This window comes from Typopeltis vanoorti, chromosome 24 (genome assembly GCF_054136105.1).
Source record: "Typopeltis vanoorti isolate ZY-2024b chromosome 24, IOZ_Tvanoo_1.0, whole genome shotgun sequence".
NCBI classification, from domain to species: domain Eukaryota; kingdom Metazoa; phylum Arthropoda; class Arachnida; order Uropygi; family Thelyphonidae; genus Typopeltis; species Typopeltis vanoorti.
Window position 1 is genome coordinate 29145825 of NC_143572.1, and position 70466 is coordinate 29216290.

Below are 70466 nucleotides of genomic sequence, written 5' to 3' on the forward strand. Positions count from 1 at the left end.
CTTAAAGGAAGACGAACTTCTTTCTGATTTTCTGTTGGTATCGCAAGATGGGATTATCATAGAAACAGATTCTTCAAGTTTTTTCGATAACAAAGGTTCACTGATTGGTTCCTGATACGGAGCTTTGTGCATGGGTAGGTCTCGTTCACAACGGATGCAAAATTTCTTCTTAGTAGAAATATTTTTTCCCTTTGAAGTCGTAGAAGATCTTCAAGGCTGTTTATCTGTTTCTGATTGATTTCTCTCGAGTTCTGTACATATGAAAAATCAGAGAGAAACATCAATCTTTCACAAGAATATCAAGTACAGTAGAATTGATTTATATAGAAAACTATTGTAATACAAATAAGAAACTTTAGAAACTAGGATTACTTCATATTGACTTATAAAAATTTACTAGTAAAAAATTCTTTCCTACACCATATTGAACATAGCATACATTGCTTATAATAGAAAGTAAAATAATTTTGAAACCGACTATCTGAAAATGCGACAACGCAAAAATGCTTGTAAATTGTAAGTTAAATTAGAAAGACGTCGATACATCCCAACGAGTTGGTTCAGCAATCTGCAACATACGAGGCAACGGACATATTCAAACATATAGAAGACCTGTTAACCTCCTATAGCGATGCATAATCTCCATGCCCAATCAGGGCGAGTAAACTGCTCATACATTTTACCCTCACCGTAACAGCAACAGATAGCGGGGAATATGAAAATCATCTTGCTTCACCCCTAAAGACATAAATGTCAATTGACAATTGAAATCATTTTAAAAATATAGTACTCGAGATTCTCACGGTTTTATGATGCGATTTTGATTTTATGCAAATAGCTTTTTTTTTTTTTTTTTTGTCCGCACACAAATCGATCCATGTCACATTTTTTCCCGTTCAACATCATCAGCAGATTGCGTTCCCATTCTTACACTTTAAGTATATGTGTAATCTATTTTTTATTTAACCCATCATTCTTATTATATTAGATCAACTTTTATTTTTATTACGATTCACTTACAACATTATCACAAGAATATATAAAAATAGCTTGTAAATACCCTATTATAACAAGTTAACTGTCACAGAAAGTTGCAGTATTTGATAAATAAGATTTAATTCAAAAACGAGAGCTATATATTGGGCATGTTTAAAATAACAATATTAAGTACAAGAGTTATTAACATTTCGCTTGTTGGAATTCTATAAAGGAAAAAGTTACAGAATTTCAATCCTTTTTTCACCAGTAACTTTCTCAACGAAGAGTATGTAGACTGTTCATACTCCATTGGTAGACGGTACTATTCTAGTTTTTGTGAATGTATGAATAACTTGTGATAAAAGCTTTCCTAGGCATTAATATAATACTTTTTATATATATTCTGTATGATATTTTACCAGCTATATAAGAGAGGTCTGACTCTTTTCGCTTGCAGACGAAAAAGTAAAATTTATAGCACACTAGTGGCTACGTGAGTTGAAATTTAGAAGCAAGGAAGGAATTTATTGATTTGTCTAGAATAAGTGTGTTGTAATCCCTGGAGAATACGATAGGATAAAGACTGTTTTATCAAGTAGAAGTAAAGGAAATGAAAGCAAACGAAGAAAAGCTACTTCGATGAAGTTGCTCCACGGGTTCTAATAACTTTTCACGCTTTGGTAGGTTTAGTTAGATTTATGACCGAGTCAATAAGGCAATATGGCGTCATTTCTACACCACCCATGTATTCCTATGCCAGTCTATCTATTTTAGGAAGATCTTCAGCAATTAAAGGTATTGTGCATTCCAATGTTTGCTTTTTTAATTATTTAATTTATTTAACGTCATTATTTAATTATTTTCCTGTATACTGTACTTATAAAGGTTTTCATATAAGATTGAGTTATTTTTAAATTGAACCATCTATGATAGTTCTTCATTTGACCACTAGATTGAGCTTGGGTTTTACTTACTAGTTGTACATGTTTAGGTTATAGTAAGATACGTATGAGGTGTCAAAGAAGACTAAAGAGGAGGAGAAAGTCAAGAAAAACTAGTTAATATTAAATCAGGAAGTGAAAAAAATATCTAATCTCATTTGATAATGTGTTTACCATCATAAAAAAAGATTGTTGAAAGGAAATGTTTTTTTGAGAGAGACAAGACTGGTTCTCTTTTTAATTATAGTGGATTATGTGAACACTGATCTTGTTTCCTATTTGGCAAAATGTGAAGAATGAATTGATGTGTGGTCACCAGCAAAACTGTGAAGTTTTGATCAGCAGGCAAATATTACGATGTAAAAAGAAAGAATGCCGAAATAATACGCGCCAAGAAATTTCTGCATAAATTTCAGGATAAAAAGTGAACCATATTTTCTTTCCGATCACTCTCTGAAGAACAATTATGATGAATATTTTATCCTCTTGTTTTTTCAGGATGCTCCACAAACATACACACAAGTACTGATATGCAACGTAAATATGTTAGTGTTCCTACGTTACTTTAATGCAAGTTGTAACAAGATTGCTCCTTATATTGCAAAGAAGCAGTGTCTAGATGGAATTAAGAACACTAGACGTGTAAATTAAAATATATTTTAAAAACATTTTATCTTTATTCAGTGACGTCACAAAAACAAAAGGACTTAAGTCTTACAGAACAAGTCGCTGTTATCAATGGACTTGTCTATGAAGTTGTCGCAAAATGAAATAGCAAAGTATTGTACAGCAATCCCTCGATTAGTGCGCCTAATGCGTTCTTTAAAACAGGCGCATTAATCGAAAACGCACTAATCGAATACAATAACCCATAGTATAATTCGTTCCTCAAATTTCTTTCTTGAACCTTAATTTTTTTATAAAAGAATTACGGTATGTCTCAGGGCCTAGTTAAAGGAAAACCATGAAGCTGAAAGACAATAAAACACATTCAGAATATAAATTTATTATTCTACTTCTTAACAAAGAATTGAGCTAACGTAGTTTGGCATGCATTTTGTTTCTTTTTTTTTTCATACAACTGACGGTATGGCCCTATTGCCTCTTTTACTCTTCTACAAATTTTGTTGCTTCTCTCTTCATCAGCGTCAGTCTCCAAGCATTGTTGCTTAAAAACTTCGATTGTGCGAAAAATATTTTCAAATTGTTTCTGTGAAATCTCTTTGGGCTGACTATCAGTGGTTCAATTTTCTTCATATTCTTCGGAATCTTCCCGCTGTGTATCTAAATTTAGCAGGTCGGAATCACTCAATTTTTCAGAATGATATTTAATACTCTTGGACGTTATCATTGAAGGGGAGAAATAAATGAAGGACATACGAATTAATCGCTAACTCGCGAAATCACGTGCTTTATAGATAAAATTTCCTAACTGTTATACAAGCAAAATAGTTACCACTTTAAAAACTACAATGATCATAAAAGAGAAGTCAATTTTACGACGAGTATTAATAAACAACTCATCCTAGAAGACGGATTGATTACCCTATTATCGAAATGGATTCTCCTTTTTGTGACATGCGCAGAAGTGTCGAAAGGTAATTCAAATCTGTGGGCGTACTATAGCAGATGACATAAATGTTGGCGGTAAAAATCTGTAACATTTATTTTTAAGATATATATAAGCGCACTAATCGAATTTTAGAGGCGCACTAATCGAATTTGGGTATCGAAAAAAAATGACGCACTAATCGAGGGATTACTATATATCATAATAGCAAGTGCTCACGAATGGGTTTATTATACTGAATTTTCATGGTTTTGTTTCCTTTCAAGAAACAAAAATATATGAAAAAATTGTTTACTTATGCACTAAATTTATTAATATATCTTTATATAACCAAATCACCATGTACGTGAATATGGAAGATATTCATATTCAGATTTTAGTCTCTCGTTTGCGAGAGACTAAAATGTGAATTGTTTCTTCGATCTGAATTGTGTTTTGCGCCGTATGTTACCCCCAGTACTTTGTATTCGAGATTCTCATGAAACTTTCTTTCATTTTCAATTCCTTAATAAAATTATAAAGCAGATTTCAAATTTATATTTCGAGAACCAGAATAAGGGTTGTTACTTAGTGAAATGCTAAAACAATTACAATTGAATCGACTATATCGTATCTGATAGTTGGAGCCAGAATGTTCCTCTTTCGTTCATGACTATGAAAGTTTACGGTAAGAAAAAAACTCGCCCACAACCATAAGAAACCAACGGAAATTTTACTAATAAGAGTTAGTCGACACACTTTAATTACCTTAAAACCTCAAAGACTTGAAATTAATGTAATAATGAATGTTAAAATAACTTTCTTCATTAACTATGTTTTAGAATTAACAATAAATAACACCGACTTGGTCCATTCAGCGTTACTCAGATAAAGTTACTATAAAAACTTCAAGGCAGTTTTTAATAGTGGAAAAATTAATAGAAAATTAATCTAACTTAATTTATTTATTTATAAATTTATAATATATATTTAATTATAATATTTTATAAATAATTATTTATAATTTTATAGAAAATATTTTATTTTATTTATAATATTTATTTATATATAAATTTATAATGTTATTCAGTGTAAAATTGATTATTGTATTATTAATTTGATTTTCATTATGTTGATTTGAAAAAAAAAAACAGTAGTGAGAAAAATATTTATGCATTATAACTAACCATCGAAGTTAGCTGAGCAAGGGAAAAAACAGCAGAAGGAGATCTCAAATTGTCGGCGAAACGCTTACGATATTTACTCGAAAATAACTTGCCCTCGCGTATAACTGGCACCCCTGATTTTACTTTACGAAAAAATACATTAACAAGTGTTGCATATGCCTCGCACACGAAAAATGTTTAAGCATGTTCATGGCGAGGTTATAGTAACTCGCTCTCTGTGGTTAACAAACACGCCCTCCCCAGATGCAAGAAAAACACGTACTTTTGTTGAATCCCTGATTGGAGGCTTTTGCAGTCTGCGTAATATATTCCTCAACAAATAGTGCAATTAGAGACAGCGGCAATAAAATCGACGCTTACTAATGAATCACATATCCCTTCTCACAGAAACTACATTGTATAGACTCAAGAAAAACCACATGTTGCACCTGAAACACAGTATATAACTAAAACCTCTTGTCCAATTTTTCAGTTAAATGAAATAAGTATTTGTTTTATGGCACTTGAAATTCTGGATGTCATTATGACAGATCACAAAGGCTAACTTCAAATACAATTCTAGCCAGCAATAAAATTCAACCAAAGGTCGAAACTTCGTGTGAGTTGAGCCCACTGATAAAGAGAAGTTCGTCAGAACGATAAACGACACCCCGTCGTGAATGTGTTAAAACTAAGAAATATAAAGTGAATGTTGTTATGACAGTTTCACATGTTATGGAATTCGGTTGAAGAGAATTAGCATTTCTACTCAACAGTTGTAGGTTGCCTTTGACATTGGGTCGCGCGACTTTTTGATAATACCGCACCAATCATATGCACATCTTCATAGCTGCTCTTTGGTATAAAACAAAATTTAACTTGTACGTATTGTAACAAAAGGATATAACCTGTATATCGTTGACGTGCCACCTCTGGCACGCGTGCCATAGGTTCGCCATCTATCTCCTAGTTCAACACTGAGCTACGTATCTGGGCGCGTGTTACCTTCTGCCTTTCATAAAACTTTTCTTTTCATGAGTAACGTTAATGCCCCAGGGATCACTGTTGTGGGTGGTCAAGCAAAAAAAGCTAATGGACTTTCGTGGATGCTTATGGATACGGACCTGTTACTATGGAAACCGGAGGTGTTGCAAACTTTAGTGTGCTTATCTAAAATAAACAAAAGGGGGACATTTGTTCAGAGTTTCTGTTTTTAAGTCATGCTGAAAATTGGAACAAATGTCTTTGTCGAGAAGTATTGTTCGTTGGTAAACTAAAGTTGTTCCAGAAATTGAATTCTGAAGCCTTTTTATCATGCAAGAGTAGGTTGAAATGTAATATGTTTTTTTTAAATAAAATCTTAAATGCAGTATATAATTATGTCCACAATTTTTACTTAAATGTTTACCCTTCTGTTCTATAAAATAAATATTGTGTTGGTTTCTTACTGCAAGTTTAACATCGAATAGTCTAGTCGATACTACAACAGATCGCCATTGTGTAACTAGTTAAATCAAGAGGGGGAAAAACTGTGAAAATGTATTAAAATGATTGTGTGATGCTGAAATAGTTCTTATCGCCAATGTCCAATGAGGTAAGTAAATATAAACGGAATGATTAAAATAGCTTATAATTTGGAATATTCCAAAAACTTTTATATATTGTACATATCAAGTTCTTATCAAACGGAAAAAATATTTTACTGTAGGTAAGTAAATCATCTCCTATCGATAGCAAGCAATACCATTCATGTATAGAGGAAATTACTATCAATTTTTAAATTATTTATGAGCTAAGAAATTACGCTAAATCTAGACTTCACAAACAACCACAACCACGAAACTAAAATGATTTATTAATATAAGTAACATTAAAGATACAAAATAATAACTTGCAAAACTTTAAGTATTATGAAAAAAATGCTGAAGAATTATTCAACAAAATGAATTAAGCTTTCAGAGAAACTAATTTTCCAGATAAGTATTATTGATTAATGTCTTTGAAGGTCAAAATGCAGTAAGATAAGCTCGTTTTGCTTAATGCATTCGTTCCATGTGTTAAAATAAAAAAAAAAAAAAAAAAAACCCGAAAGGTTCAGTCGAATTTAAACATTCCTCCAAACTCTACAAGAAAAAAAAAGATGGTTTTATCTTTTCAATTAGTCTAATCTGATTATATGCTTTTAAAGTTTACATATCCATAAAAAATAATAAATTTTCAAAATATAGACAAAATTCCATTTACTTTTTTTCTGAAATATTAGAAATCGGTTGTGTATACTTCATCATTTATTTCAATGCACAAAATTCATTTATTTTTTTCTACACATTCAAATCATCTAATTTTGTAGTCGAAAGGTACTTACAAAGGACTAAATATATATTTTTATAACTTTCATTAACTGTCGTTTTATAAAAATGGCGCTAGTGTGCAATTATTTACAACAGATTAAGAGATTCGTGAAGAGCAGTGTTAGCAATTAATTGAAAGCACAATATCATTGTTGTTAAAATAGAAGCTCAACGGAAGCGATTTTTTGACATTTAACATCATTTTGTAAAACAAGAAATTGCAAGAGAAATAAAAATAAACGAAAGTAAGGAAATTACGAAATACGAAATCGGTAAATGGCAGTAAATTAACTCGTTACTTTAATAGCTCTCCGTAATGTAAGTGCTCTTTGATATTTAAGGTTTAAACGACTCATTAATTTATCATAGGCAGATTATTCGTGACAATACAATTGTGTTGACATTTTAAAGTTTTAGAGGATGATGTTGCAGTAATTTTAGACACACAGTTCAGGCAATAATGCAGAGTTAAGAGTGGCGTTTTTTTTCCTCACTCTATGGTCATTTCGTAAAATTTTCAAATTAAAATTATATATTTAGAAAGTGAAATATATTTCTATATTTCCATCTAATAATAATGTTTAATGTGGGAAAAAAGTGTTTAATTTATACGTATGTTTATAAATTAAAAATAAAAATTTTCCTGAACACAGAATTATTTCTTTCAAATTTTTATTTAAAATAGAAACGATGATATACAAAAATATTAAAATTCGTGGCGTTCCAGAGGTGCTAAGTTTATGCTATAGTTTAAATACAGTGGAAATCGCTGATTTCATTTTAATTTAATCAAAACAACAACAAAAAATGCTAATAAAAATTTTTTTATTACAACATATACACGTCGGTGTTACTTCACTACTTTTCTATTATATGCTTAAACACCAGACAGTAAAGGATTCTCGTTTTCGGAAGAGAGATTTATTGTTCTTTCGGTTTCAATCACTGGAGTTTCCCATTGCCCATCACTTCTTCTGCGTCTTCCTAGATAGGTTGGCTCTTGTTGAGGAACTTGCTATAAAAAACAGGCGTCAATATTATTAAATTTATGAGCTTTTAGTATTTCTGACATGGAATCACTCTAAAATAAATTTTATAAAAATGTAAGAACTAGATTACATTTAAGAATAACGTAATTATTAGTTTAAGAAAAATACAAATAAATAAATAAATAATAACAATAATAATAATCCCTGATAAATAACCTATAATAAAATATAAAAAAGCAGTGGAAAGTGAAAAGCAGTATATACTAAAATTGAGAATATTATGGATCCAGCCAGATTTTAGAGCCAAACTAAAAAAGGTTCGAAAATTTACTAGAGAGCTTATGAGAAGATAATCTTCGGCAAGAGTTGCCTTGGTGAGCACTACTTAAAATACATAATTTATGCCCAAAACGCCCGTATGTTCGCCATGTTTTTTTGCTTAAATTATGTTTCACTGGCTTGACAGCCGTTTTGAACTGTTTCTCATTGAAACCTAACTGATGCACTAATAAAAGCGAACATACGGGCTCTTGGGCAGAAAATAAAATCAATACCATGCCCATGCCGATTGTTATATTCTCATAAGCACACTGGAAAATTTTCGAAAAAAAATTGCAGTTACTTTTTATTTATATTTGACCATTAATATTTAATATTTAAATTTAATATCGATGGATCCATAATAACCTCCACTTTAATATTTAAACTTCAGGAACTTCTGACTAATACTTTTAGCAATAAACTCCTTAAATACAGTAATATCAAACTAACAGAAATAAACTCCTTAAATACAGTAATATCAAACTAACAGAAATTTACCGAATAATAATGTTTTTAAGAGCATGTCTGATTCATATAAGAAATCAAATAACAAATAAAGTAAAAGGTGTATCTTGAAAATCTGAAAAACAATTCAAAATATCCTTTATAATTGAAATTTATATTTTAAAATTTAATTATTGTTTTTATTTATTAATTAAAATTTATATTTCAATCAAAATGATTAATGTAGTTATAAAATACATTATTGATACACATATTTATTATAGATTATTTTTTCATCCAATCACATCATTGGGTCAAAATAAAAACATAATATTACATCAACTTACCAGCCATAGTTTATTGAAAAAAGCGATATTAATTTAAAAAAATACATATTTCTATAACTTGAGAAGTCGATTAATACATTTTATTCATTAATATTGCATTTTGAATTAACAGCGATATCCCAAAAATTATTCACCGCCCGGAAACAACAAGTAAAGAAATGATTGCAGACAGTCATAAAAAAGTTACTTTATTCATATTTGGCTATAAAATATGGCTGGATCTATAATGTTCTGCATGATACTTAGACCACATTGACCCGTTTCAACTCCATAATTTAGTAACGCTGCAGTTTGCATTCTTTATAGTGACCGATAATTCCATTTAGACCAGATTTTGACAAAAGAATATGTCTGTAATAGATATAATTTTATTATTGTATAGTAAATTATTACATATTAACTTTTATTTTATACTCTTTACGTAATAAAAGTGATACAGGAGAAATGATTCAAGAAATTTTAACAGTGTTCCCAAATACCACATTTCATAATATATCAGATTTGATTATTAATATTTCGAATCAGTTTTAAGCTTACAGTGAAGAGGGAGGGCGCTGGTGCGTAATGGCGGTTGCCAAGTGTTTATATATGTGATCAGTGATTTAAATAGTTGTTATGATTTTCTAAAGAAAAGTTTATTTTGTAAAATATTTGCTACTGATGCTGGTAGATCGATTTGATCTACGGGATATTTATATATAGAGGTAAGTGTTCTTCATTCTGTGAAACATTTGCTACCTTTGCTGGTAGATCGACTTGATCTACGGGATATTTACATTGGGCTCTAGGACCCACTTCTCAAACTTTATTTTAATAGAGTTGTTGCCTTCTGTTAATCATGACAAAACCTCTCAATGAAGGCATATTTGAAGAAGTTTACAAAGAATTCCTAAGATTAGGAAAACTTTTGAGCGACAACTGGCCAGGGAAAGTAAAGCTCTTAGATACATTCCCCCCTACAGCAGTCACAGAAGATAGGATGGATGATTCTAATGAAGGAAGTATGTTGACTGAACCAGAATCAAGTCACTCCACGAATACAGAGAATGCTGCATCTCAGGATAATACTCCGCAGTTTGTGGAAACCAACACAGAATTTCAAACAGTCAAAAAGAAAAGGAAAATCTCCTCTACTGCAGATACACCCAAAACAGTGGAGATAGAACCAGATAATGTAATTAAAGAAAGGGTACCCCCAGTCGTCCAAAGGGCCAAGGAGCACTGGACGTCCGTTGCATCCACACTGAAATCTTCAGATATCACCTTCATTAAAGCCACAAACACAGAAGAAGGGATTCGCATACAACCTAAAACATCATCAGATTACAGAAAAATGACCAAACTTCTAGACAACAACAACTTGCCATATCACACTTTTGCACTCAAGAGTGAAAAAAATTTAAAAGTAGTGTTAAGGGGAGTAACTGAAACATTACAAATTGAAGACCTCACTGCAGACCTCCAACTTAAGGGATTTAGCCCAATTAAAGTCAGCCGAATGCGGAGGGCTGATAAAACACCCTATCCCCTAATTCTAGTGGAAATAAGCAAAGACCAAAATCATATATACAATCTCCAAACCATCTGTGATCTAGTCATAAAAGTTGAGGCATTGAAACACAAATCAACTACAACCCAGTGCCATAGATGCCAGAAGATTGGGCATGCCCAACGATGCTGCAAGGCTGAATTTCGTTGCGTTAAATGTGGTGGCAAACATGCATCAAATGAATGCCATAAACCTCGTACACTTCCAGCAAAGTGTGCAAACTGCGGAGGACCACACCCTGCAAACTATAGGGGCTGTATAGCATTTCCTGAAAACCAAAAATTACAACTCAAAACCAGTAAACCTCTTCAAGAACAAGCGTCTTCCCATCAAACCATAGTCTCCACAACGGATGGAAGATCGTATGCTGAAGTTACAAGATCAACCTTCCAAAAAGACCCAAAACCAAAGCAGTTACAGCAAACCAACAAACCTATCCTACTGAACATAACAAGCCACTTAGGTGAAATGCTTGCTGAACTCCAACAAACCAACCCAACTCAAGAAGCCAAAGATATCATCTTAAGGCATACACAATCACTCTTTATGGAAATTCTTAATGGATAAATCTAAAAGAAAACCGAAATCATTACAAATTGTTTCATGGAATGCAAATGGTTTATCTATCAAATTACAGGAGCTGCAGGAGTTTGCAGCAGAAACTCAAGCAGACATCATCCTCATACATGAAACACATCTTCGTCCAAGTGACAAAATCAGAATCAATAGTTATAGCACTTACCGAACAGACAGATGCTTTGCTAGAGGTGGAGGCACTGCCATCTTTGTGAAAAGTAACATAAAACATAATTCAATAGCAGAACCCCAAACAGAACACATGGAAACTACAGGAATAGAAATACATATGGAAAATACAAGCAGCATTACGATATATGCAGCCTACAACCCCCCAAATAAAAAACTCCTTGAATCTGACTTAGAGGTGATACTAAATACAGGCAGAGCAGTGATTATAGCCGGAGATCTTAATGCCAAACACTCAGTCTGGAATAGCAGAAACTCAAATATTAATGGAAGAATACTCAACTCTTACACCACTTCAAGAAATATAACAGTAATAGGACCCACTGAACCCACACATTATGGAGCTACCGGTCGTCCTGATGTACTAGATATAGCTATATTAAAAAACATAGCGCACAGCTATCAGATACAAGCAATCAACGACTTAAGTTCTGATCATAACCCCATCATATCACACTAGGCACCATACAAGATATAACAGAAAACACCACCGCATTTATAAATTGGAAACAACTTCCCTCAGCCTTCCAGGAAAACCTTGGTCCAATACCGCATATGACATCTGCTGAAGATGTAGAAAAAGCAGTGAAGACTCTTGAAAAACAACTACTGACAGCTATAACGCAGGTAACAAATATAACCAAATGTACACCATCAAATAAACTTCCACAGGATATAAAACGTCTTATCCAAGAGAAAAACAGATTAAGAAGACAATATCAGAGAACAATGGACCCAGCGGATAAACAAGCAGTCAATAGAGCAACAAACCAGGTTCGATATGCCCTAAAGGACCGTAACCAACTCTGGAATAACAAAATTCTCCAATTAAACACAGAGGATCAATCAATATGGAAAATGATGAAATCACTCCGTTCAAAGCGTTTTACATTTCCTCCAATCCAAGGTGAATCTAATGTTGTCTACAACGACGAGGAAAAAGCTGAAGCATTTGCTGACAGTTTAGAAAAACAATGCAGCCCCAATTATATCAATACAGATATAAATTTCATAAGTAAAATTCACACCCAAGTGCATAAAATAACTCAAAATGCCTCATTCCAATCCAATAACAAATCCGTATCACCAACAGAAGTATATGAGATTTTAAGAAAACTAAATAACAAAAAGGCTCCAGGTCCAGATGGAATAACAAATAAGGTACTCAAGTTACTTCCTCGCAAAGGGGTTATGCATCTAGTAGCCATCATTAATGCCATCTTCCGGCTAAATTATTTCCCACAACGATGGAAAATTGCCGACGTTTTCCTAATTCCCAAACCTGGGAAAAATACACAGTTTCCTTTAAATTACAGACCAATCAGCCTTCTTTCATGCATAGGTAAGATAGCCGAACGTGCTATTCTCACACGGCTTCAAGAGGCAACAGATATCAACCATATAATTCAAGATGAACAATTCGGCTTTAGGAAATATCACTCCACAACGCTACAAATTTATAGAGTTATCGAACATATAACCCAAGGGTATGAATGGCACCAACACACTGGCGCAGTTTTTCTAGACATCACTGAAGCATTTGATAGAGTATGGCATCATGGACTAATTTTTAAACTACACGAAGTTGGTATTCCATTGCCACTAGTGCTACTTATCAAATCATATCTACACAACAGAAAATTTAAAATAAAATTCAACGGTATCAGATCCACGGAGAGGAGAATCACGGCCGGAGTACCTCAAGGCTCTCTACTATCTCCCCTACTCTTCTCCATATACATGGCAGATCTCCCCAAACTGTCTCCAGCTATCACCGCTCTGTATGCCGACGATACAATCATTATAGCCAGATCCCTCCGTCCACACCTGGCCACAATCAAGCTGCAGAGAGCAGTCAATGAATTGGAGGATTGGTACACCAAGTGGCGTATCGCAATTAATCCAAACAAAAGCTCTGCAGTACTTTTCACCAGACGTAAGGCAGAACCGAATACAAGCATACAAATGTTTGGTAATATCATCCCTTGGCGCAATTCTACCAAATATCTGGGAATTCATCTTGATAGACGTCTAAACTTCAAGTCACATATGGATAGTGTTACCACTAAGGCAAGTCAGACTATAGCACAGCTATATCCACTTTTGAACAGGAACAGCTTCCTAAGCATAAGCAACAAAATCTTACTTTTCAAATCGGTAATCAGACCGCAACTAACTTATGCCTCTCCAACCTGGGGTCACACGACTAAAAGCAACATCAACAGACTTCAGATAATACAGAATAAATGCCTAAGAATGGCATTTAATGCCCCATGGTTCATCAGAAACATCCAGTTACATCAAGAAGCCAATCTTCCAGATATTAAGACCTACATGACAAACATTGCAGAGAAATTCTTCACAATCACGGATAATCACCCAAATCAGTTAGTTCGACAGGCAGCGGACTACAAGCCCTCAGATCGTTTCAAACATAAAAAACCGAAATCCTCCATCGCAAGAGAAAGCTGATACAGCCTCAATGCTCACAATGAGCAGGTAAATTACCCACAATAATCTTATCACCCACAATCTAAAATCCAGATGAAGGGATAAAGAGTCAAGGACTCAGTCCATCAACCAATTAAGTTCAAGTTAAGCTTACAGTGATTTTAAGCTTACAGTGTTACTAGTAGGATTTTACTAGTTGATCTTCAGGTATACATACCAGACAGGTATACATAGAAATTTCACGTATACATAGAAATTTCACGTATACATACAAATCCAGTATACATATACATACAAATATATATACATATACATACAAATTTCAGGTATACATACAAATGTATACCTGAAGTGGACCTTCAGGTATGTATACAAATCCAGTAGGACTTGTTTTCTACTGGATGTTTTTTCTGGCAGGTGTTCGGTCGAAGGGATTTGACTTCTAGCAGACTTTCGGGTCTACTACAGAATTATTTGCTGGTAGGACTTGTTCAAAATTGTCATACTTCGGACATATTTCGCCAGCAAATGACAGTCTGGAGAAGATCATGATGCTTGCTAAAGTTCATGGAAGCAGGAGAAGAGGAAGACCAAGAATTAGATGGGTGGGTGGGTGGATGGAGTTAAAGAAGCAACTGGAATGCGCCTCGAAATTCTGAAAGATATGGCCAGGGACAGATCTGAATGGAGAATGTATGTTCATAGAATCACCAGGAGTCGAAAACGATTCGATGGAACATAACAACAACAACAAAGGACTTGATCATAATGGAATTATACAATAGTGGTTTTTATCACTATACTTGCTTTCATCCTCCGTTTATTTTTTCACCCTACTATAACAATCTTGAATTAGTTATGACTTTGCTTTGTCTAAAGTAAGAAAGCTAATTTCGAACTAGATCTAAGACGAAAAAAGAGCTGTACGCCAAGTTTTATGATAGGTAGTTGCATTGTAGCAAGAAATTTAGAAATTTGGCACAAGTTACTGCAGGGTTTTAAATCTTCCGAGGCCAAATTAATTCTGATCATGATTGGCAACCTAATTAGCGACTCAAAACAGATTTAAAATACGTTGCGAACAACGATGATGACGTAATTTATAAAATATTCTCGAAATGGGGAACTATTAAAGACATCAAGGAAGACATTGATAGCGATACCCGGATTGGAAATCCGAAGTGATTAGCTTTTCAATGGAAATGAAGAGTCCTGTTCCCAATAAACAGGAATTGGTTCTGCAACGGCTATAGTCAGTTATCCAGGAGTAAGTGTTTCAGGTGTCATTCCTATGACTATCTGGGAGCATAACGAAAAAGTGCAAGATGTCGAAATTGTAACGAATATGGAAACACCTTAGAGCACTTCAATAGCCCATGCAGAAAATCCCAGCAACAAGATCAACACATGCCCGTATCGGACAGCCGAAAAACGACTGGGGGAGGTCTATCGCACTTCTCTCAATCTCCCATTGGTTAGTTCGGATAGCATGAACACGTTAGAGAACACAAACAGGGATTCCGAATTTCCATCGTTACCAACACAACAGATCATCATGAGGAGATGAAACGGGAAGATTTTATTAATGAAATAGCAATACTTCCCCCAGCCTTGTGATCCTTTTTGTGACGTATGCCGCGGTATTGAAACGGTAAGACACCTTTTCTAACAGTGACTGCTATTGAAACGCATTTGGCAGAGGTTGAGAACATGTCCTCACTGAGGAAGACAGAATCTACCATCGAATTAGGAACTGCTTCTTCGCATATCTCACTCGATTCTGAGAACAAGTCTGATACCTCTTGGGTGAAGAACTGTTCCTACGGAGATGGTGTAGCCTTCCAACCATATGTCATATTGCACAGAGGAAAATTAAAGTTGGCATATATTTGACATTATTGATTTCCCGACGTTTTAAACTCAGAATTTAATATAATTGTTTTCACTATAATCTGATTTGATTTTATTCCAAAGTGGTCTTGAACATACTCGGGAGATGTGAAGGCCAACATCCAGGCAGACCTGAGTCCCTTTTTAAGGTGAGATCTCCCGTGAAAGTCTCACCAAATTCGTTCCCTTGTTTTATTATTTTTATCTATTTATTAGCCTTTACAAGTTTTTATTCTTCGTTATGCTGGATTTTATAGATTGTTTAACGTATTTCTCTATTTTTATTTTATTTGTCTATTCTTGTTAAGTATATAATTAAGTATGTTAAGTATGTATGTTATCTTTTGGGACTTTTCTTTTAATGAGTAAAAAGTCAAACGACCTTTTTTTATATATATATCATCACGGTTAGTTGGATGTCCCGTCGTATAGGATAGTGTTGAGAGTACAATTTTCGATTGTCGATATTTCCTTGTATTTGGAAGAAGCACAATGATGTTTACGACAGAGTTGCATTATCGGAAGAAGCCTATTGAGTAGAAGTACTTTTACAAGAATTTGACAAGTGTGTCCAAACTCGAAGTTTATTAAACTACAACTTGTTTCTGGCTGATGTACATGAATTTGTTCTGCCAATGCTACAATCAAAAACAAAGTTGTTGTGACTCAGTAAAATTTAATAGCGACTTTATATTGCTTCCTTACAAGTCATCTCTTTTTCTCTCGTTAAAGTTATTTCACTTTGCTAACCCTTATTGGTTATATTCAGATCTCCGTGGAATCGTTTTGCCAGATTATGCTAATAAAATTATTCTTGATTATCCGTTTTATATTATTATTCATCTTATATATTGTTCTTTATTATTCATTTTATAAAAATCTTTTTGTTTTGTTTTTATACAAAAAAAATCTATTTAGTTTATAGATCTCATTAAAAATTAATTACCGGAACTAAGCACTCCATCAGTCTCTTCGTGTTATTACTGTTTCTATAATTAATAAAATTAAAACGCATCAAGTGGGGTAAGTGCCATGAATATTAGCGCAGGCCATAAAAATTCATTAGGATACTTCCAAGTGTTTACACTGTAAACATTCGCGGGAACTACTGAAGAATTACCAACTCAGAATACACAAATGCAGACAACGTAAGAAAAAAAAAAGAAAAAGAAAAAGAAAGAAACCAAGGCAAGCAAACAAAGAGTAATTCACTAACCCTGACCACTATCAGGTAATATTCGTAATTCGTAATTCGATTTGCACTCAAGATACGAATTTCTTACATATCAGACGTCTATGAAGTACACAGGGATCAAAAGAAAGTATCCTGTTTAAGGCTGTGGAGCGCCACCCAGTGATCAAAATGCTGCGAAACGTCGCAAGGTTACATTGTGCGTAATGAGGGAGAGATATCTGAAAAAAAAAAAAAAAAAAAAGTAGTTCCAAAATTCATAACCAGGGTTCGCTGTATGGTATGCCGAATGTAGATTATTAATTTTTTTTGTGTGTGTGTAAGAAGGGAAAAAGCGACATAAGCATAATAAACAAATTTTAATTCGCTTCTATTATGCATTCGCAGGCTGTACTGTTCAATGTCCTACTCTTTCCGGTATCCCACAAACCTCATTCTTTGCACAGTGTGTTCAATGGCAGAACTGAGCTGGTCGGGACTGGTGTTGCGTACAGGCTGTCTTTCAGCGCTGGCAAGTTAGAAGGATGATCTCGATAAACCCTGTCTTTGAGAAATCCCCAGAGCCAGAAGTCGCAGGGAATCAGATGAGGTGAACGAGGCGGCCAGAAACGCACAGATGATCACTCTAGCTTCGGTGAAATATTCTATGCGTGGATGGGGAGGGGGTCCCATCCTGCGTTGCTGTAGCTGTGGCAAAACCAGCATGCTTATCATATTACGATACCTCTAGGCAGTAACTGAACAGGTCCCAGGACCTGAATGTCCTCAAAACGAATGGTCCAGTGATAACCGAAGCTGAAAATCCCCACCAGAGAGTAACTTGGGAGAAACACAAAGGAATTTGTGGCATTATATGTGGTTTTTGCGTAGCCCATACAGAGGCAACTAGTGGTATTCACAGCTCGCTACGGATGAAAGTGAGGCTCATCTGTCCAAAAAATATCATTCACTGCCAAAAACGGCCAAATCCATTCGAACAAGGAATGTTAAAGCAAATGTCAGTCGATTTTCAAAGTTCAGCGGGCACAAATCCTCCATCATGGTTATCATGACTGGGTAGAAATGCAGCAACTTCCGTAGAATCAATCAGACGGTTGTTTAAGGCACGTACCTGGTCCAATTTGTTCAGGTACCGAATTTCGCGGAGTGCAGCAACAGCATTTAAATGTTTAGCAATTGTTGCAGTTTCATAAACAAAGCTTGTTGGATACGGTTGTTCCTATGGACTGTATTAACAACCAGAATGAAGGGAAAAACTCCCTGTCCATCTTTATAAATCCTTCTGGTACCTGCCGAATTGCGTGATATACAAACTTCATGTTTTATTACAGCGCTCTCTTGTGTTGAATAATGGAAGTACTTTTTTATTTTTCTCAGTTATCGCTTATGCAACACGCCCGATGTAGTACCTGAAACGTTCCTCACCTTTCAGATCACTAGATAATGATGGTGTTTCACAAGGCCTTAAAAAAAAATACTTTAGTCTTGATCACCTGTATATTGTTTGCCTTTTCTATGCCTTCACTGTCGCGAGCTACTTTATTATTGGTTTTTCTCAGAAATGAAAACAAAGAACAAAAGTTATCCATCTTATCCTATAAAGGTGATCTTTACAGAGTACAGATTCTAAAAGTTCGCCTTTAGAAATCTTGCTATCGAAATAAATTTCTTTCAAGCCATAGGATACATTTATTGCTCAAAAAAAGAACTAAAAACTGAGAAAGTTACTTTGGTGAGGGCAGTCACCGATATGCCTACATCTATTAATGCTATAAAACTCCCGATTGAATGGTGTCTTTGCGGAAAATTTTAAAATAAAAGTTCAGAATTCTACATGGAATTTTAGGAGGTTTCAGAATTTAGAACTGATATCAAATTAGCTTAGGAGGACGTATTACATTGGTCCGTTGCAAGCGGTCAGTTACTGTTCATAATCCATATTTGTTTTTTAGGTTTGAGGAAATTCAGAAAAAAAATCGCTTTACGAGTATCAGGACACAGGTTAAACTGAGTTCAGTATGATGGGTCTTCAAAGTGCTTCACGGTTTCAAAGTGCCTAATTTTCATTAGCAGAGATGTGATATTAGTATTAATTCGTCCTAGTAAATAATATAGCGAAGTATAATTCAGGGTATGGTCCGAGTACTTGACAAGGACATCGAGCGGAATCTAAATCTTTAATTAATAATGATAACTTATTTCTGTCAAATTAAATTCAAAAGACCATTTTTAAGCTGAAAAAAGTTATATACTGGTCTCTAAAAATAAACAATAAGGAAGCTAGCCCTATTAACTGAATTTTAGTTAATATATTTAGAAAAAAAATAATTAAGCTAAAGATTCCATTAACTGGAATTTTAATTCAATTATTACAAGATCTAGAGATATGAGATAATTTTCTGTATAGAAGTATGAAATAATAAAATTAGAAATAATGACATAATTCTGACTCTTGTTACCATTGTAATGTAAGTTCCGGATCCCCTTAGATGCCCATTTTCTATTCTGCAGCATCGCACAATTAGCCAGTAAGGAATGATACAAGAGATGCTTGATCCTCTACTCAAGCAATGAATTATGTAAGGACATTAAAGGTTACCGGATTAAAATTTTAATGTAGTCACGTTGAATATGCAAGCTCAATAAGTTGACACTAATCTCCTGAAATATGATCACCACGCGTAAATCGAATCCAGTGAATTCTACACAAGGTACACATTGTAAATTACTTGAGAAGCTCTCCAGATTTAAATTACTGACATTAGCCTCTTTTCTGACCATTTTCTTGTATATTACTTGAATAAATGCAGAAGATGATAAACTTTTCATAAACATTAAAATAGTTATTTTGATTATTCTCACGCGAAATATAAACAGTGTAATGAATTCATTGGCGTAAATTGCAATACTTACTTGTATACATTGCAACACTAAACAGAAGGCTTCGAATTGACTAATGTTTGGAAGAAGGACACCCTGTAAAAGGAGAAAAAAGTATATCTTTATTTATTTTGAAATAATGGCAGCTGGGAAGACTGCTCCAATTAAAATCTTACGTTGCCGAGCTTCTATAACTTTTACGATTCCAAAAGGAACACTGTAATGAATTTATAGAGAGGTTTATACTCGTATTATTGTAATATGTACACAATATACAGTATCACTTAGTAAGCTGATAACAAGTAAACACACCATCCTGCAGATTTTCTAGACAAATTAAATTTAAGCTTAATTGAAGTTAAAGGTGTATCCCAGATGCTAATCTCTAAAGGAAGAATCCTCGTTATATTTGTCGAAAAGTGAATATTTGAAATATTCAATTTTCATTGAATATTCAGACTGTACAATTCTAGAAAATCATGATAGATTCGATACTGGTACTTAATTTTAGGTCAAACTAAATGTTAAATTCCATTTCATTTCAGTAATGTTCTTAATTCATAAAAAAAATAATGCAAATTAAAAATTATTTGTGGTACTAATAAGACTCAAATTTTTTAAAAGAACAATAGTTTTTAATTTATTTTTGTATCCTACACCATAAAAGTTCTAATATGCCATTCATTTAGTAATAAGCTGAAAGTTAGAGAGAGTTTTTGGGTGAGGACTTCCAGGGTAACAAATGGCAATGCTAACCAATGAAGTTTTAACTGAGGCTCGGCTATTGCCGCTACCAGCCATGATTAGAGCTTTTTAGCTCAATAACACTCCATCCACACAGATTTACTTCATTCAGATGACGGGATAAAGAGTCAAGGACTCAGTCCATCGCCCAGTTCTTATTCTTATAAGAACTATATAAGAGAGTTTTTGATGAAGGAAAATGGCGGCCCGTGTGTTAGTGTTTTGTGTCGTGTATTATTTATGATGGAATTAAGAGTCAGATAAGTCATTGTGTTATTAATTAGTGGCGATAGTTTTGAATGATAAATGATATATATAGAGGTAAGTCATTTTCTGAGGTTTTTTAAGGTGAAATATTTGCTACCGATGCTGGTAGATCGATTTGATCTACGGGATATATATATATATATATAGAGTAACATTTTATTGCTGGTAGACATCTAAGAGTCTACGGGATCTGCTAGTGGACCCTCAAAAGTCCACAGGATTGTCTTTGCCTGCTCGGGACACCTGAGGGATCTCTACTCTTTCTCCATCTGTGTCTCAACACATTTTAAAAATGGCAAAACTTCTAAATGAGACCAAATTCGAAGAAGTTTACAGGGAATTCCTCAGACTGGGAAAGCTACTGAGTGATAATTGGCCGGGAAAAGTTAAACTGTATGACACGTTTCCCCCCGAATGTGTCTCAGACGCTGTCGCTGAAGATCATTTAGAGTCGATGCCTTCTACTCCTTCAGACTTTGTAGAAATGCGTGCTCGCAAAGTTGTCGCTGAAGATCATTTAGAGTCGATGCCTTCTACTCCTTCAGACTTTGTAGAAGTGCGTGCTCGCAAAAAGCGAAGACCAACAGAAGAACCGCACAATGACAATACTGTAATGGAACAGGATTCTCAGGGTTCGGACGCCGCTACTTCTCCCAAAGAAAAGGTGCCTCCGGTCATCCTTAGAGAAAAACAAAAGTGGGCAGCTTTACGATCCACAATGTCCAATCTGCATATTGGCTTCATTAAGGCCAAAAACATGGATGAAGGCATAAAAATTCAGCCAGCAACTGTGACAGACTATAGAAGGTTGACCAAGGAACTGGACGACAGAGGCATCCAGTGTCATACCTTTGCGCTCAGTTCCGAAAAAAACTTAAAAGTAGTCCTTCGTGGTGTCTGTGAAGACATTGACACAGCAGAAATCGCTGCTGACCTAAATTCTCAGGATCTTCCACCTGTCAAGGTCAGCAGAATGTACAAAACAGACAAAACTCCCATGCCATTAGTCCTTGTTGAGATTCACAAAATATATAAGGATATCTACAACTTAAAAACAGTCTGTGGTCTCATCGTCACACCGGAACCACTCCGTAAAAGATCATCTTCTGGGCAGTGCCACAGGTGCCAAAAGTTTGGCCATGCCCAGAATCTATGCAGAGCAGAATATAGATGTTTAAAATGTGGAGACAGCCACCCAACCAATACCTGCACTAAGCCAAGGACCACCTCGGCCAAATGTGCCAACTGCAGTGGCCCTTATCCGGCGAACTACAAGGGATGTACTCAACATCCAAAGAACAGACGGATGGAGGCACTCAGTCAGCCCCCCTCCTACAGTACAAGAACACCAGCGGCCCAGACATCAAAACCTGAGACTCTGCGGCCACAGTTGGAGACCTCAAATCAAAAGCAAACAAGAAGTTATGCCGATGTGACCCGTACAATTAGGCCAACTCCAGAACAAAATCAACCAAGAGCACCTAAAAACCTAACAGCTATTATCACGGCCTCACTAGCAAACATGCTACAAAATTTTAGCTTATCAAACCCTACTGAAACCTCCACTAAAAGATTTCTTCGTGAAACACAGGTCATCCTCACAGCTCTCATAAATGAATAGAAACAAACTCATTCCAGCATCTCTTCAATTGTTGCTTGGAATGCAAATGGCCTCAAAAACAAAATCCTGGAACTCCGTGCCTTCACATCTAGGTATCAGCCTGATGTTATTCTAATTAGCGAAACTCATCTAAGACCCTCAGACAATCCTACAATAAGGGGCTATCGCCTATACAGAAAAGACAGACTACTCTACAGAGGCGGTGGCACTGCCATCTTCATTAAAAACTACATTAAGCACCACTCTGTGAGCATTCCTTCAACCACTAACCTTGAGATCACAGGAGTGGAAGTAGTCACCAGCTCCACTGGCAAACTGAAAATCTACTCAGCTTACAACCCTCCCCAAAAATCTCTACTTCACTCTGATCTAAATGCTATCTTAGGCATCAGAGGGCCCACCATTATTGCCGGGGATCTGAATTCCAAGCATCCTGCATGGAATTGTTCAACCACAAACAAGAATGGTTGCATCATTTTCAATTACTTAGGATCAAGCAACGCTGTTGTGGCAGGCCCCACCGAACCAACTCATCTCAGTACGTTCGGCACTGCTGACATCCTGGATATAGCTATCCTGCGGGATATTAAACTTCAGTACAGTATCATATCTATGGATGAACTATCATCCGATCACAATCCAATTCTAGTACAGCTGGGAAATCATGAATTCCTGTGTCCTCCTTCTCACTCCTACATTGTATGGGAAAGACTGTCAGCCGCACTCAAGGATTATATTGGACCTGTTCCTCACATACGCACAAAAGAAGTAGAAACTGCAGTTACAAATCTCACACAACAAATTAATTCTGCTATAAAGGTAGCTTCCTCCTACAAATCTGCTCGCAAGCCAGATCGTTTGCCTGAAGACATCATGAACTTAATTAGAGATAAAAACAGAGCTCGAAAAAGATTCCGTAACAAGTGTGCACCACAAGACAAAACAAATCTAAACAGACTAAATGGGGCAGTAAGAGATGCACTGAAAGCTCATAGAGACTATGTATGGGATGAAAAGTTATCCTCCATTTCACCTAGTGATCACTCCATCTGGGGACTACTGAAAAATACCAAAAACAAAGGCAGATCCCTTCCCCCAATATTAACTGATCAGGGCCTTGCTCACACAGATGTGGACAAAGCAGAGGTTATAGCGCACAGCTTGGAAGAGCAATGCAGGCCTTCGTATGGAAACCTTGACTTTGACCACATACATAAGATTCACAGCAAGGTCAGACACTCACTCAAACTTCCTATCACCAGCACTGACCATATTGCATCAACATCACCTGCTGAGATATATGACATTATTAAAAATTTAAAGAACAAAAAAGCTCTCGGACCAGACGGCATTACTAATCGTGTGATTAAACTTCTGCCCCGGAGGGCAGTAGTGTACCTGACCAGTATAATAAATGCAATTTTAAGATTTCACTATTTTCCTTCCACCTGGAAACTGGCTGACGTAATTCCCATACATAAGCCAGGCAAAGACTCACACCTACCCCAAAATTATCGTCCAATCAGTCTCATCTCAAATGTGGGTAAGGTTGCAGAGAAGGTCATCCTCTCACGACTTCAGACCTCAATAAATGACCTAAACATCCTTCCAAAAGAACAGTTTGGTTTTAGGCAACACCATAGTACTACCCAGCAAATCCACAGAATTGTTGAATACATCACCACCAGCGACAACTGGCGCCAATGCACAGGCGCTGTTTTCCTAGACTTATCCAAAGCATTTGACAAAATCTGGCATTTTGGACTCCTGCACAAGCTTATCTCAGCCGGCATCTCACGTGGAATGGTTCATTTAATCCACTCATATCTTCAAAATAGATCAATGCAAGTAAAAATCAACGGTTCTACATCCTCCCAGCGCCACATCTTTGCTGGAGTGACGCAGGGATCTCTACTGGCTCCATTACTGTTCTCTATATACATGTCAGACATCCCGCACAATCCGATGACTTCCATTTTGGCCCTATATGTGGACGATACGGCAATACTAACCAGATCTCTCAGACCCCTTTTCATTACCAGAAAGCTTCAAGAAAACATTCTAAAGCTGGAGGGTTGGTTCTCTAAGTGGAGATTGGAAGTCAACCCCCAGAAAAGCTCAGCCGTTCTTTTCTCAAAAAGGCCAATGTCTCCTGTAGGAGATTTGTGACTATTCAATACTAAAATTCCTTGGCAGTCAGAAACAAATTACCTGGGTGTAATTCTCGACAAAAAGCTATCTTTCAATCAGCACACCAAGTCTGCATGCAAAGGCATCTAAAGCCATAGCACAGATCTATCCGCTAATTAATAGAAATAGCAAGCTCAGCAACAGAATCAAATTACAACTATACCAGATGACAATTCGTCCTATAATCACCTATGCCTCTCCGGCCTGGAGCCACACCTCTAATGCTAACATCATCAAAATACAGCGAGTGCAGAACAAGTGCCTGAGAATGATTTTGAACTCCCCGTGGTATGTTAGAAACATTCAACTACACAGAGACACAAATATTCCCTATATTTTCTCTTTTCTACGATCCTTAGCCACCAAGTTTTTCCTAAAGACGTCCACACATCCCAACGATTTGGTTCAACAAGCTACAGCATACGATCCAACGGACATATTCAAATATAGAAGACCAAAAGCTATATTGGCCTCCTTTAGTGATGCATAATCTCCATGCCCATCCAGGGCGAGCAATCTGCTCATTAATTTTACCTTCACTGCAACCACAACAGATAGCGGGGAATATGAAAAGCATCTTGCTTCACCCCTAAAGACATAAATGTCAATTGTCAATTGTCAATTCTAGAAGGAAGGTGATTAATTCATTCAATCCATCTCTTAACCTTGGAGGGTAAGAGATGGCAATGCTGTAGCCAATGAAGTTCTAACTGAGGCTTGGCTATTGTTGTTACCCTCCTACCATGATCAGAGCTTTAATTAATAGCCCAATAACACCTTATCCATACACTGTCCTCTACAGATAACCGGGAAGATGAAAAGCATTCTTGCTTCGCCCCTTTAAGCTAGTCCTTATAAGGACTATAAGATTCTAGAAGGAGATGCGGTGATTTATTTATTTATTTATTCGTATAGCATGAATATCAAAACATGCAGTATAATGCAGTTTAATAACATATAAAATTAAAAGTCAAAAGTCATTTTAAAAACCAATAAAATTAAAAGGTTACTTCCATATTGGTTAGATAGTTCATAGCTTCCGGTGTAGCACTCAAAAAGTCCAATTTGTCTCCTGAATATGCTCTGAGATAACACTGAGTCACAATATGGTTCACAGTTTGTCTCTGAGCTCCACAATCACAATGCCGGGATGGTCGTTTACCCCATTTAAAAAGCATGTCCGCACATACACCATGACCAGTTCGTATTCTATTAAGCTGAATCCAGGATTTTCGTGGGAAGTGTGAGCAAGCATCAAAACTTTCTTGTAATTCATTCAGAGAAAATTTTGTAATGTCGTCTGTATGGCTCTCCCACTGTTCTTGCCACTTTTGCTTTAAGTCAAAATTAGAATGTAGTAGTAGTTGGGCTAATTGTAGTGGTGGATGTCTTGATCTCAATCGTCGTAGACTTAAGTCTGGGAGATCTAAATGTATTGGTAGGGCTGTGTTCTCCAAGATTTTCTTATACTCATGTAAGAGAGCCTTAGTCCTGCGCAGATTCGGTGGAACAATGTTACTAAGAGCTGGAAGCCAGTATGTGGGCGTTGATTTAATTGTGCCAGAAATCAGTCTCATTGTATTATTTAGTTGGCTATCAACAAGTTTAACATGTGTGCTATTTAGCCACACTGGTGAGTAATATTCGGCAACAGAGAAAACTAGACCAAGAGCAGTAATCCGCAGATTATCGGCTGTTGCTCCCCATGTCGTGCCTATTAGTTTTTGTATTATGTTGTTACGGGTTCTTAACTTAGCAGAAACGTTTGATAGGTGTTGCTTGTAAGAGAGCGTACGGTCCAGGGTAACGCCCAATTACTTTGGGAACTTATTGTGTCGTAGTAAACATCCTTCAAAGAAGATATGTAAAGTGACATCTGCCATGTGATTATTAAGGTGAAATCTTGATACTTCCTTCTATTTTGTCTGGATTGAGCTGGAGCCTCCATTTTTTATAATATTCACCTATAGTTTTCAGCTCTTTTGTAAGTACGTCTTCAGCCTGACTCATGTTTTTGTGTCGAATGGCAATTACAGTGTCATCAGCATAACAGAACTTGCGTGAGATGGTAGCAGGCAAGTCATATGTGTATAGGTTATAAAGTAAGGGTGCCAATACTGACCCTTGTGGAAGACCATTATTAAGTTTTCGTTATCGGGACATTTTATTTCCTAATATAACTTGAAAGAAACGTTCAGTGAGCATGGAGGAAATTAAGTGTGCAGTCCGTTTACATGGGACAATGCTAAGAAATTTGTATATAGGACCTTCACGCCATACTGTATCATAGGCTGCTGTTAGGTCCAAGAAGACAGCTGATGTTTTTTCTTGCTTCTGAAATCCAGCTTCTATGTATGATGTTAAAGTGAGCACTTGATCACAGCAACCACGTTTTTCTCTAAAACCAGCTTGCTCAATCGGGATATGCTGCATAATTGGTGTGGACAATCTGGGAGATGGACTAAGTCCTTGACTCGTCATCTGAATGAGATGCGGTGATTAATACCCTTGGAGGGTAATGGATGGCAATGCTGTAGCCAATGAAATCCTAACTGAGGCTTGGCTATTACTGTTATTCTCCTGCCATGATCAGAACTTTAATAGCTCAATATACCTTATCCCTACACTATCCTCTACAGATAACGGGGAAGATGAAAAGCATTCTTGCTTCGCCCCTTTAAGCTAGTCCTTATAAGGACTGTTCCAAAATTCCAAAACGGAAAGAAGGTAGATTACACGACCAGTCCTTTTTAGGACTTCCAGGATAACGAATGGCAATGCTGTAGCCAATAAAGTTTTAACTGAGGCTCGGCTATTGCCGTTACCTAGCCATGACTAGAGAGGTTAGCTCAATAACATCCCATCCACGCAGATTTTCTTCATTCAGATGACGAGTCAAGGACTCGGTCCATCTCCCAGTTCTTTTAAGAATATTCCAAAACTGACCAGTAAATGGAAACAGAAGACAAAGCTTATCTTCCGATTGCAATTCAAGCAGTTTTGTTTATTTATTTGTATGGGGTTCCCCCCACATTATTAGTTTTTTTAGATTGTTTTTAATCCGATTGTTTTCTGTTTAAGAAAAGTGCAGAATTCTTACAATAAATTAGGAGAGCTAAAGAAAGCTACGCTTGCAGCTTACTTTATTATAAATTCAGTTAAATATTATACTAAATATCGCATGTATATTGCTGACAATAAACACACGACTTTGTTATTCTCGTTAAGTAATTCTTTGAACTACTTCTGATTTTCCTTGGTAGTTTGGTCCTTTCTTTGGTTTCCTTTCTTGTAAGGTTGCGAATGAATGCGTATCTCGCCACAAACTCAACAGCCAAGTTGCTACACGGTACAACGACTCCACTTGAATTATAATTTCTAGACTCTTGAGGCCACGTGCGGAGAGAATGAAAACAACTGTGATTGGATAAAGAGCGATCAGAACCAAGAAAACAACGCAGGGCCAGTTTTAGATACCGCAATGTTGTGGATTTGATAAGTAGGTAACACAAAGCCTTTATAAATCAAGAGAATATTTCCAAATATTAAAATTAATCGGTAATAATTTCATTATATTTATATTTGATTAACTGTAATAGTGTAATGCATTTACTGAAGTTTATTACAGTTCAATTTTACTTTTTTTTTAAATTTTTAATAACTGTTCAATACAAAGAATGCATTTATAGATATGCGAAGGATCGGCTTTCTAACAAAAGAATTTGCTATGTGCTCTTAAGAAAGCACTTCTGATGAAAACCAAAGACCGTATTGTGTTCTATTGTACTTACCAACAAGAGGAATTTCTGCTAGCATTTTTTTAAAACCATTCTAGACTTAAAAGATCTTTAATGAAAAAAAAAAGAGTCTTTATTGTCTCCCCCCCCCAAAAAAAATTCAAGTTTTAATCTTTCAATGCAGCAAAATCGACTATAGAACACACTTATAAATAAACAGTTAGGATGAGGAACGTCATTTCTCATCTAACGTGTCCTTCTTCAAGTAAAAATATAAAGAAAATAATAAAAAATAAAAAATGCTACAATATAAAATTAAAAATGAGTAACGCCTACTCATTTAAAGAATGGAAAGGAGTTACAAGATTTATTTATTTTTTACTATAAGAATCGTTAATAACTTACAGTTTTAGTTAAGTGCAAGCGAACACTTTAAAGAAGTATAGATCCCAAATAGGTTTGGATCAGATATTATTCAAAATTTGATATTTAAAACCTAATATGTAATCTTCAACGCAGGCTTTCTCATATAATATTTCTACTTTATAGCTTATCAATAATGTTCTTAATTCTTAAAAATATAAAACAAATAAAAAATAATTTGTGATATTAATAAGACTCATATTTTTTAAAGTGAACAACAGTTTTTAATTATGTTTTATATCCTACACCATAAAAGTTATAATATGCCATTCATTTAGTAATAAGTTGAAAGCGAGATTCTAATAGATGGGTAAAACCAGGATTAGAGAAGAGTCCTTTTTAGGACTTCCAGGGTAACAAATGGCAATGCTGTAGCCAATGAAGTTTTAACTGAGGCTCGGCTATTGCCGTTACCCAGCCATGCCTAGAGTTTTTTAGCTCAATAAAACTCCATCCACACAGAGTTTCTTCATTCAGATGACGGGATAAAGAGTCAAGGACTCAGTCCATCGCCCAGTTCTTTTAAGAACTTTAAGATTCTAATCTAATAGATGTGGTTCAGATCAGTATCATAGGACTTCCAGGGTAACGAATGGCAATGCTGTAGCCAATTAAGTTTTAACTAAGGCTCGGCTGTTGCCGTTACCCAGCCATGACTAGAGCTTTTAGCTCAATAACACCCCCATCCACACAGATTTTCTTCATTCAGATGACGGGATAGAGAGTCAAGGACTCAGTCCATCGCCCAGTTCTTTTAAAAACTTACTAATAGATGATCAACAATAAAAATAGGTTTACTATTTCACTTTAAATATCATATTCTACTGAAGAGAATGTATTTTTTTTCTATTTAGCCAACAGTACTGCTGAAAATGCAGAAACCGTTAAAATAGGAATAAACAGAATTTATAACTGAAAACAAAACGAAGATGAATTAAATCTAAAAGATGAATTAAAGACGTTCTTACGTGTGTATAGAATAAATAAAATAATAAGGAAAGACTAAAACAGAAGCGAAGATTTTGAGTACACTAAAGTTACCCTACACTCGTCACCATAAATATTCATATTGAAACGATAAGAAGGTGTGACATTAAACGAAGAAGGCGTGATAATAAACCTTGACTAATATGGAGTACACTTCCAAATTTATGACACACTAACTCATTTTTGTTTGCACTGAATGAGCGACATTCATTTGTTTCACAGTCGTTAACTCGATGGGACAAATTGAACAGGTTAAACTCGCTTGATGGAGACACATGAGACTCAACACTCAGAAATCCGTGTCGATATTTCTGCTGACTTTAGTATCAAGGACGATCCGGTAATAAATGTTCGACTAAAAATATCCTGGAATTGCTATTAGTTGATGGAACGTTCTCTTGAAGAAACCTAATTTCGCTGTAACTTTGTCCTTTTCTCCTTAATCTCTTCGTGACTTTTCGCATTTAAGGAGAGCTGTAATCAGACTTGTATCCGATGTCTTGATGTCTCAAGTAGAAGAATCATTACTTTTTTAATTTTTTTTATCAAACTAAATGAAATAAACAATAAAAACAAAAGTTGATTTCTTTTCAACAATGGATAAGTGAAATTCTTGGATGTTGTAATACTTTTCGTTTTAATTAGTGTCGCTGTGCGTATTTGTAGGGGAGATAAGGAAAAGAACTGTAATAACTCGGACTCCTCTCTCACTCTCTTATAGAGAAAGATGAAGATTATCCTAATCCAAAGCTACTTTATCTTATAATAGACTCTTTTTTGCAAATTTTAACGAAATTATGGAATAAAAACGTACATAAAATAAAATATAATAACATTACTCTAATTAATATTATTATCATTGCTCTTTGTATACCATGCAATTAATTAGACTGTTGCTTATAATGTTTTATTTTGTTTCTTAATTTTTTAAGTATTCTCCATAATATTCTCTCAATTATTAATCACAGTTTACTAAGCAAAATTCCTCACGCAGTTAATAAAAATAGTTTATTTCATTTGAGATCCTGAGATCTTCTATAATTAAAATCAGCTTTACGTAATCGTGAGTGTGTTAAGTTATTAACAAAGCCTTCAACGAAATAATTATGAAGTTCAGTATATCCTTTCATTTTTTTTGGCATTATTTAAAAGCATTGGTCACCAAACAGTACATATAATTTTATTTTCGGTGTGTTGATTTTCTTTGGTAATAGGCATCTATTTTATTTTTATTTTTTTCCCGTAAAATAAAGCTGCATATATTTATAGAAATTCTGAAATGAATAATAACCATATTATGTTTTAACTAACGCGATTAATCATTGTCTGTTAATTTTATTCTGAGGAATGTTATACATAACTCATCCACATATGTGAACCTACTTCTTTAAATCATATTAAATTAGGTAATAATTGAAAGAAAAAATAATTTAAATAATAAGGGGAAATACTTCAAAACAATGATTTACAACATTTAAAAAGCAATTAAAATCATTTCAAGGTATATAAAATGAAATCATTGAAAATATATAAAAATAAAAATTTTCACAAATATTGTTTAATTAATTAAAATAAAAAAAATCCAACTTAAGGTACATGTTTCTCTATGGAATCACACAATATTTAGGCTGAAACATTGATTGGTAAACTGTACTTACCCCTTCCACACACATATTAAGCTGCAAAAGAAAAATAAATAAATATAAGTAAAAGCATCAAAATAACAGATAGAATAATGAACATTTATTTTAATTTTTTTTTTTGAAACAATATTCTATTTCATGTTGCGTTATACATTAAATTGAATGGTGTTCTTGAATTGTTCAGATAAAAAAAGACACGCGTAGTATTGCATTATAATAAAAAATATTACAATAATTTCTTGGAGAGTTTTTGAAACACTGTTGATGCATCTCAGTGATAATCTACATCCAATGGAATTTTCCAAAGTGTCTTCTTGCCTTTCTTAATGTTCGAGCCTTTCTTCTGGCTTCCATTAGTAAACAGTCATACTATCTGGTATAACACCAATGTATTCGTTCAAATTTTCTTCATAGTATTATTTGATGATTACTCAAGTCTTATATAATTCTAAATCGCTTTAGTCATTAGAAGAATGGTAATCTGTTGCATATTTTTATATGCAACAGATAGGTCAAGCAGACAGTTAATGTAATCACTCGTTGATGGAAGTCTTAGTTTCGGTTTGTAGGAACGAGCCCTTGCTTCATCTAATACAAAGTTATAAAAAAATCAATATTCTAGTGTGCACACGTATTATAGACACTAGACATCCAATTCACTTAAGCGTCTGTCAAAATCATCTTGTTATTATATAATGACAAATTCATTTCAGACTAGTGCTGCCATCTACGTATCATCAATACAGTTTTCATATTTTCTAAATTTGTGAATTATATTTTAACATAATAAGATGCCAATTAGCTATTCTTTAGATCCAAATGACTAATAAATGAGAAGCATTTTTTTTTCTTTTTTAAAAAAAGAATCACGAAATCGTAATAGTGGAAATTAAAATGAAATAATCAATAAATTGAAAAGATTAGTATAATAGTAATGAACTGAGAATACATGTTTAATAAATGCTAATCGAAGGAAGAAGAAAATATCGTTCGATTTTTTTGTCACCTCGCTGCAAGAAATGCATTAAGCGGTGCAAGTTTGAATACGAACATACGCACTTTTTTGTGTGTATGTTAGAACGAGTACACACTTTTAAAAATAGAAATAAATTTTTATATAAATATAATTAATTTATAATAATATTTGAATATTTTAAATTTTAATTTTATAAAAGAATACTTATTTATGAAATCTGAAATATATTAGTACACCTTTCTGTTAATACAATAATAGAATTATATTATGAAGAGTGGTAAAATGATTTTGATTGGATTGGAGTTATAACGACCATACTCTTGGAGGGTAATGGATGGCAATGCTTTAGCCAATGAAGTTCTAACTGAGGCTTGGCTATTGCTGTTACCCTCCTGCCAATGATCAGAGCTTTATTATTATATTATATTATATTATATATTATATTATATATATTATATTATATTATAGCTCAACAACATCTTATCCCTACACTGTCCTCTACAGATAACGGGGAAGATGAAAAGCATTCTTGCTTCGCCCCTTTAAGCCAGTCCTTATAAGGACTATAAGGATTTTAACTGGTGCACAGCGGATTTTAACTAATAATAATTATTATTAGATTATAATCTAATTGTAATAAACCAGAATAGATTATAATCTATTGTGGTTTATTACAATTTGTTTTCCTGCCTCAATTTTCGATAGATGTCTGTATGTAAAGAAGCATGATAGGAAATTTATATTTATAAACGTGATTCTTCAATTATATAATGCAAATGAAGTTTGCAGTTATTTCGTACGTAAAGAAAAGAAAAATTAAAGTAATAAATTGCAGCTGTTTTGTGAAATAAACCACGAGATTGTAGAAATCTTTTTCTGGTGCACAGCATCTCATCAACGAAGCTACAGTGGAAATGACAATCCGTCCTTTGTTTGAAATAACTCGGATTCGAATCCCATTTGGGAAACCAACAAACATTATTAGGGCTTTTCAACTTAAAATGAGTTTTGTGTCAAATAACAACACAAATGTTTTTTTTCCTCTTTCAAACGTTTTTCATTTCGAAAAACAGTCGAACTGGACAGAAATATTATATACAGTTATTCAGAAACAATAATACACTGGATTTGTAGCTTTAATTGCGTCGATCGCAATTACAAACAATTCAACTTTATGCAACTTCTATAGAATTCAACACGATAAGCAAGCAATACGATAGAACTCGCGAGATTAGCCAGATAAAATTTTTCTCTTTTGGTTCTAATATTAACGAATTGGAATGCAGTTAATTTACATGAATAGTGCCAATTAAAAGTGACCGATGAATTCCGTGTCTATCTTACAGTGGTATCACGCGTTACATGATATTATTTCTCAATAATGAAAGTTAATTTAGGTACAAAATGACCATTGGCTTAACAGAATTCCAATCTCCATATAGTTGGAGGCCTTGATTTTCTACAAACTTGCAGTAGTGCCATCTAGTGGTCACGGAAAACTATCGACTCTATCTTGTGCATGCATATTTGATTTATTTTAAGATATGTATACCTATATCATATGAAAATCTTAAAACTTACCGTTGCCTGAAACTCATCAGAATTACAAATCACACACTGGCTCTGAAAAGATAAAAATATGCGTTAGTAATATAATTAAAAAGAAAATGCTCTCAAAAATCATATTATTGTTAGCGTTGACAAATTTAAAAGGATAATAAACAAACAAAAATAAAACCTTGAGTTTTATTTTTGTTTGTTTCCAGTAATTAATTGTTATTTATCTAGGTGTATTGTGTTTCAGTAAATAAATTTTATCAACGATTTTTATTGTTGATGTAACTGATGAACGACTCAAACTATAATTGAGGCTCGGAGAAGTTACCGAGTTTCGTATTACGGTCGAAAAAAAATTAATTGGAATAGCATTCTTATAATCAACGATCCATCTCCGTTACGTCCTTGGAAACATTAGAGATTGGGTACAATTATTGTAGCAACTTTAATTTTTATTTGCTAGAGTTAACGATGGCACTTGTTCTGTTCAGGACAAGAACGCACGAATTTGCCGAAAATAGCTGCTGAAAATTGGACGGATCAGAATAAAAGGAAGTTTACTGCAGGAAAAGGAAATACTTGTACGTGTCCGCGTATATGTTGTCCACGTATATATTGCTGAAATAAAAAAGAAACAAGGCATTATTTACTGCAGAAAAATCGAATTATGTGTATATGTTATCGCGTAAAAAGAGAAATATTTGCACGTACTTCTTTTTGGAAGAACTTGGGTTAAGATTTTGCCGAAAATTCAACACCTTCAAATAATTAACGTTCCAAAACTATTGGAATAGTTTTGAAACGTTAGCAACCCATTTCAGTTTGTAAGCAGTGAACACGTTAAATTTGTTGGAGTTTTTAATTTTGCGGAGTTTTATTTTCTTACCGATGCAGTAACGAATACTACATTTAAAGTATAGTGGAAGAACTGTTAGTTCAAAATGAGATATCCCCAGTTCTAATAAAACTTAAAATATTATATTAGGGGCATATCCGAAGTCATTTGTTTCTTAAATTTCAGAATAATGTCTCAATGCTTGAGAATTATTCTTGGTAGAACTATCCTCTTCTAAAACAGAAGTTAGAAGAAGATAGTTGGATAAACACCAACCTCCATGGAAACTGTAGAAGCTGTTTTTAGTCTAGTCATATAAAGTAACTATGAACATTGATGTCAGCATCCGTTTCAGTTGTAAGCAGTGAATAAACGGATACCGTAAATGTTTAGTGTTTGAATACAAAGGTTTCAGAGGGCTGAACGAATATATGGAAGAAAGGGATGATCTTGACAGTATGGATGATTAGAGTGTGTTTTAACCTCTTCCTTCCTATTCGTCGAATTACTAATGAAAACGTTTTTTATGTGACCAAAGCAGCAGGGTTATAAAAGAGACTCCTACACGACAATACCTTGGAAAACTTGATCGGATTTGTTAAAAACGTCACTACAAAATGGCGGCCAGTGTCTTCTTGACATCACTGAATGAAAGAAATCGAACATACCTCAGCTTTAACTTCAATAAGATGGTTTTAGTGGTAGTACTTCATGTATTACCGGCTTTAATTTATACTATTAATTTTACAGTTAATTTGTACAAAAACGACTCACTATAAAAGAAAGCTATGACGTTGTTTTCGACTGATTAGATGTCCAAATTGACTGATCACTTAAATCAACTATAAAATGGGAGGCCTTCGTAGCAATTACAGCACGCTATGAAACAGACTGCCCGTATCAGCGAAAGCTTCAGTGTCTTCTACGTGTAAGTCAAGTACCAAAGACTGTGCATCACGAATATCACGTATTTTGTGAGAATATTGATAATATTCATGTATTGGGGTATTTTTCATTACAATGACAACTGAACTAAGAGACATTTTGGTCTGTATAGTGGAGAATAAATTTAGTTCGTTTATGACAAAAAGTTGCACGATTTAACTTAAAACTGTGATGACAAATTTTTAGTAAATGCGATTAAAAAAAAAAAGAAATGTTCAACTATAGCAAAGTTGTGGGATATCTACAGGCAAAAGAAGAAACGACACTAATGAAGACATCTGATGCGCATGCGCGGTTGTTGTGCGCGCCTAACAATGAAGAGAAAGATATTGGTATTAGGATAGTTATTAATGGTATTTTAAGAGGAAAAAAAATATTAATGTGAAAGGGAGTGAATTTAATCGAACTTAATCAAATTAAAGTCTCGATGAAAAACAAAACATACCAGTGTCTTTGAATAGTAAATGAAACAAAGACATTCAATTTGCTAGTGTTTTTTTTTTTATTAAATATTAAATTTAGAAATCAGCATAAGTAGTTGGTGAAAATATTCCAAATGGGTTCTGATTTTGTTTGTTTTACGTAGAATTTGTTAAACGACAAAGACGAGTCGTGTTCTATATCAGTGAAAATTTGCAGTAAACAATATCTTAGATAGTCGATGTAAGGAGAAAAAAAGTCGATAAAAAATATAAGCGCCTTAAAGTATTTTAGCAATAGTTTTGTTCTAAGAAATCTTTCTCTGTCTCAAATTAGTAGAGATGAAACCAAATAAAAGACAGAAAACACACACACTACAAGATAGAATCCTACGTAGATCTTTATTATCAAATTCGATCAGATATTCTTGAAGTTTAACAAAACACCACTGGATTGTATAAACTAAAGGTGAAAAACAGGTTTTAGAGCAAGAATTGGTACGACCTATCCTATGACTATTTCTTTAATTCAGTCATTTACTTACTGCAAATCCTGTGGTGAAGGAATTGAGGCATAATCGAAGCAACTGAAATGGAAAAATACAAAAATACATATTAATCTGATGTAATTATTCGTTTACTAGAATTATCAATGAGTTTACAAAATGGATCAGGCAATTAAAAATAAGTAGTTAATCCTTCTTAAGTTGGTTTGAGCGTGATATATTTCCACAATTATTATGCTACATTTGCGTTCATTACCTGTACATATACGTAAGTTCCTGACGGATTGATAATGTAGCAGATTGGTGAACTGTTGTTGCTTGCGACATCGTACTTCACGCCAATATCTCATAAAATGAAAGCAAGCATGATAAATGGTGTTGAGATCGAAGAGTTCATCGACAAGTTTGAATTACGAACTTTCTATATTCCTCTAGTTGCCCTCAACCATTTCACACACTTCATCACCTCTGCGTCAAGATCGAAGCGATAAACCGCCAGGACAAGATTTGAACGGAGTCATTTATCATTTCGACAGTTTCATCGTGACCAAAAGTGATTCATTGAGAAAACTGGTCTTCTAGTAAGTACAGCAGATATGTGGGGGAACTAGTATTGAAGCAAATTCTCCCCCACTTCTTGAATACTTAGTTCCTATATGCTAAATATGCTAAAGAATCAACAATTGTTATGTAAAAAATACCTTCCTGTTAATGAAGGCATTAAAATAATCCATGCGATCTTTAAAAAGAAAGTCAAAAACTTAAAAAAAAGCTTCCAATTAATGAAAAAACAGTGACTCATTAATTTACAATCTTTCAAGAGATTTATCATATTACGAGATTGAAATTGTAGTTGCCACAAATCACAAGAAATGCTGAAAAAAATTATATATTTCACTAAAGAACAATTATAAATTTAAAAGGTGTATATTAAATAATTTATTAATTTAAATTAATTATTGGAAATAACGTATTAAATAATCAAGAGTAATAATTAATTTAATTTATTAAATATAATAATATATTAACTTAACCTTAATAATAATTTAATATGTGAAAAATTGCAAAAGAAATAGAACATTAGCAGTGAGTGAGTTAGCATCTATGGCAGTCATACAAGAATCGTAACTCGATAACGTAATTAGTAATTTCATTGTTTTTAATGGAAAATTTATTTCGTTATAAAATACTCAGTAATTTTATGCTAAACAGTAGGGTTTTATTTGATTATTGTCAACTAATTACATGTTGTAATATCGACGACAGTTTTAGACATTCAATTTTTGCAATGTATAAACTGTTCATATTTGGTATCTAGAGTATGGTTTCCGAATTATATAAAATCAAATAAAATTTACAAAAAAAAAAAAAAAATAAATAAATAAATAAAATAAATTTTAAAAAAATTAGAAAAAATCCTTAAAACACACCCACGGTATGATATGTATATATATGGACAATGAAAACATAAGCTACTAAGCATTGAAATAATATAATAATAATATGTTAAAATATTTATGTAAATTGATCATTTTCAAATGTGTGTGTGTGTAGAATTCAGTTCTTCGACTGATTAACCACTTACATTTGGCTGTCTCCTTCTCTTATAATCTGCATACGCACTCTTGTTGCGAAAAAATGCTCCGAACACTTCAGTAATTACGCAGGCAATCAAAAGTAGTCTGAAGTTCATCTTGAAGGGATTTTAAATTCTGAGGAAAGAGCAAAACTTTAACATTCATGAAAAGCATCTTCTTTTACTTAAATTTCAGTTTCTGAAAACAACAAATCGTGAACTAGATAATTAGATTTGATTCCAACTCGCTAGAAAGGGATTCATAATAACCCCCTTTTTTCATATATGCAGTGAAATAGGAATGTCAATAGTGCATTAATATTTCAAGTGCATTTATTTCAAATATTAATATGAAGTATTAATATTTGAAATAAAACAGATTATTTGAATCCGTTTTCGAAAGAAAATCAGACAGAAAAAATATTTTATTAGTATTTTTACTAAAATTTGTTTGGTCTATTTAATTTCTTATTTACTTTTTTAAGAATAATGATAATTCATTGTTAATCATTATTATACACACCTTTTTATAATACACCATTTTATATTTTATAAAAGATTAATATATGAATTAGATTACTGCAAATACGGAAGACGCAGGGATTTTAATCATCTTATGCTTAATTTGATTGACTTTAGTGACACTTGTTGCAAATGAGTTTTGAAGATCTCGGCATTTTAATCATCTTATGCTTAATTTGATTGACTTTAGTTAGTGACACTTCTTGCAAATGAGTTTTGAAGATCTTGGCATTTTATGCCAGTTCTTTTATCCAAAAAAATCCGAGTTTTGCAGAAGTGCCGCTACAACTACACGGTAAGCGGTTTTTCTCTCAGCTTCTGACACATAACATTGATAGACATGGAAAAACAAATAGATGAGACGATATTTGAGGAAGTATATCGTGAATTCATCAGACTTGGCGAGCTGCTTAATAACAATTGGCCGGGAAAGGTGGAAATTTATTATATGTTTCTCCTCGCAAGAGTCACAGGCGATGACGCCGCTAAAATGGAGGAACAGTTGGATTCGACGATCTCCACTTCCTCAGATTTTGAAGAGGTCTGCGCACGCAAGAAGCGCAAAGCAATCGTAGAATCAAAGATAAAGAAATGGAACAAGACGGTCTAGTTTCGGATTCCACTGCTTCTCCCAAAGAAAAGGTGCCTTCGATCATACTAAGAGAAAACACCAATGGTCAGTTCTAAGATCCACAATGTCCAGTTTACAAATTGATTACACAAAGGCCAAAAATGTGGATGAGGGTATCAAGACACAACCCACCACGGTGAGAGATTATAGAAAATTAACAAAGGAAATAGACGTCAGAGATATTCAATACCAAACCTTCTCACTCAGTTCTGAAAAAAATTTAAAAGTGATCCTTTGTGGCGTCTGTGAAGACATTGATCCAAAACAGATAGCTGCGGATCTTAACTTACAGGATCTGCCTCCTATAAAGGTCAACAGAATGTATAGATCTGACAAGACTCCCATGCCGTTAGTCCTTGTAGAGATCCATAACATTTACAAAAATATTTACAACTTAAATCAATCTGTGGGTTCATCATCACACACACCAGAAACACTCCGGAAAAGGGCATCTTCTGGGCAATGCCACAGGTGCAAAAGTTTGACCACGCCTAGAAACTGTGTAAAGCTGAGTCTAAATGTCTGAAATGTGGGGATAGCCACCCAACCAATATCTGCACAAAGCCTAAAACCACGTCGGCTAAATGTGTCAACTGCGGTGACCCTCACCCTGCCAACTATAAGGGATGTACTCAGCACCTGAAGAACAGACGATTGGCTCGGCGGCCACAGTCGAAGGCCTTCAAAGATAGAGGGTGCCAAAGACAAACAAGTCAACACCAGAATAGAATCAGCCAACTGCACCTACAAACCTGACAGCTGTTATTACGGCCTCTCTAGCAAGCAAACATGCTACAAGACTTCAGTCTGTCAAACCTTCACTAAAAGATTCCTACGCGAACCACAGGCCATCCAGGCCATAGATGAATAGAAACAAACTAATTCCAACCTCTCTTCAGATCGTTGCATGGAATGCAAATTGCCTCAGAAACAAAATTTTGGAGCTCTAAAATTTTACTCATAGATATCAAACAGATGTTATTCTGATAAGAGAGACACATCTAAGACCCTCGGACAGCCCTAAAATAAGTAGTTATTTCATATACAGAACCGACAGGTTAAACTATAAAGGCAGCGGCACTGCTACCTTCATTAAAAATTATATCAAACACCATTCTCTAAACAACCCTACAAATACTAACCTTGAGGACACAGGCGTGGAAGCATGAATTGGGTCGGCTGGCAGACTGAAAATCTATTCAGCTTACAACCCACCCTTAAAACCTCTACTGCATTTGATTTAAATGTCATCTTAGGCGTCAGAGAGTCCATCATTATTGCGAGAGACTTAAACTCCAAGCACCCTGCCTGGAATTGTAGAATCACCAACAAGAATGGCTGCATCCTTTCCAACTACATAGAAACAAACCATGCTGTTGTGGCAGGCCCTACCGAACCAACTCGTCTTAGTAAGTTTGGCACTGCTGACATCCTGGATATAGCTATCCTGCAAGATATTAAACTTCAGTACAGCCTAAAATCATTGAACGAGCTGTCATCGGATCACAACCCAATTATACTACATCTGGGGAAAACAGGAATACCTGTCTCCTCCCTCTCAATTATTTATATCGTGTGAAAGATTGTCAAAAGTACTCCGGGATTACATTGGACCTGTTCCTCATATAAGTTCAAAAGAAGATGTTGTAATCGCAGTCACAAGTCTCACCCAACAAATTAACTCCTTTATAATGGCAGCCACCTCATACAAATCTATTCCCAAGCCTGATCGTCTGCTTGGAGATATTATGAACTTGATCAGAGAAAACAACAGAGCAAGGAAACGATTTCACAACACTCGCGCACCAAAAGACAAAACAGTTCTTAATAGACTAATTGGGGCAGTGAGAGATGCACTCAAAGCTCACAGAGACCAATTATGGGAAGAAAAGTTAGCCTCTTTCTCTTCTGATCCTCTATCTGGGGACTACTGAGAAATATCAGATACAAAGGCAGATCCTTTCCCCTATACTTTCTGACCAGGGCCTTGTTCACACAGACGTAGAAAAGGCAGAGGCCACAGCAGAAGATTTAGAAGAGCAGTGCAAAACTTCATATGAAAACTAAGACTTTGATCACTTGTATAAAATTCACAAACAGGTCAGAAACTCACTAAAACTTCGTGATACCGGGTGCTGATTATATTGCACCCACATCACCTGCTGAAATATATGATATTATTAAAAATTTAAAGAATAAAAAAAAAGCTCCTGCTCCAGATGGCATCACAAATAAGGTGATCAAGCTGCTGCCCCGAAAATCTGTAGTGGACCTGACCATAATGATAATTGCAATCTTAAAGTTTCACTATTTTCTTCCCAACTGGAAACAGGCTGATGTAATCCCAGTTATAAGCCAGGCAAGGACCCACACCTTCCTCACAATTATTGTCCTATCAGCGTCATCTCCAACATGGGTAAGATTGCAAAGAAGGTCATCCTCTCACGACTTCAAGCTTCAGTAAATGAACTAAACATCCTTCCTAAAGAGCAATTCGGTTTTCGGTAACACCATAGTACTAACCAGCAAATGCTCAGAATAGTTGAATATATTACCACCAGCTACAACGGGAGTCAATACAAGGGGAGCTGTTTTTCTTGATCTATCCAAAGCATTTGACAAAATATGGTACTTCGGATTGCAGCATAAACTTATCTCAGCCGGTATCTCACTGAAAATGGTAGACCTAGTTAGATCATATCTACAGAATAGATGCATGAAAGTCAAAATCAATGGTACTATCTCATCCCTGCGCCATATCTTGGCCGGAGTACCTGAAGGATCCCTGCTGGCTCCCTGATTCCGCGCAACCCAACCATCATGGCCCTATATGCATGACAGCATTATTATCCAGATCGCTCCGGCTACAACTCATTACTAAAAAGTTTGAAGAAAACCTTCTAAAGTTAGAGAAATAGTTCTCCAATTGGAGACTACAAGTGAATCCCCAAAAAAAGCCCAGTCATTCTCTTCACGAAAAGATCGATATCTCCTGCAGGAGACGTCTTACTATTCAATACTAAAATTCTCCGACATACAGAAACAAGATACCTTGGTGTCGTGCTCGAAAAAAAATTAACTTTTAACCAACATATCAAGACTACGTGTGCAAAGACATCTAAAGACATGCCCAGATCTACCCCCTAATTAACAGGAACTGCAAGCTAACCATCAGATCAAATTGCTTTTATACCAGCTGACGGTTCGTCCCATAGTCGTTTATGCTTCTCCAGCCTGGAGCCATCCCTCCAACACTAACATTCTCAAGCTGCAACGTGTACAAAACTAGTGCTTGCGAAATTCTAAGCGTCTATGGTTCATCAGAAACAATCGACTTCATCGAGATACAAATATTCCTTATGTCTTCTCTTTCCTACAATCTTTAGCAACAAAGTTCTTCCTAAAGACCTCCATACACCCCAACGATTTGGTTCAGCAAGCTGTAGCCTACGAAGCAACGGATATATTCAAACAATAAAAGACCAAAAGTCATTTTAATTTCCTATAGCGACGCATAATCTCCATGCCCATCCAGGGCGAGCAAACTGCTCATAAAATTTTACCCTCACTGCAGCCGTAACAGATAGCGGGGAATATGAAAAGCGTCGTGCTTGACCAATAAAGTCATTAATGTCAATAGTCAATAGTCACAATAGACGCAAGTCAATCCCACGTCTGGCTAAACACAGCTAATCTCATTGCCTTCACAGGCATAAAGTTCAATAACTCCCCACCCATATTTTTTTCTATACAGATAAAGGGGAATACGAAAAGTAAGTATGACTCACCCATCCTGCCAGTAACGTTCTGAAATTTATTTATAAATATGCACACACGCAATTTACAACACAATATACTTCGAAATGTCCTTTGTTGCTTTGACAGTTCTAACACATTCAAAACATTCTAACGCAAAATTGCACGCATATGGAAAATGGGATGCGAAATTGTGTTAAAAATTAAACAAACGTTGTTCTCAATTCAGCGAAAAGGAAATGTATTTTTCTAACAAAAAAAAAAAAAAACGCCTCTCTAAAAATAAAAAAACAAGAAACAAAACGCAAGGGTTTTCATATCTTTTCGTAGAAGGAAAAAAATAATAAAAAAAAACGATTGGAGTATTTTCGAAATGCCTAAGAACTGCTTAGTAAGGAAAGCATTTTCATATCACAAAAATAGGTTATTATCGACGGTGCGCACACAAACACACACTGAAAAGTGTGTTCCTGTTTAGCGCAGTGGATGTCGACACATACTGATTGCTTACTGCTTTGCGAAATTGCTCTCCCGCTGTTTTTTTTTTTATTTTTAATTTTTATTTTTATTATCACAGTTCTTCAATAGAAATCTAGCGTTTCGTTGTTCTATTTATTTCAGAAAACATCTGGCTCACTACTAAGAACCAGACTTTACAGCGCTTTTCTTTAATAAAAACGAGGTGTGCGTGTGTGTGTGTGGTGGTGGGGGGGGGAAATGTTCGACAAATTTCGGCAGAAAACTGATTGAAAATTATTATGCTTGCTTGAGTGACGTTCCTTCTATTTTTAGCTACCACTTATAATCTTAATGCATTCACACTTTCTCTTTCTCGATCTCTTACCGGAGACTGTTATTATGATCTTCTTAGGTATCAGCAAAATTGGAAAGGCTACTTTACTGGTATTCACTGACTGTAAACAGTGTAATGCAAAACCCGTGTTAGTTTTCTATAAGCGGCTGAGAGCATATTTGAAAAGGATTTTAAAGGATTTAGCATTCGATTTGTCGCGTAGGATGAAAAGTAAATGGGGATTTTCCCGCATTGTCTTAGTTGAATAAGTTAAATATCAGTTGAGATAATATCGAGTGAAATAGGTCGATAAGTCAGAATTTTACGCTAGGTATCATTTTTGCTTACTTTATTCTTCTCACATTTGTATTGTGATGCTCCATGCAACCTCAGTATGTATATATATACATATACAAAGACACCAAGAATTTTATACTTGGTTTTAATCCTTTTCTCAAGTAAACAAAACAAAGTTTTGCGCGTGAAATATATTCACTTCCGAACTACTTGTATATAAAGGCTAATGACTTCATATCACTTCCCTAGGTACGTATCCCATAATGCAAAGCACACCCCCTTTCGGAAGTGTATTATTATTATGTGACACCTTCAGGGAGTCCAAAGACTCATCGAGGGGAGAGTGTACCAACAGCATCGAACGATTGAATCCCTTCCAACTACTAACCGTGCTCAAACTTGCTTAACTTTTTACGTGAGCCATTAATAGCAGCCTCTACCAATCGACCAACCTTTGCTGGCAATGCAATGCATAGTGGGAAGGGCCACTACCCAGTCCGGTTTCGACCTTTATTGAGGTCTCTTCAGTGGGAGCCAGATCTGGGACAGATATCAAGGTTGAAGTAATGCAGAAGTCATATATACCTCATATACAAGTAGACAAAAGGTGCTTCTTGACCTTCTTAATAAAAATCTCTGGATGAGAGAAAGATGTAGAAAGTTACGTATATTACAACCAAGGCAAAAAACTTGTCAACATCTTTCTCTCATCCAGAGATTTTTATTAAGAAGGTCAAGAAGCACCTTTTGTCTACTTGTATATGAGATATATATGACTTCTGCATTACTTCAACCTTGGTATCTCTCCCGGGTCTGGCTCCCACTGAAGAGACCTCAATAAAGGTCGAAACCGGTCTGGGTAGTGACCCTTCCCATTATTAATTGCATTATACACGCCTGAAAGGGGGTGTGCTTTGCATTATGGGATGCATACTAAGGCAAGTGATATGAAGTCATTAGCCTGTATATAGAAGTACCTCAGACGTAAATATATCTCACGCGCTAAACTTTGTTTTGCTCACTTGGGAAAAGGATTAAAACGAAGTATACAATTTCTTGGTTTCTTTAAAGTATCTTGGTATCTTTATATATTACACCCAAGGAAAAAAACTTTATATATATATATAATGGTTTAGAAAATCGTAAACTTCGTTGAGTAGATTGAACTTAATAGATAGATACAGAAAAGATCTATCTTAAAGTAATAATTTATTGTAGTTATCAGTAAACATCCCATCATAACGATGAGTAGGAGGAGAAACAGCATAAATGAAACAAAAGTTTACCAGTCTGATGTGAATGGTAAGTGTATCTTGTCACCAACAGGCTGCAAGCTTGTGATTATCTTTAGATGGGAGATGAATTTCATTCCACTGGTTTAACACCACCTTCCCGTTTATTGGAAGCCTGAAGTGACTTTTAAAATGTTCCATATGTGTAGTCTCTAGAGGGCTTTCAAAAGTATAGTAAACCAATCCATTAAGTTATGTAATGGATTTTTATTTTAAATGTTAGGAAGCCGCTTCCACCGGTTGAACTTACCTTACGCTGCACCATTTCTCTACAGCAGAGACAAACACTCCTTTAAAATATCATCCATTAAGTTATCCACAATCGAGTGGTTATTCCTGTACATTCACGCATCCCACGCATAGTCTTCCGTAAAGAAACAGCGGAAATAATTCTTTTGCCAAAAAAGATAAAATACAAGTCCGATCTATAAATGCCCTGAGTAGAAAACGAAACACTGACTGATAAATGTAAATACGAAGAATGTTACCGATCCGCGATATGCTACACTAAGCACGAGATAACCTTTCACCCAACCCGACTCAAGTAGATCTCTTCCTTGCAAGTTGTTCTTCATGTCAGCCGGAAAAAAAAAAAAAAAAAAAGGTAAAATTTATTCTAACGTAATTGAATGAATATCAAATTTGTTATTCAGAATATCTCCGAGTATTTTTAACAGTTTGCACAACGCAATAATATCTAACCTATCTGTCTGCGTTTTGTCTTAGAGGTAAAAGATACATAGAGGCTTATCTAGGTCACCTTTGAGTTAACCAGCATCCGCGAACTGATTGTGATAAAGCACAACCAGTTCTGAAACAGGCAAAAAATAGCAGCTGTTAGTGCCTGTCGTGTATCAGTGGTTTTAAAAGTGTCATTGTTTTAAAGCCGTTGCAGCGACTTCCTTTATCTTATCACGTACAGATTTTGTGAAAACGTGGATACAAGAAGAACGTGCTGTTTAGTGAGCCAACTAAAATGCGTATATTCTAACGGCCATTACCGAGTAACACTTGATGTGTCGATCCACAAGCTCTTGTTCCACTGTTCAATACAAGAATTAATTTCTTTCTAATTTCAAAACGTTAGCAGTTCAATTGAGTCAAGGAATACATTCATATGAACTGCTGTAATAATCTCTCTAAAATTTGAACAGGAACTAAATGAGGCAAGTTTTTTTGAGAACTTAATCCAGAATGATAAGGAAGATGCAGAATTCACTGTTGTAACCAATTAACTAGATTCCGGTGTTGCTAAGCAATAGATTATTTAGCTTCCTACTAAAGTTACTGATGCTAGGTCTGACAACAACAAAAACAAAACGTTATTATACATTTGGTTCTCTTCAACAAGTTCCATAAAAACGACTCTGCAGCACGTATGATTAAATGGAAAATACATGAGAAATCATTATGATGTAATATCTCAAGAAATACTTGAAAAAAAATATTATTCAGTGAGTGTTTGGAAGCGCTGAGTCAGGGAAGCTAGAATGTTTGAGGAGAGATGCAGATATGGGAGCATGATCACATGATGCTGTAGCTGCCCAACTTCTTAACCTTCTTGTGCATAATCAACACAAGCTTATGAAAGGTTGTGGAATGAAGGCAGCATTCAACTTTGTGTATGCAGATATCAGAAGTATTAGGAATAAGAAAGAAGGGTACTTTGGATTGATTAGCTAAACTTAGCCATAGGTTATGGACATCAGTGAGACTTGGTTGACTGAGGATGATAGAGTCATAGGGATAAAATGCAAGGGAGATAGTACTATCAGAGAGGGAACAAAATGGGAGGAGGGCTTTGCTAATGATAGCAGAAGAATTAAAACCAAAAGAGAGACAAATATGCATCAGAAGAACAAAAATGCAAAGGACAGATAGTGAAACTGTCTGGTGTGAAATAGAGGTCAGTAGAATGAAATATGTTGTGGTTGCTGATAGGCCATGGGGGGTATGCATTGGTAGATTAGCACAATGAGTGCAGGTCAAGTAATTATTATGGAAGATTTCAATTATGGAGGAAGAAGAGGAATGTTAAGAATATGATAAGATGAGGAGTCAGCTTGCAATTTATTGTGGCAAGATATTGGCAATGTATGGAAGATGGTCCAGTAATGCTTGAAAAAAGCAGTATAAAACTCTATTTGGAGTTAGCACGATAAATCAGGCAGGACTTAGATGGATGAATAGAATCATTAAGTAGGTGTTTCAGACTAAAATAACGTTGTCGAAGGAATATAAATAAAAAAGGCAATCAGCATCCACATCATTAGTACAAGGCGTAAGCAAGAAGACAGACCAGTATGGTAAAGAATGGCAAAGCTAATTATGAGAGAAAGGTAGCTGATGAGGCCAAAATTTCCTAAAGATTTCTTTCGATATAGCAATTAAAAGGGATAATGACTACGGAAGGATGACTTTAAAAAGTGCTGATGACCTGGAGGTAACAGAAGCAAACGAAATACTTGCGTTAAGTGATCAATATGCAAGTGTGTACCATTCAGCTGGTAATATCGCAGTGATTGACTGATGGGAGAATAGACATGGATGAACTGGAGGTACTTAGGTTCTTGCAGAACTTAATGCAAAGACGGCCATGGGATTACGTGGTATGTTAGTCCGTTTGTTACAAGAATTTGCAGGGGAAATAGCACTTTTTCTGACCAAGTTGTTTAATTTAAGCATCAGTTCTGAGAACGTGCCAGTGGAATTAAAAGAGAAAAAACAGTTTCACTACATCAAGGAGGCACCGAGACATATGTAGCAAATTATAGGCCAATCAGCATCTCACAAGTAGTAGTTAAGGTATTAGAGAAGTTCGGAAAAAAACCAATTCAAAACCGAGTGGACAGGGCACAACATGGTTTGGTAAAGGGTAGACCTTAGTAATTTGTGTACTTTTTTTATAATAAAGTGACAGTTGAGTTGGGTAAAGGAAATAGCTACTCGGTGATACCTCTGGACTTTGCAAAGGTATTTGACAGGATTCCAAGTGGAACACCATTGCTAAAATTGGTGCAAGTGGGAATGAATATGAATATGGTGATTTGCATTAGAGGGTGGCTGATAGACAGCTATCAAAGAGTAGTTTATGGCATAGTTAATTCCAGGAAAAAGCAGTTTATTGGTATGCTGCAGAACTTAGTACTTGGTCTGTTGATGTTAATTTGCACTTCAATGATATAGAAAATGATTTGAGGAGAAATATTAAGTTGCTTACTGCAAAACTGGAAACAACTATAGTCAATGAAGGTGATGCAAATATCCTGCACCATGATTTAAATAGATGAACATTGTGTGCGAAATGTAAGCTTATACATTTTTGGTTGAAAAGGTTACAAACTGCGTATCACATTGATGGTACTGGATTTCAGAAGATTAACGAGGCCAGGAACTTGGGAGTAATGTTCGACAGAGAATTGAAGTTCAGAGGATATATTGCAAAAGTTGACAAAATATCTCAAAGGATTACCTTAATGTTGTAAAACAAATAAAGATAGGACAGTTATTGTCTCTCTTTATGAGACTATTATTCCATTAGATCCTGACTATTGTGTACAGATTTGGTTGCCTGGTCTGAGAATCAAAAAGTGGTGGAGAGGATTCAAAGATGAGTAACTAAGCTAGTGACATATCTGTAGAATGCTCCCTATGAGGATAGGGTGGAAGTGTGTGGGTTGCAAAATTTAGTTAGAAGGCAGAGAAGCGGGGACATAACAGAAATTTATAAGTTAGCAAAGGGATTCTATAAGATTCACATCCCCCCACCCCCCCAAAAAAACTTTCAATACACGAGGAGTACGAAGAAAGCAAGAGGTCAGCCCTGGAGGTTGTGTAACAGTGTGGTTAGTAACGGTATGCAGACCAGGTTCATTGCTTGTAGGGTGGTGAATGGATGGAATAGGTTGTTAAAGGTGGTTCTGAGTGCTTTATCGATGAATGAGTTTAAGGAGATGTATGATAGGTATTGTGTGAGTAATGGCTATGTGTCAATATAGCCTCCTGCGATGATTCTTTTGACTGCATGGAGAAATCTGTATAATAATTTTTAATTATCTTTTAAATAAATTACACACATAAATGATTTATACTTTTTGGCTATGATACTACAATTTCCCACATGTAGTTCAGTTCAGATTCCAATTAATGAATTAATATTATACTTTTCACTAATAATAAATAAATATTATTAAATAATGATAATAGTTACAATTATGGAGAAGAGATGATGAAAGTTGCCTCTCATTTTCATATTCTATTATAGTTTTTAATCTATCACGCCAGCAGAGATTGTACCTGAATGACGCAATGGTGAACGATTGAGAGGTACTTAAGATCTTAAAAAAAAAAAAAAAAAAAAAAACACTTTCCTCTCTACTCCTTTTGGGAAATGAAAAGACGTGACAGATTTTCTTATACATTTAAATATATTCCAATTCCGATAAGAGCATCTACTATAGAAGCGTTGGGCAATCGCCTATACTCCGTACAGCATGCAAGATCAACTTTGAAGAAAAAAAAAAAACGTTGGTAAGAAACAATTGTTTTATAGCTTGTTTACTTTTTTCTTTTCTAACTTTAAGCCAGGAGAGAAAGACGTATCTGAACAGCAAAACAGAATTACTTCAGCGTACTTTAATAGCAATAAACATTCTGTGTGCCCGCTTGAATGCGATGACACTGTAAAACATCACCATTACATCATCAGATCAAACAAGGTACATTCACGGTGTGGCCAGATGTATTGCAACGCCCCAAACGTACAGAGAGAGATAAAATTATTAAAATGTAGGTCCACATTTACCGTATCTCACAGCAGTTAATTTACTGGATGATCAAGTTTTCTGACGCTTCCGAGAAGTTTCATGAGGGAACTTCCGTTCTTCAGAGAAATCATTTTGAGATCGTGCAGTGATGCTGTTCTCCAGAAATAATTCTTTCCCCAAAAAAATTCCAATTTTAGAATTATCTACTTCTGATCTACTGTGAAACATTTCCTTATCCCCCATTCGTCTGCCTATTTACTGCTTTCTAAATTCCGAAAAGGAATCCATCTTCTTTATCCCCGAAGCTCTACGTTTTGCAATCCAGTTATCCAAATAGCGAAGTCATCTAAGTGACCTTCATGTCTACAACTCCAACTAGCTCATCTTTTCCATCACCATCCACAAAGCTGGACGAGGAAAGTTTGTCTATAAGCAACGCCCTAAAGCAAATCAACCTACACGAATTGGTTATAACCCTCTGCACTTTCTCCAAACCCTTGAACTATTTTGACCAGTTCTTAAATACTATAGGGACCATTTTCCCTCTCGGTAACTCCGAACACAGTGTTGTGCAAGTCTACTTTCATAAAGAACGTGCGCCCTCCAATAAATCCCGACATCATATCCTCTGGCACAGGAATCAAGTAGGATGACTTCCTATCGTTGTAGTTGACGTCCTGCATCACTTTACTTCTCCAGCACCTGCCAGATGCACAAGGCAAGTCACCTCCTATCACGCTATGCTTCCTGTGGTTTTTGTGGAAAAAATACTAAAAGAACACTTAAGAACTTGGGTAATAAAATTTCTTCTCATCCGAATGGCATCCCTGCAGTCAGTGGTGAGCTATAAGGGGCTCGCCCGAGCTCTTTATTAAATTTTTCTCAAATTTGCGAGCTCCTTGTTCTTCTTGTTTACTTTTTTATTTTTTCAAAAAAAAAAAGAAACAAAAACATAATTTTTTGAAATATATTAAGCGAAAAACTTATACGGTAACCTAACAAAGTGATTATATTAAATAGAATATATAGTTACTGTTACTACCGTTTTACAAACAGGAATTCACTTTGGTAATCACATAAATAAATACGACTATAAAATAATGCCCCTTGATTGGTACCGTTGATTATCACTTGAAATATAAAAACAAAAGAGAAATATAACATACTTCAATATTATTGTGTTTAGATATTTATTTATTATTTATAGATTGTTTGTCATAAAAACGTATATCGCAAACAAAAGAAATTTATTTTGTTTATAAAAAATGCGAACTATTGCATATGTGCGATTATAAAAGTTTTTATTCTTATTATATTTTGATAGTTTAAAAAATGTTTTTCTTATGTAAGATAAATTAACAAAGATGATTGTGCAAATATTTCATGTTTAGATCATGAAATATTTGTTCAAAAATTATAGCCTTCATAGGTTGATTGTCCCCTCATACTTTTTGATTGGCATTTGTACACACGCTGTATTAATAAAACTTTTTGCGTGAAATACGGCTTTTTTTTTGCTCGATGATGCGAACCCTCTGTTAAAATTACCATAGCTCACCACTGCGGCTGCAGTTGTTGTGAAACATTGTGTTCCAGAGCTAAGACCTATTTTATATTGTCTCTACAGTCTTTTATAATTTTTCCCAATCTGAAGCAAGTGTATATTATTATTATTATTATTATTATTATTATTATTATTTGACACCTCCAGGGAGTCCAACGATTCATCGAGGGTGAGTGTGCCACCAGCATCGAACGATTTTTATCCCCTTCCAACTACTAACCGCGCTCAAACTTACTTAACTGAGCCATTAGTAGCAGAGGTTCTACCAATCGACCAACCTTTGCAGGCAGTATATATCCAGCGTATTTCAAAACAGGACCGATTCCATCATCGCCCTCTCCAAAATAATGAAAAACATCATTATGAGTCGACTTCTCCATTACCTAGCGGCCTACCAACTATTCGACGATCAATATGGATTCTGCTAATGAAGATCCACAGCTAATCTCAGGCTACATTATTCACCGCTGAAAGCATTACATGGAAAACTCATAGCAGTATTGTTCTGCTGCTTTTAACATTTCTAAAGCTTTTGTCTGAAATCAAGGCCTATTCATCAAATTTTCTTCAGCCTACCTGCTTCTCTCTGTAAATGGGCAGTCATCTTTCACTCTAGTCGTTCATTGCATAACATGATGGATTGCACCTTCTCTTTGAGTTTCGCCACCGATGCAGAAGTTCTTCATGGCTCTGCTCTGTCACTTACTGTCGGTCACTACTAATCATATACTCAGCTTTGCAGACGGTAGTGCTCTCCATTCATCTTATTCATTTAAAACGAAGCAGTTTTCCCTGATATTGCAAGCTTCAAATATCATCTACAAACAGTGTCTTAAACATTCTTCTACCCTGGAATAACGCAATCAAAAATCTCGTCACCTTCAATGCCACCAAAACTCAGTCTTGCCTTTTTTTTATCGTAAAAGCGATATCAGCTCACCCACTCTTACCGTCAGTAATACACAAATCACAAGACAACATCAGATCTCTCCGCTTGGCCTAACATTTACCTCCAGTATCGCCTAGCATAAACACATCACATCTGCACGTTCCTCCGCATCAATAAAGCTAGCATTCTCTTTTGTTCACGATGCTATTATATATATATATATATATATATATATATATATATATATAAAATCAAAAATAAAAAAAATATTTATATTCTCTTCGCAATATATTGCAGAGAGAGAGAGAGAGAGAGAGAGAGAGGTGATTCATGACTTCAGAGTACTCATTTCAGTTATCAAGAATTCACTTTCAGAGGGTTTAAGCACCACTGCGGATGATCATCAACTCTTGTTGTTAGAGTATTATGGAGTGGTGACAGCTTTGCACGTGGAAATGCATTACCTGAAAGCTGTGAGCATTCTTCACACAGTACTCACTCCTACTCGTTCGCTCGATTAGATCCGCCCGGGGATGATTTGTACTAAAGCCTTCTTTCGGAATGTCTCTGATGAAAAACTGTTGCCTTTCTTGACAGTTTGTGTTCTAGGGGACGCACGTCCATCCTGCAATTCCCATTCAGTTTCCGTTTTGCTTGTGCTTGACGTATCAGAAATCCATTTTATGTTCAGCTATATAACCTGTTCATTTTCGGACAAATGCTATTTTAGCTTGAACTAACTAATATCTCATTTTCTGTGATGCCATCTATATCATTTGCATAACCTCTATTCGTGTTCTTCCTATCATTTCTGCTTGTGTTTTCAAATACCTTTGGCAGAGTAGGTCAGAATTGCGAAACTGTTTTTCAAACCATTTGTGCATTCTTCGAAGTTTGTCTCAACATATCCTTCATCTCACATACACTGAACATGCATACAGTTAACTGCACACTTTTTAATCAAATAAATATAATACTAAACTCTTTTCGAATCCCCCCTCATTTCAGTTTTGAAAATGGAATAAGAGTACGTCAACAGTTTTCAATAAAGTAAACATGATTGATTTTATTAAAAATTTATAATAAAACTAAGAAATTACAACTACGTTATTCAGGAAAATCGACTACGGAACACACGAGTCGATATTAATAAATGCTTGGGAGTGTCGTCTTCCGTCTACCCCTCAGTTGAAATAAAATAAACTGAGAGTTGACAAGGCGGAGATCTTATGGGCTATCACTTTTTGAAGTTAGCGCCTAAAACACTGCTGTTTATGCATTTTGGGGAAAGAAAAAGCGTAAGAAGTCAATTTTATAAACTTGATAATTTCAAATTATTGAAATTATTTTCATTTTAAAAATTCAATGCACAGCTGATCACTGAATATAACACTTTGATTTTATCTTATTTTAGAATCTTTTGATACAGCTATCTTTTGTAGTTCCAGTCCAAATATTTTTTGTTTGTTTGTATAATAAGAGTAAATTCTTCAAATTATCACCAACCATTCACGGATTCATATCGAAAATTGTCATTAGTTTTTAAGTTTTCAAGTTGTAGATGAATAATTGTGTTCTTAAAGAAATGCGTAATAAAATAATGCCAGGGAAAGAGAATAGATGTCAAAAAGGAATTAGTGAGTATAATAGATATAAGCAAAATTTATTGTTAACATTACATGTAGCTAGGAAGGCTCATTTTAATATCCAAAAAGCTTTTGTAGACATGTATCAAGGGAATTGAAAAAAAAAAGTGAAGAGGGAAAAAGAAAGCAAGAGAACCTTGACTCAGTCGGTAATAGATACAGTTGCAAGTTCATGATCTGTAGAAATAAAAGCATTGTGCGTGATTTTCTTGAAAAACGTGCTTATAAGATATCGATCTGAAAATCCTCTGAAGACACTGCTGGATGTTGTACATATAACGACAGCGTGAATTTTAGTGAAGCCAATCATGCGGAGAAAACCCTGGAAGAAAATGATTAGGAGTTTGAAGACTGGAATGAAAAATGACTTGTCGAAGATAAATCTGATCTTTTCTCATTGAAGTGTTGAAAGGTTATGGGATTGAAGACCAAAAAAGAAGAGTGAAAAAGCTCTTATGTAGACAGTTGTGAACAACAGTGTGAAGTGTTATCATCGGAGGTAAAAGGTAGGAAAAAAGTGAAGCGTCAAGAAACGACAACGGGGAACAAAATAACTACAGAATTAATCAGTACACATAAGAAAACCCTCTTGGCTACCAGGAGCAAGGAATTGTTTTGCAGTTTTAAGTAACAAAAGTTCGATAGATGGAAAAAAATGAATAAATAAAAGGTAAAACACGTTACCGTTTATTTTTAAATTGTTCCAGAAGGAATGCCATCATGTGGTACATTGCTCCACAACTACATTGTGGAAAAATGACTATGACATAAAATAAATAAATAAAAATAATGAATATCATGTGCATTGTATAAAGTATACTCGCTCGAAGTATTAGGAGTGTAGGTCGACAAATTATTTGTCATTTCTTATATTCAAATGAATAACTTCTTGTATTCATCGTTATATCCAAATATCAGATTTGATTGGTGGGATTTTATGGCATTTGGGTAACGACAAAAGCAGGTATGTTTACCCACTATAGTCTTAAAATCATCTTGTAATCGATCAGCTGTAGGAATTGATCACACAGACATATAAATAGACCTGTGTCTGGGAAAAGACGTAAATTCTGAGACGATAATATATATAGCCAAGTTGACCGGGGGAGGATGCAAGCGAGAGACTAGCAACATTTTTTTAAATCTATATATATAGAAAAACTCTGAACCATTCAATGTAGAAAAGTGGATATAGCGTAAACAATAGCATGAATAACGGTAAACCATTTGAAATAACAGGTATACTAAATGTCACTTGACAAGACAAATGCTTAGCTAGACAAGAAACAGAACCCAACAAATAATTAAACGGAAAAAAAAAGAAGAGATAAATACCATGTTAATGACTAAAACTATAAACATGTAAGACTATATAAACTTTGCAAAACAGAAAAAAAGAGCAGATGGTGATGTAGCTATAAGATAAACCTAAAAATGGAAGACCAGAATTAACAACCACGCTTTTATTGGTGAATTAATAACATGATAAATGTATTATTTAATAATTTTCGGGGAATTTACTGCTAGAATAGAGAAGCTAAATATTCCACTTATGGTAGGAGGATATGGAGAATAACATTTAAATCCAAATTACGAAATTTATCCATAAAATATTTATTACATGAAATGGTAGAAGACGTGAAAAATAATAGTTATATAGTTGTGGATAAAAAGCATCCCACAGTCAACACAAGATGGAAACAAACAAACAAAAACAAAAAACACGTTAAAATCTAGCTTTAAAATCATGACATTAAAAGAAAGAAAACTAGAAAACAAAGCAAAAATTAACTATTCCAAGAAGATTTTTTTGAAAACTATTTCAAAAATCTATATAATCTGAAATTTTGAATTTTTTCTAACATAAATCAAAAAGCAACAAATATAAGCACGTTCATAAAGCAAATCAGCGGGAAAAATTCTCGGAACAAGAAAAGAATAAAAGGAAAAAACATTCAAAAATTTGGAGTGACAGAAGAAAAAATAAATAGGAGAAAAATAAACAGCTTACATGCTATGCTTGAAGAACGAAAAATAAGAATAGATGACAGGCTTATCAAAACAACCATTAAATACAATTAAAACGTTTCATAACGAAATAACAGAAATTAGGAATATTACTAATGAATTTATGAGTAGGATTGGAAACTCATTAAGTACAGAACTAATTCTATATATAAAATAAATTTTAATATGAATGTAGGCGTAAGCTTTCAAATCAAAATATTTTCAAAAATCGTTCTTCTTTCTTTATTTTTTACATAAATCTAACCCACAAAAAGCTATTAGTCGTTATATATATTCTCTAATTTACACCGTCTGTCCAAAAAGAAACCGAACCTTTGATCGAAAATAAAACCACAGGCCAATTATAATTATTCAAATCGTTTATATCAATCAATATACTCTCCCTCAGCTTCGATATAGCGTTTGGCACGGTCAATTAAGTCGTTAAATTAGTTTTTTATATCCGTTTTTGGGATACTGTTGAGGATCGTGGTTACTGTTGCTTGAACGTTTTCGATGGTATCGTATCGCTTTCCCTTTCATCGGCAAATGAAGTCGGGGGAAGAGAAAGAAGTCACAGGATGCTAAATCAGGTGAACACGGCGAGTGATCCAACACACAAACTTGGTTTTTGCTCAAAAACTGTCTCACAATGTTCGAACGATGAGTTGCTGCATTATCGTGCAAAAGTGACCAGCTGCCTGCATCACGATATTCATGCCGTACGCGAAGAATTCTCGCTTCAAAATTCGCTTCAAAATTCTCGCTTCAAATCAATCGCTTCAAAACTTCGAGATAAAACTCACCATTGACAGTTTGGCCAGACAGAATTAATTCTTTGTGGATAATGCCCTTGAAATCGTAGAAACAAATCAGCATTGTCTTTACATTTGACCTCTCCAAGCGACATTTTTTCGGATGCCCCTCTTCTTGTGGTCTCCACTTTGCACTCTGCACTTTGTTTCGGGCTCATACTCAAAACACCACGTTTCGTCATTACTGACGATCGATTCAAGGAAGTTTGAGTCCTTACGAGCGGTTTTAATGAGGTCCTTGCAGTGTTCAATTCGATACATTTTTTGGTCGTCGGTCAACTTTGTGACGAACAAATCGCGAATTCAATTTATGAAAGCCCAAAATCTCGGTTCAAATGTTGTGCACAGTTGATTTTGAAATCCGAAATTCATTTTCAATCAATCTCATGGACGATTTCGGTTTTCTTTGATGAAATCACGCACTTTTTGGATGTTAACTTCGCTCAGTGTCCAGTTTTTGGACGGCCCGGCTTTTCGTCGTCCTCAAGAGTCTCACGACCACTTTGAAATCACTTAAACCACTCGTAAACTTTAGAACGGGATAAGCATTCATCACCGTATGCTTTTTGAAGAATTTGATGCGTTTCGGTAAAACTTTTACCAAGTTTAACACAAACGTCAATCTCAGCTCTTTGTGTGAAACTCATTTTCCGACCGTTCGTCAAAACACACTGTCACTCTTGGAACAAATGTCACAAAAACAGTTGACACAACACTAATGAAGGTTGCCACTTTCGACAACAAAAAGATGCAACAGGTGGCGCCCCTAGTTTATTCTACTTTTGCAAAGTTCAGTTTCTTTTTTGGACAGAGTATATATTAAAATTAAGGGAACGAATGTGAATCACATGACATTATTAAGCCGAGAAAGTGACTGTTTGATGAATATTCAAATAATTTCATTTTATTTAAATTATTTTAATAAATTGATTTTATTTAAATTTTATTTTAGTTTAATACGTTTTACACATCTAACATGACTGGTTTTAGAAATACAAGATGGTTGTGCTGTATGGCGAAAACGCAGAAACAAATCAAGCACCTGCATTATCTTCATCGCAACAACTGGCGCATTATACACGTACATTCTATTCATAGCCCCTTCTAGAATGAGAGAATCGCACATTTTAGATAAATACATACAAAGAAGACGAATGATAAAAGGATCGAACATGTAATGAGATAATAAAAGCAAATTTGTTAGGTGTTCAACTTTTATGTTGTTTATCAAAGTAAGATTTGTTTATCTGACTTTTTTCCCCTTCAAAATGCACGCTAAACGTTGAATAAATATCGACAAAATATTAAAGATAAATGAGAAAAAAAAGAATTCATTAATTTCATTATAGGACTTACTTAAAGAGACACAGCTTGCCACGATATACCATGAACGAGAATACACGTAAAATATATTCAATAAGACAATACAGATATCTTGATTGTGATTTCATGTGACTCATTGCCAAGTATTAGCAACAGATTTTTCTAAATTGTGCCATACGTCACGTTCGACTTGATGACGTAACGAACGTATGATGTATTGACTCCAATTTTAGGGTTATTTACGAGCTATACAGTACAAGAAACAATGAAAAAATAATAATAATAAAAAAAAACAGAAAATTAATTTTCTGATCCATATAATCTAATAAATATAATTCCTCATGGGTTTTATAAACAAATATTGTACTTTTCAAATTAAATACATTGATACGTATTTTACATGTACTGTCAACTACGCGCATGTACTTTGAAGTCAGTTATAGTATTGCTGTTGGCTGGGTTGTACTAAGTACTTCGAGCCTGTTATTTTTTTCTTCTATTCTTTTTTATGATTTATAGATATATGTCATAGGTATGGTTTATGATATATATAGATATTTAAAAATTAAATGTTTAGGTATCGAATACGTGGGATGATGAAAATCATGATAGATTCGGTGCTGACTTCTACCTTTTGTTGTGCAACATCCTGGTTATCTAGTACGCAGTTATTTGGACAAGTAAATATGAAGTGAAGCATAAATGTACATTTTTCATTAGTGATATTATGCAAAAGTAATTTACTCAAAACAGTTGCCTGCCTTGACTGGCGTCACTTACGAGTAAAAGTATTGTATGTCGAGGCAACCAGCTGCATCGATCGTTAATTCTCCCAATATAAAGATGATTTGTTTTTCTGTGTTTGAAGGAATGTTAATCATGCAGGACAATAAAAGTAAAATATTTTTAACTAGAATAATGTTTCTTAGAAAGGTGTATTTCTTATTTAGATAAATGACAGCACGTACAAACTTCTGTCTTTAAAGATATTCTTTTATGTCTTTGAAAAATTCTTTTTGTTTTAATTAATTAATTTAACTATGGACTATTATGTTAAGAATGAATACCCAACTGGATGAAGATCGTTAGCACGCGAGATAGTCTACATGATTGGAGCTTTAAAAGGATGTTCATGACAATAATTCACAGCTTGGACTAATTTTAATAGATAGCATTGACAGGCAAAATTTTTTATTGAAGCAACATTTGAGGCACTCTATAGTTTAACACAATTTGAGATAATCCAGAAGGTGAACAATCCTTTTTTCGATTCCCTGTACGATATTTTTTCTTGTCGACAAGATCAAGCAATATAGTGTACAAAATAGCTAATAGAATAAATACAATGATCTGGCAACGTAGTGCATTAATTGAGCTATTGTTAGAACAGAACCTGGTAAAGAAAAGAGTGAAGTTTGAATTAAAATTTATTTGTCTCATTCATTTAAATTTTCGGTATTAACGTGACTAGTCTAAACCAGACTAAAATTGCGATAAATCCAATAAGATTGCACACGAGAAAGTATTTTCAAAAAACTTTCTTCTTTTATATATTTTTGTGATATAAATTCGTCCATCAAAAGGTTCTTAGCCATAATGGGTGGGCTAAAAATTAGATCAAGCTACTTTCAATCTAGTCTTCTCTTTATTTAATATTAGCCTGCTTTCTCAATGGGAAAGCTTTAGCTCTTATTTTTAGAACTTGAATGTTAAACTTGGATAGCACACACACACACACACACACACACACACACACACACACACACACACACACACACACACACACACACACACACACACACACACACACACACACACACACACACACACACACACACACACACACACACACACACACACACACAGAGAGAGAGAGAGAGAGAGAGTCCGAAATCCGGCCAATTTGTAAATGGCTGGTTACTTTCGATTTTGGCCGAAGTTCGAAATTTGGGAACATATCAAGTCTGATCTTATTATTTCGGACTCTAGTTGGCCTATTCTAGTAATGACTAGAGACTATTGGCCAATTATTTTTTTCTTAATAACAATATTTGGAAATATTTGGAAAGATCTTTATGTGCATCTTGCACGGTAAAGATCCCTTTATTTGCATTAAAGTATAAACATTTGTTTTTACAAAGAGCACCAAGAAATTTAGACACGTTCAGCTACCGAAAATTTGCAAGAAAACTGTTGATTTCAGAATTGGCTGGACGTGAATGGTCAAGTCCTGAACTGGCGAGCCAAAGCCCGAAGAAACAAAATTATAGATAAGTGTGTTGGATTTCGGCCGATCGAATAATGTATTAAGTAATGTTTTATGTACCTCTGATTTTTTCTATGTAAAGTACCCGATGAAGACTGGTATAAAGATGAAACAAGCTGTGCCTAAAAAATATAAGCTAACTCTTTTTATTCCCCTATAGCAGTGTTTCTCAAAGTGTGGTACACGCAACCCCTGGGGGGTACGCGAAAAGGTCTTCAGGGGATACGTGGATATTTTCGGCTATGCATCATTAACACATAGAATCATTAATAAGAAAAAAAAAAGAATTGTTTTTATATTTCTGAATAAATTATATATTATGTATGAATTCTCCTACTCAAATTGCGAGTTACTATCGCCAGGACGTGAACGTCGTGGCGATAGTAACTCGCTCCCTACGGTAAACAACACACCCTCCCCAACAGCATCACTATACTGAAGGCACAAGAAAAACAAGTAGTTTTATTGTATCACTGAATAAGGTACAGAGACATCTGCAGTCTGTGTAATATATTTCTCAACAAACAGTGCAATTAGAGACAACTGGGATAAAAACGGCACTAACTAATGAATCACATCTCTCCCTCCAATAGAAACTGCTGTATAGACTCAAGCAAAACATTATGTTGCCAGTGCAACCAGGCTCGTTCTGTATGGGGGGGTGCAAAGGGTGCAATGAACCCAGGTGGCACAATTTAGGGGCATATAATTGAAGACGTTCATAAAAAAATTCATAAAAAAAGATCCTTTTAAAATAAAAAATAATAATAATAAATCACTTACGATAGAGTAGTCACAATAAAGATTAAAACATTTATCCATATTAAGTATAGAAAATGAAATTTCTAGCAATTTAGATTTAGAAGATAACATAAAAGAATTTTCTGTAATGAAAGCCAAAAGAACATCTCAGTAGGAAATGAATAAAAATAAGGTTTCTTTACTATTTTTTTTTAATTTTAATATACATTCCTATTAATGTGCAATATAATAAAATGATTCGTAACATGTTATTGTACTTCGGGAATCTTTTAATGGAAGGAGGGCACAGAAATTTTGCACCCGGGCGACGCAAACCCATGGAAGAACGGCCCCGGGTGCAACATATGGTTTTGCTTGACACCACCCAGTCGTGAACATGTTAAAACTAAGAAATATATAGTGAATGTGTTTCAGATACTATGGAATTCGGTTGAAGAGAATTAACATTTCAACTGAGCTGTTGGCGTGCCATTGTCTTTGGTTCGCGCGATCTTTTATTAATACCGCACCAATCATATGCACTTCTTCATAGCTGCTCTATCTCTACTGGCCTACCATTGCTGTCTGTTTTGCGCTCTGCTTTTACTACTCATTATTCATTTGTGAAGGACAGTTCATTACGTATCCCAAGCTTGTAAATTACTACTAATTTTTGCTTGAAATAATGGGAGAGAAGATAACGCTATTTGGGTAGATGACTTTGACAATACACACAAAGAAACTGTTCACGATGCCAAACGTAGTGATAGCGAGTAGGAGATTCTTGGTAAGTCACACCATTTTCAGATTTTTTTCTGAAAACTTTAGTTTCCGAAAATCCCCGCATATATCTCGCACCACGATTTTTTAGCTTTAATTTTAGGAAAAAAGTGCGAGTTATATTCGAGTAAATAAGGTAATTTTTTTTAGCTTTCAAATTCTTACGTATGGATTATTGGTTAAAGATTGGATTTATAAAACGCGCAAAAGAGAGCAACATAGCCAATTCAAGTAGCTAAGCAACATGAAAACGTTGATATTGCATCTGGATCAAATGAAATTGATAAGAGTGTGTCGTCTTGCATCTCTAGAGAACCAACCAAGAAGAAGATGAAAACTTTTCGTAAGTATGATATGAATTATTTGAAATGTGGATTTTCGTGGACGGGAAATGAAGAGGAACCTATTCCAAAGTTTGTTCTATTAAAATTAAATCATATTTTTTGTTTACATGAAGGTATAAATTCAAATAAAATAGATATTTACAATGAAATATACTTCATTTATTTATTATTATTTTGATAAGGGGGTACTTGGTAATAATGAAAATTTAACAAGGGATATGCGGATATCTGAAGTTTGAGAAACACTGGCCTATAAGAAGAAGGCGGCGCGATTTTAGCCTTATCTAACTTTTGGAGACTGAGGGGACATTTCAGTCTCCACCCGTAGCCAATCAGATATAGCTGGCCCAAGATTATCACTAATTATAAACAGCACCGGTGAAGAAATGCGGCTGACAAGTGCCGCCATCCCTATATACCAAATCCTAACACTACGCTTACTGTCTGAAAATAGTGTGGGAAGTCCGCGTGGTTAGACTAGTGGCTATATATATATAGTGTGTGTGTGTGTGTGTGTGTGTGTGTGTGTGTGTGTGTGTGTGTGTGTGTGTGTGTGTGTGTGTGTGTGTGTGTGTGTGTGTGTGTGTGTGTGTGTGTGTGTGTGTGTGTGTGTGTGTGTGTGCGTGCGTGCGTGTGTGCGTGCGTGCGTGCGTGCGTGCGTGTGTGTGTGTGTGTGTGTGTGTGTGTGTGTGTGTGTGTGTGTGTGTGTGTGTGTGTGTGTGTCCCAAAATTCACGCAAGATTTAAATTTAGCGCCATTTGTACGGTAAAGTGTTGCCAACGAGAAAAAAAAAAGACAGCGTGACAGCTGACAGTTCAGGGTTATTAAAAATGGAGCACTAAACGAAAGAACAACGCATTTTCATTGTTGAGCAATATTTTAAAAATAATGAAGGTTTGGCAGCTACAGTTCGCAATTTACAAAATATGGTCGGAATTGTGATTTAACTTCATCAACTGTGAAAAGATTAATTAAAAATTTCAAGGAAACTGGATCAATTAGCGATCTTATACACTCTGGCCGTCCTTCAACAAGTCGTTCAACAGAAAACATCGAAGCAGTGTTCGTGAGAGTGTTGCTGAGAGTCCGGGAACATCAATTCGGCACCGTGGTCTTGAACTGGGCATTTCGAGAAGCTTTCTACAGCGTATTCTCACGAAAGATTTGCATCTTTATACTTACAAAGTTCAATTGACTCAAGAACTGAAGCCTATTGATCACACACAGCGAAGAGAGTTCGTTGAATGGATTATGGAACAACAACAAGTGGATGCTTATTTTTCGAACAAAATCATCTTTAGCGATGAGGCTCATTTTCATCTTGATGGCTTCGTTAATCGACAAAATTGTCGCATTTGGGGTTCAGAAAATCCACGAGTGATTGTTGAGAAACAAATGCATCCACAACGTGTCACTGTTTGGTGCGGATTTTGGACTGGAGGCATCATCGGTCCATTCTTCTTCGAAAATGCGGCTGGTAAGGCAATAACAGTTAATGGTGCTCGCTATCGCGACATGATAATCCAGTTTTTTGTGCCTAAATTGCAAGTTATGGATGTGGACGACATGTGGTTTCAACAAGACGGTGCTACATGCCATACAGCCCGAGAAACAATTCAATTACTGCATGAGTCATTTCCTGGTCGTGTAATTTCCCGTTTTGGCGATCAGAATTGGCCGCCCAGATCATGTAACAACGCCGTTGGACTTTTTTCTTTGGGATTTTTTGCAGTCTGAGGTTTATGCCAACAAGCCCACGACCACCCACGCTTTGAAGGAGGAAACTGAGCGCTGTACCAACGAAATTCAGCCACATTTATGCAAAACGGTCATGGAAAATTTCGACAAAAGAGTGCGTATGTGCCAGCAAAGCCGTGGAGGCCATTTACCCGATTTGCTATTCCATGCATAACCCTATACTGTATACTTTATGAATCAATAAGAAATTACAATTTTTAATTAAAAACCTGTGTTTTCTATCAAAATTACTTCTTGCGTGAATTTTGGGACACTCTGTATATATATATATATGCAGTAAAGGCAATGGTCGCTACCCAAACCGGTTTCGACCTGTATTATATATACATAATATACCGAAGTTAAAAAACTTTCTGCATCTATCTCTCCTCCTGAGATTTTATTTAATAAGATCAAAGTACATTGTGGTAACTTGTTAAGTAAAATTCATAAGCTCTGCATTACTTCAACCTTAGCACATATATATATATATACTTTAAATCAGGTGATACATTTTCGTCAGAGTGTCAAATTTGGGAAAATGATAATTCCTTATTTGATTTTGTCTCTATTTTAAATTAAAATTAAATTAACTATTACGCTTTATAATATATATTAATATATATTTCTATTAATTCTTAATATACAATTATTATATATTATAATTATGATATAATATTAATAATAAAACTAATGGTTAGTATTCATTACTATATTATTTATATTATTTATAAATGCAACCTCCGCAGCTCATTCGGTATAGACGAAGCCCTCTTGTCGAAAGATCTGTATTCGTTTCACGTCAGTGACGCGAGGAACTCTTTATCTGGTCTCTTTAGACTAAAGGTGAGTTAGCCGGTCTCACACCGAGCTGGAGGGTTTTTCTCTGGGGAACTCAGGGGTTTCTTCATCCCGTGACACACACGGCTACAGTCATAAAATATACTACGGCCAAGAAGGCAATGGAAACCACCTTGCTCATAATCATCTCCCTTGTATGGTAGCAAATAGCTACCCCCACCAGCCGTACGGCTGAGGGAATAGGATAGAATATATATTAATAATCGGATATTTATATATAATATAAAGTTAAATATAACCTGATGAATATATTAATTATATTATATTTATCGAAGCAATTAATACAATATAAATATACACTATTTGGAAAAAAGTAAACGGTCACCATCCATGGACAAGGTGGTGTGCCGTGTAACGTTTGTAGTCGGTATAAATTATTGGAATATGATGCTCCCAAATCAGTGCAACTGTATCCGAGTGAAAGGGCTGCGAGAATGGAACTGATTGAAATATTGACAAATTGTCTGCAAATTGTTAACAAATTGGGCCATCCCGGTCAACAGTCAGTGATACCATACTGAGATGGAAGCGCAGGGAGTCAACTGCAAATGCTACAGGCAGTAGACTCACTATACTCACCGAATGTGACTGTAGGATACCATGAAGGATAATTTGTAAAATCTACCATTCGTCGGCTGTCTCCTTGAATGGAGTTCCGGACATCAACTGGAATGCGAATCTGCACAAAAACGTTCAGTACCTAGGCTCACAGTATGGGTTCACATGACAGGACCGCAATATTCTGGTCCCACAGTATTCGAACCAACTTGCAGCAGCGTCTTCAGTAGTGCAAAGAGCTTGTACAATAGGATGGGGAAGCTTTGAAAGCTGTGTTACGGATCGGACCGACGAATAACGCTACACCATCTAAAGAGCAAATTGACGGGGATGGGGTTGGAGGATGCCAGGTGAACGTCTCTTACCAAAGTGCGTAATCCCAACTATGAAATTCGGAGGTGGGCGTGATGGCATGGTTCTGTTTTTCCTGGTTTGGTCTAGGAACTCTGTTTGTCGCGCCATTGAACTCAGAGAGGTTTCTGAACATCCTGGACAATTCAATGCTTCCTTTTTTGTGTTTTTTCTGTGGAATTGACCATTGTCTTTTGCGCAAGACAATGCGCCGTGTCATAATTCTTCTGCTGTAACTGCGTAGTTTGTGGACACGAACGTCGCTACAATTGAACTTGAAAGTCGGAGGAGGTCCATCGTAAAACAGTCGAGTTCCTTCGTTATTACATGCCAACAGGAAGAATAGTCCAAAATTTCCTAATTAATGGCTAACGTATGCTTGTGAAAAGGAGGTCTGGCTTGTTCCTCACAGTATGGTGTAAGTTGACTTCTTTCCAAGCAGTCTGTATTACTATAAATATCAATAATATGAAAGTCGGAGGAGGTCCATCGTAAAACAGTCGAGTTCCTTCGTTATTACATGCCAACAGGAAGAATAGTCCAAAATTTCCTAATTAATGGCTAACGTATGCTTGTGAAAAGGAGGTCTGGCTTGTTCCTCACAGTATGGTGTAAGTTGACTTCTTTCCAAGCAGTCTGTATTACTATAAATATCAATATTTATATTCCTTCAAACTAATCGCAGCAAAAGTGTGGATCATAATACAACGTTATATGTTCTGCGCCATTATACATGAACATTCTGCTATATATAGGGTGTCCCATAAATATTTGAATAATTCATGAAAATCGGAAAAAATGGTATATTAGAGTGAGGGTTGCACGAAAGTGAATCGCAAGGTGAGTTTTTTTTTTTTTTTTGGCAGGGTGAAAATTACTCTACGCTTTCACCGATGGATGGCGACATCAGTGATGACAATCAGAACATTGAAAACTTATTTATTCTTATGCAGGAAACCCGTTAACATATCGCTACAATAACTGTTCAACGTGCATGCTGGTACAAGCATTCACATGTTGCAAGCGGGTGGAGAATGCCAGTTACTGAAGCGTAAATGGAATTCTCCATTTACGCTTAGTAAAGAGTAAATGGAGTATTTGGATGGATGCAAGCTACTTCGCGGTGAATGGCACTTTTTAAATCTACTAAGGAAGATAGCCTGCGCAGGTTCACTCGGGACTTTAAATAGCTCCACAGCCAAAAATCTATGGGTGTAAAAATCAGCGGTGTAGCTTAGGGGGGGGGGGGGTCCGTCCGTCCTGGGTGGCACTTTTTTGGCGTTTAAGAAATCTTGCTATACTGTCTATGAAACAGCAATTGAATGATGAAATCGACGATTTTGCTAACATAAAAGCAAGAAAAAGAACATTTTAGAACGTTAGAATTAAAATTTTACTTCAAAAATAAACATGGTGTTTTTAATTTATTTCCCTATACGTCTCTTTGACTTCTTGTAGTATTTTTGGTGTGTATTGAGAGGGGGGGGGAAGTAAAATCAGGGATCGCCCCAGGCGACAAACGCTTCCTCTATCGATTATCCGCTTGCGTAAAACACCTTCACTAACAATGCGTAATCTGCCAAGGTCAGCATCACAGCAACTTTTCTTTTTTTTTTAAAAAAAAAAAAAAAACATATTTGTTCTCACTAACGACTGAGAATTCGCATGCGTTCATTGTGAGCCGCCAACGGCACACCTTGAGTTTCATAGGACTCTCATTTGCACGTATATCACAAACCAGTATGTGGTACAGTACCCTCTACTGGTGAAAATTTGAACTAATTTTTTTTTCCCGGCCCCAAAAAATCCCCTTTCTTGCGATTCACTTTCGCGGAAACCGCACTCTAATATATCAATTTTTCTAATGAATTAGTGAAATGCTTACAAATTTATGGGACACCGTAGAAGGGCAACTTTTAAATAAATAAATGCAAAACAGATGAACGATAAGATAATGAAATATGTAATGAGATAATAAAGCAAACTTACTTGTTGTTGAAATTTTAAGTTGTTTATCAAAGGAATTATTATCAGATTTTTTTTTTTTAAAGCATGCAAAACATCGAATAAATAACAAAATGTTAAAGATAAATTTGAAAATAAATCACTGATTTCATTTGTATCGGACTTTTCTATCCCCCCCCCATGGCGGGGGAAAGAGAAAAGCAATTTCCTGATCCATATAATCTAATGAACATAATTCCTTATGGGTTTTGTAAGCAAATATTATACTTATCAAATTAAATGATGCGCCATGGAGTCGACTCCTCCTGATTTAAATAATTAAACTTAAAACTACAATTCCATGAATGGTTTTGAAATGTCTTTCTATATTACTTTATTTTTAGAAATAGCCACACTATTATTGCATAATAAACAAATACATTTGCCATTATGATTGATAAAGCAAGGCGCTCGCATCTGATCTGACAGATGCATGCTGATTGTTAACATGAAGATTCTTTTTGTATTCATTTTTTATTTTTATTTTTAATGGTATTATATTCATATGTGACAAAAATATGCTGTAAGAGCGAGGTAAATAAAATAATGTTAAAATTTGAAATCTCATTTTTCTTGAAAACAACTAATCATAGAATTTCTAAGCCTGAAATGAGAGAAACAATGCCTGTCATGAGTCCTCCGTAATTTTGAAATTTTATATTGCGGTCTTCATATTAAAAAGGTTGCTGACCTCTGCAAGATGTGCTTTACATTTATGGAAAATACTAAGGAAAGAAGTCTGGAGCCTGCTCCACCTTTACTACGAGTTGCCCAGTATGGCACTACTTATGTTTGCATCCGCCGAAACTTTTAGTTTCTATATATTCGGCACGAAACTCTTGCAGTTTCTATATTCAGCTATGAAATAATGTTGGATTCAATATTCACTTAATTAATACCATCATTTATTATATTTATAGAGTTTTTTCTTTATGTTTTTTTTTTTGCATTTTAGCACATACTTGTAATGAATGTATCTCTCAGATATACTATGATCTACGCTGGAAAAATATACCGGTGCAGGATGGATGAATCAATCGACCGTGAGATGCGGTTGATTGGTTCATTAATGCCCTTGGGGGTGATGGATAGCAACGCAAAGCTGTACCAATGAAGTTTAACTGAGGTTCGGCTGTTGCTCTTATCCCCTTGGGCGACGAGTTTTTGAGTTCGCTCTCTTAGGGTTTTTGCCTTAAGGGAGCACTTTGAGTCTCCGGGGAAGGTGTTCTCCGGCACGGCCCGCTGAGGGGCTTTGTCGGTGAATTATTTTCCTCGGAATTTGAGCGGTTCTGCTCGGTAATCGAGTTTCACTGAGTAGAACCAACGCTGAGATTAGGACGGTCTTTCGCCCACTATGGAGTGGCCTAGAGATCGTCCGTATTTTTGAGATTTCACCTTTACTTACATAGTCGGTTGATTGGTTCATTAATGCCCTTGGGGGTGATGGATAGCAACGCAAAGCTGTACCAATGAAGTTTAACTGAGGTTCGGCTGTTGCTGCTACCCCTTTGGGCGATGAGTTTTTGAGTTCGCTCTCTTAAGGTTTTTGCCTTAAGGGAGCACTTTGAGTCTCCAGGGAAGGTGTTCTCCGGCACGGCCCGCTGAGGGGCTTTGTCGGTGAATTATTTTCCTCGGAATTTGAGCGGTTCTGCTCAGTGGTCGGGGAGCCCGTCACTGAGTGGAACCAACGCTGAGATTAGGACGGTCTTTCGCCCACTATGGAGTGGCCTAGAGATCGTCCGTATTTTTGAGATTTCACCTTTACTTACATAGTCGGTTGATTGGTTCATTAATGCCCTTGGGGGTGATGGATAGCAACGCAAAGCTGTACCAATGAAGTTTAACTGAGGTTCGGCTGTTGCTCTTATCCCCTTGGGCGACGAGTTTTTGAGTTCGCTCTCTTGGGGTTTTTGCCTTTAAGGGAGCACTTTGATTCTCCGGGGAAGGTGTTCTCCGGCACGGCCCGCTGAGGGGCTTTGTCGGTGAATTATTTTCCTCGGAATTTGAGCGGTTCTGCTCGGTAATCGAGTTTCACTGAGTAGAACCAACGCTGAGATTTGGACGGTCTTTCGCCCACGAATGAGTGGCCTAGAGATCGTCCATATTTTTGAGATAGAACCTTTACTTACATAGTCGGTTGATTGGTTCATTAATGCCATTGGGGGTAACGGATGGCAACAATGCAATGCTGTACCAATGAAGTTTAACTGAGGTTCAGCTGTTGCTGTTACCCCCTTGGGCGATGAGTTTTTGAGTTCGCTCTCTTAAGGTTTTTGCCTTAAGG

At 35.3% G+C, this 70466-nt stretch overlaps 1 protein-coding gene across 1 annotated transcript; it reads right to left on the minus strand.

Annotated features, from left to right (window-relative positions):
• Positions 1-7750: 7750 nt before the first annotated feature.
• Positions 7751-58640, minus strand: LOC150093057 (uncharacterized). The gene is made up of 7 exons (XM_090414074.1): positions 58574-58640; positions 38249-38375; positions 36703-36744; positions 33983-34024; positions 31441-31461; positions 19847-19909; positions 7751-8000 (listed from the first exon to the last, which is right to left on the minus strand). The coding sequence occupies exons 2-7, from the start codon at positions 38354-38356 to the stop codon at positions 7863-7865; spliced, it is 414 nt and encodes a 137-aa protein (XP_090270200.1). The 5' UTR covers positions 38357-38375; positions 58574-58640; the 3' UTR covers positions 7751-7862.
• Between the last annotated feature and the right edge of the window lie 11826 nt (positions 58641-70466).

What these genes read in the sequence shown, in the direction of transcription:
- LOC150093057 (XM_090414074.1), bottom strand. Translation starts at nt 38,356, where the DNA reads ATGAACTTCAGACTACTTTTGATTGCCTGCGTAATTACTGAAGTGTTC. An exon ending in TTAATATGTGTGTGGAAGGG is followed by an intron (nt 19,910 to 31,440) that starts GTAAGTACAGTT and finishes CTCCTTTTACAG; the next exon opens with GGTGTCCTTCTTCCAAACAT. An exon ending in TAGTGTTGCAATGTATACAA is followed by an intron (nt 8,001 to 19,846) that starts GTAAGTATTGCA and finishes TGTTTTTTATAG; the next exon opens with CAAGTTCCTCAACAAGAGCC.